The sequence below is a fragment of the Ixodes scapularis genome, unplaced genomic scaffold (assembly GCF_016920785.2).
Source record: "Ixodes scapularis isolate PalLabHiFi unplaced genomic scaffold, ASM1692078v2 PGA_scaffold0__279_contigs__length_252992795, whole genome shotgun sequence".
In the NCBI taxonomy this organism is placed as follows: domain Eukaryota; kingdom Metazoa; phylum Arthropoda; class Arachnida; order Ixodida; family Ixodidae; genus Ixodes; species Ixodes scapularis.
In genome coordinates, this window is record NW_024609835.1 from 103,299,207 (window position 1) to 103,371,295 (window position 72,089).

The 72,089-nt window shown below is 43.8% G+C and overlaps 2 protein-coding genes across 2 annotated transcripts; both read right to left on the bottom strand.

The window, feature by feature from the left end:
* Positions 1 to 31,337: 31,337 nt before the first annotated feature.
* Positions 31,338 to 34,819, bottom strand: LOC8038780 (putative protein heh-1). The gene is made up of 4 exons (XM_029968795.2): positions 34,684 to 34,819; positions 33,887 to 33,994; positions 32,283 to 32,461; positions 31,338 to 31,468 (listed from the first exon to the last, which is right to left on the bottom strand). The coding sequence occupies exons 1-4, from the start codon at positions 34,784 to 34,786 to the stop codon at positions 31,385 to 31,387; spliced, it is 474 nt and encodes a 157-aa protein (XP_029824655.2). The 5' UTR covers positions 34,787 to 34,819; the 3' UTR covers positions 31,338 to 31,384.
* A 12,608-nt stretch (positions 34,820 to 47,427) lies between these two features.
* On the bottom strand, positions 47,428 to 50,976 carry LOC115310411 (putative protein heh-1). The gene is made up of 4 exons (XM_029968777.2): positions 50,781 to 50,976; positions 49,985 to 50,092; positions 48,389 to 48,567; positions 47,428 to 47,558 (listed from the first exon to the last, which is right to left on the bottom strand). The coding sequence occupies exons 1-4, from the start codon at positions 50,959 to 50,961 to the stop codon at positions 47,475 to 47,477; spliced, it is 552 nt and encodes a 183-aa protein (XP_029824637.2). The 5' UTR covers positions 50,962 to 50,976; the 3' UTR covers positions 47,428 to 47,474.
* Between the last annotated feature and the right edge of the window lie 21,113 nt (positions 50,977 to 72,089).

Genomic DNA, 72,089 nt, shown 5'->3' on the forward strand with positions numbered 1-72,089 from the left:
TAGGTGGAGGAGGTTTCCGCGTCGTCCGGTTAAAATATGACTCACTGATATTTAGTTATTCTCTCCGTGCCCGCTGGCTTACCCGAACCCAAAGAGACGTGGAAACCGCAAAAGAGGCAGACGCTTAAGTATGATTGCAGCTCCCCTTTAAGTCCACATTCCTTTACTCCTACTCCGACGCTCCGAGTTTCATACTCCAGGCACAGCAACTAAACGGCGCATGGCGTACAGGAGCGCGACACACCAAATCTATTGACGAGCCGCACAAGCTCCTTCCCACCGCACAGTTATGACGAACCTGGCATCCCGTGGATACGGGTGGGAGAAGCCAAAATTATTTCGGTGTTAAATTAGTTAAAGCCAGTGTAGAGCGGCAGGGTACAAAGTAAAAGAGACGGCGACGTTATGAAGTTTCTACGAACGTTTAAGTATTTCTGAGAGGTTTGGAGACTTGCTTAGAGCACGTGCGGGGAAAGGCACCTTGGCTGATCTATTTATTGACCGTGCAAGCTGTTTTCAGGCGAGATGCACGAACAAACCTTTCCCGCAATGCTAACTGATGCTTCGGCTTTCCAATCTAAGTATCTTTATTCGCTGCAGCTGGACTAAGCAGTTTAAAAAGGGCAGCCGTCCCACTGTTTTCTCGGCAACTTTTCTGTCGCCGAGCTATAAGCACGCTCGTTTGATAGATCACTTTGTTCTCAGGCAAGGCACATGAACAAACCTTTTCCGGAATGCTAATTGCTGTCTTGGCTTTCAAATCAAATTGTTTTTACCTGCTGGATTAACCACTAATGGACTGAAAAGGAGCAGCTGTCCGGCTACGCCTTTTGTTTCAACAATCTCAACAATGGCACAGCCATCTTGTTTGTGGACGTGACATCACGGAGCGCAAAGAAGTCACTTGTGCTCCAAGAAATGCTCGGAGCACGAAGAGCACGCTCGAGTGTCAGACTCCGGCGGCGCTCCCCTCTGTTTAGTGAAAGGAGCGCCAAACGCTCGCAATGTGTAAACAATAAGAATTTCCTTTGAAAACGCATAAAATTTTTTGCAACAGCGCGGCACCGCAAGAAAAAGGCACAACTTGTCGAACGTCGAGTCTCGCCGGACTTGCGGCGTGATCAAAGCTTCCTTGGCCTGCCAAACTGCTGCGTCTCTGTGCCTTTTCGCGCTTGGATACTTATCAAAAATCGATGCCAGGCAGAGCTTTGAAGGTATGTCGCACATAGGCGTCTTCTCTATCACCCAGCTGTTCCAGCGAGTTGCTATCAATGGGAAACGAAATCGGCGGTTGCTATTATGGATTAACCATGGCTATGTTCCAAATCTACTCAAATGGATCACATGACAGCACAAATAGAGCAATGCTGTGGAAGAAGGTAGGTTTTCGAAGGCAAAAGTATGAAGCGGCGATATCTGAAGTTTTTCAAACGTGGCCCGTCCATATAGTTGTGTGCAATCTGTCGCCGTCACCATAGCCTCCTACCCCTCCTTTTTCGCCACTGGATCATGCCCGCTTCTGGACTGCAAGTGCCGCAAGTTACAAATACAGTCGTAAGAGTAAAGTAAAATGCTGCTCCAGAGGCACATGCATCTTCATGCTCTTTGCACTCACGAAACAAATCCACACGGCGTTAATTCTTGATCGGTATTCAAGCGTGCGAAGATAAAGATGCAGCACTTTGGCATGCCAAGGAAGCTTTGATCATGCCGCCAGAACGGTAAGACTTGCGTTAGACGAGTTGCCCCTTTTTCTTGTGGTGCTGAGCTTTCGTAAAAATTTTCACGTGTTCTCAAACACAATTCTCACCGTTCGGGGTTTTAACAAACTTCTTCGGTAAATGACAATGAACGAGCAGAAAACATGTCTTCAGCTTACTGCCGCCCAGCCTCCGCAACGCTCCAAAAGGTTGACTGATAATCTTTGTCCCAAGGTGGCCATCCGGTGGCCGCACCTGAGCTGCAACGACCAAGCGGAGACACGCGATCCAGCAAATTGTCGTGGAGATCAATGGTATTGCTTGCACGGCGTACTATTAGTCTTCAGAGCAAACACAAGTGTCGCTGCGGTCGCCACGTCTTGATTGGGTGAGGTGTAACGTGACGTCTGGTGACGGACTCCGCTTCGCGTTCTGGCATCTAGCTGGCTTCCCTGCGCCCGTTTCCTCACGATCGGAGGTTTGTGATCATGCTGACCTACTGTTCAGCGCTGCAATGCAATTTCCAAAAAGAAGCTGGTATCATATTCTACCACCCGAAAACTTCGAGATTAAAGAGAGCATGGACAGTCAGACTAAGGATGGGAAAGGCACCGTCAACATCGGCCTTTGTGAGCTGTAAGCACGTTGAGAAGCGGGGCTTCGTTTACCCAGTGTACAAGGCGCTGGGTGAGACTTATGCCGACAGAATTTTCATAGCTTTTCCAACCGTGTTTGTCACGTTTACCCTTATAATTGGGTAAACGTTTACCCTTATAATTCCCCGCAGGGGGCACCTGTGAAAGCAGGTGTTTGGAGAGTGGCGTCTCCACGGACCCCGAGCCATGCGGGTTTGCCCGCCCACGTCTGGCTGTGCGTGGCTTTCCCGTGTCCGGGCAAAAGGGCATCCTGGTGGTTGAGCCGAGCCCGGGGTAGGTTTGGACCCTTCGGGGCCCCCCGGGCGAGGCAATACACCACTTCGGCCCCCGCTTCCCGTAGACGGGAGTCCTGGCTTGGCCCGACCAGGATGATTCAGCCTAGTCGCCACTTCTACTATCCCCTCCTTTCTTTCACCCTTGTCTTCTTCTTCTTTTCACTCTTCTCATTTCCCTTCTTTCCTTTTTCAACTCCTTTGGCGGCAAGGGCTAACCTTGGGTGGTGACAGATACTCTTGTCCAGATCCACACTTGGTTATAGTTTCTGGGTAGCGCTAATAGAGTAATGCTTCCAGCAAAGCCATATTTGTTATGGGGTGTTACCTATTCCCTCGTTGGGCTCCGTGGTGGGCGGCGCGCCACAGATTCCGAACACTCCTTGCCCTCTTATGGCGCCCCTCTCTTCCAAACCCCGTTCGGGGCAAGCCGTTAAAAGGCGCTGCCCTGAACACAAGACTATTGAAAAAGAACCAGAGGTAGAAAACTTCACGAAGTTTTTCGTTGTTCATTCTCTCGATGAACAGAAACCTGTTTCAAAGCTTTCACCATTTGTCGTTGCCAAAGTACTTGAACACCTTGTAGGGTTTTCCTACAAGGCTAAAAACCTCCACTCAGGAGACCTCCTTGTTGAGATAAATAATAAAAAGCAAAGTGAAGCGCTTCTCAAGCTGAACACCATACTTGATGTGAAAGTGTCGGTGAGCCCTCACCGCACACTGAACACCATCCGTGGAGTCCTCTCTGAAGATGACTTCCTTCACACTAGTGAGGAAGAACTCCTCGAGGGACTCCAAGGTGCCGGCGTTGTCGCCGTAAAACGGATTATGTTCAAAAAAGATGGTGAAGAAATCCCTTCAAAACACGTCATCCTTACATTTGAACGACACACACTGCCACAAACAATCAAGGCTGGATACCTGAACTGCCACATCCGCCCTTTTGTCCCCAACCCCCAGCGGTGTTTCCGTTGCCAGCGTTTTGGTCACGGAACACGCAGCTGTCGAGGGAAGGCGACTTGTGCAAAGTGTGGCAGTCAGGATCACATCTCTGACAATTGCGAGAATGTGGCCCACTGCGTTAATTGCGATGGACCACACCCTACCTACTATCGTGGCTGTCCCATATGGAAGCAAGAGAAGGAAATCATTGCCATTAAAGCCAAAGAAAATATCAGCTATAGCGAAGCGAAGAAAAGGTATTCCTTCATGTCGAAGGGATCGTACGCCGACGTGGCACGGAGGGGTCTTGTGCCACGCTCGGAGTCTAGGGCTACCCAGGTCTCACCTGAGGTTCTGGAGGCAGCCCTTAGGGCCCCAACCCCCCAGCCGGGGCAGCAGTGCCCCCCTCTTCATGGAGGGAGTGCACATGCTGGTTCGCTGGTTCTAGACAGGCCGGCAAATGCCGCACCTGTCCGCACTTCGCGGTCTTCTCCCGGGGAGAGGGGGCGAAACTCCCGCCCGACCTCCTCAGAGAGGACCTCCTCTTCGAAAGAGCGGCACAACCCTCGTGCCGCTCCCCCAGTACCCAAGGGGCCGGAGGAGGCAGAGTTGAAAGACACTCTGCCCAGCACCTCCGGTGCCTCTTCGGCTGGTCGTGGCCGGGGCAAGCCACCCCGCACGAGCCAGCCAAAACCTTCAGGTAAAGGCTCGCCTCCAGAAATAGAGGCTATGGATGATACCGCTGAGTCACCCACTCCTACATCCGACGAGGGTGACATGGAGTGGCAGACTTTGAAGTCTAAAGGGAAAAAACCAGTGGTCCCTCCCAAATAACCATTAATTTCATACTCTCAATTTCTTCATTTCCTCTCTCTTTTTAATTTTACACTTCACCTTTTTAGATAAATGAAGAATTTGCATTTTATGCAGTGGAACTGTCGTGGTCTTTTACCCAATATTGATGACGTTAACTATTTTATGGATTATCTTCGGCCTATTGCCCTCTCTTTACAAGAAACTCATCTTCAAACACATCATACACAGATTTTACGACGTTATCAAGTGTTCCGCAAAGATCGTCTGAGTTCCAGTTCTGGTGGCGTAGCAGTGGTCGTGCAGAGCGGGGTTGCCTGCTCTGAGGTCCCTCTCTGCACACCGCTCGAAGCTGTAGCGGTACGCCTTCTTTTAGACCGCCTCATTACAATTGTGTCCATTTATTTGCCACCAAACGTTCCATTGCAACTTCACGAACTTCAGGGTCTTGTAGGACAGCTTCCTCAACCCTTCTTAATTTTAGGAGATTTTAATGCCCATCACCCCATGTGGGGCAGTACTCGCCTAGATTCTCGAGGCCGAGTAATTGAGCGGTTTTTATTATCATCTAACTTGTGTATTTTTAACGGGAGAGAGCCTACTTTTTTTAGTTCTGCTCACAACTCATTTACATCTATTGACCTTTCTATTACTTCACCTTCATTACTTCCATGCTTTTCATGGAAGGTTTTTAATAATCCCTTTGGGAGCGATCACTTCCCGATTGTTTTAGAGAGTACTGTCTCTCTTCCGACTCTGTTAACACGAATGCCCCGATGGAAACTAGATAAGGCAGATTGGTCCATTTTTCAATTAGAGGCACTGATTGATTCTTCTATAATCTCAAACATGAATCCAGATGAAGCAACGCTGTATGTCACAGAGGTTATAATACATGCTGCCACACGGAGTATCCCTCAAACGTCTGGTCGTCTTCCTAAGAGATGCAAGCCATGGTGGAATGATGACTGTAAAACAACACGAAAGTCCCAGAACAAAGCTTGGTGCATCTTTCGTAGATATCCAACTTCTAGCAACTTACTTGAGTTTAAGAAAACGAGAGCTAAAGCTCGCTGGACAAGACGCCAGGCGAAGGGAAGCTCCTGGAGAAAGTATTTGACGTCCTTGAGTAGTTTTGTATCTACAAAAGAAGCGTGGGATCGGCTTAGAAAGGTTAGGGGCGACTACTTACCTTTCAGAACTCCTCTCTTCCCTGCATCATCTTCAACATCTCTGAAAGATCAAGCGAATGTTCTTGGGAAACATTTTCAGGATGTTTCTAGTTTACGCAACTGCAGTGAAGCCTTTAAAAAGTTCAGTTCGACAGCAGAGAAACAACCAATAATTTTGTCTGGTGCTCGTGACACTCCGTACAACAGGCCTTTTACACTCTCTGAGCTCAAAGTGGCTCTTAGTGTAAAGAAACAGTCTGCTCCTGGACCAGATAATGTTCATTATGAGATGTTAAGGCACCTGTCACCTGATTCTCTAGGCAGTTTGTTGACCTTTTATAACTCATTGTGGCATCGCTCTGCATTTCCCGAGGTTTGGAAAAGAGCTCATGTAATCGCTCTTCTGAAGCCTGGCAAAGATGCTTCTCAACCAACTAGCTACCGACCCATTGCTCTCACAAGTTGCTTGGGAAAAACCTACGAAAGAATGATTAACCGACGTCTCATTCATTTCTTGGAGAGTGAGAATGTGCTTGACATTAATCAGTGTGGTTTTAGAGCTGGACGTTCCACCCTGGACCACTTAGTCCGCCTTGAAAAATCTATTCGTGAGGCGTTTGTACACCGCCAGGTCTGTCTCTCTGTGTTTTTTGATCTGCAAAAGGCGTACGATACAACGTGGCGCTATGGGATCCTGCGGGATCTCTATGCTTACGGTGTTCGGGGTCGCATGTTGCGATGTATACAAAACTTCTTAATGGGACGTACTTTCCAAGTCCGTCTGGGCTCCACCTTATCAGATGTGTTTTCTCAAGAAAGTGGTGTCCCTCAGGGAGGGGTGCTTAGTGTCACACTTTTTGCAGTTAAAATCAATAGCCTGGCTCAGGTGATACCACCGACAGTATCTTATTCTTTGTATGTGGATGATGTGCAAATTTCAGTTTCTTCTTGCAATCTGCATAGTTGTGAACGTCAACTGCAACTGACAATCAACAGGATGAGCAAGTGGGCAGCCGAAAACGGGTTTCGCTTCTCCCCCGACAAAACCGTATGTGTTCTTTTTTCGCTGCGTCGAGGGTTGTCACCGGATCCTACCTTGCATCTGAATAACGTTACCATTACTGTTAAGGAGGCGCACAAGTTTCTAGGCGTGATATTCGACAAGAAGCTCACATTCGTACCCCATTTGAAAGAACTAAAACGAAAATGCCTACGATCTTCCAATATTCTTAAAGTGCTGTCGCACAAAACTTGGGGGTCTGACAGACGATGTCTGCTGCGAATTTATAACTCTCTAGTGCGGTCCCGGTTGGATTATGGTGCACCGGTATATGCGTCGGCACGACCATCTGCTTTGAAGATGTTAGACCCAATCCATCACCTTGGCCTGCGTCTAGCCACAGGTGCTTTTCGCACGTCGCCCGTGCCGAGTCTGTATGCTGAAACACATCAGATGTCCCTTGAGCGACGCAGACAATATCTTAGTCTCTGCTATGCCTACAAAGTTCATAGTGATCCACACCACCCTGCATTCTCTGCTCTGCAGACCTCTGCATCATTGCGCCTTTTTGAGAATAAGCCCAGTATTGTTCGGCCCTTGAGCCTTCGGGCTGAGAGCATGGCAAGGTCGCTGCACCTTTGTTTTGATGAGCCTCCTTTGTTGAGACAGGCCTATAGGGTTGCTCCTTGGGATTTGGTGCCAATCTCTTGTGATTGGTCACTTTCGAAGTACAGCAAAAAGGTTGCTCCTCGTCTTGTTCTCTTGCGGGAGTTCGCAGAGCTAGAGAAGAAATATAGTGACTATCTCCACTTTTACACTGATGGCTCGAAAACATTGAATTGCGTAGGCTGTGCAGTTTATTCTCTCGCTTTCAGTGAAGTGAGGCAACTCAACCCTCTAGCAACTATCTTTACTGCTGAACTGTATGGTATCCTGATGGCTATTGAATATATTCTAGAAAATAACATTAACAAAGCAGTTCTGTTTGTTGATTCCCAAAGTGTTCTCTTAGCTATTTCATCTTTAGCAGACAGCAAGAACGCTCTTGTGCAACAGGTTCGTTTTCAGATAAACAAAGCTTTCCATCTAGGACAATTTATAAACTTCTGCTGGGTGCCCAGTCATGTGGGCATTCCCGGTAACGAGAATGCAGACCATCTTGCTCTTTCTGCAAAAAATTACACGGAAACGTCTTTTGGCCTGCCGCACCAAGACCTCAAGCCAGCCTTAAACAAGTCAATTATTAAGTTATCACAACAGGATTGGGACACACAGATAGATAACAAACTTCACATTATTAAGCCCAACTTAGAAGTGTGGGAGAGTTCCTCCCATAAGAACCGCCGTTCGGAAGTTCTTTTATGCCGCTTGAGAATTGGTCATTCTTGATTGACTCACCTGCACTTGCTCTGCGGTGAAGATGTAAAGCTCTGTGAAAAGTGTGGGAAAATGTTAACTGTCTTTCACATCCTGTGGAATTGTAGATTTTTGGATCACCAACGTCGAAGATATTTTCCAGAACTTTTCAGAAACCACCTTCCATTTCATCCTTATTTTTTGCTTGGTGATAGACCTTTGGTACCATTTGCTCGCGTTTTAAGTTTCCTACATGCAATTGGCCTTTTGCACTTGATATAGATAAGTAAAGTTAGATGTAAATGCAAGGCTCCTTAAATTAACTTTCTTGGCGCAATATGGCCGTAGTCGCTCTTGCGCCATTAAACCCCAATCATCATTACCCTTATAATTGGGTAAACATTTGTCGACAAAACTGCCCCAGCAGAAACTTTGACTGCCCACTAAGCATCAGAGAAAGGTAAATTTAGTGATTTTACCCGAGGCTTGGGCAACATCATCATGTTTAACATTTACCTACTTCAGCTAACTTTCCCCGTCATATTTTGTTCGAGAAAGCTCTCGTTCTCGACGCCCTCACCAAAGCTAATGTCTGATCCACCTGTAATGACGATCGAAATCGAAAAGTTTTGCTGGGTATACACCTTTCCAAAAAATGCTCCAAGGCCGCCGCCATGTTGCTGATGCTGATGTAGCTGGTGCGACTCTCGCGCCCTCTATCAGCTAGAAGTTTTCTGCCACTCTCAGGGACTGTGAAGACCCGCTCAGCGCAGTTCTCTACCTGCTTTTTTGCGGTTTTGCATTCGACGTTTTCTCGCCCCTCTTGAAAGTTTTCACTAAATGTTTTTTTATGCGCGCTGCGTACCCTTTTTGTGTTATCTTCCACTGTGAGAAATAAGACTGGTAAGTGTCTGCCATTCAAGCTTTTCTGCTCGACACTCACGGGAAACGAAGGAGGTGAGGGACGTCGAACGACCCTCGACGCGATTTTGCGAACATTGTTCTCCCCCCTCCCAGAGATAATCCGTGTAGAATCATCAGTCATCTCCAAAAATAGTTGTCCGGGTTGGGGTGGGAAACGGGTCAGTCGCGTTTGTTTCTTTGCCTTAGTGCGGTTGGGAAAAAAGGAAGCTCTCCCCAAAACGTGCCCCAAAACGAAGACTTCTAGGATTCCGTCCGGTCGTCAAGATGTGACTGTCGTCGACTGTGACTGTGTTATTTGAGATCTTTCTCAAATAAATTCTTTTCGGATAACGCTGCATCGTGGGGTACGTACGATATGTTGTTCGAATGGTAACACTTCCTCAATTGGATGTCCGTGTCCTGTCCATCGGTAAACACGTTATTTGTGAGCGTGAAGAATGCATGCCTTTCGGCCCTCTTCTGTTGCAATTTATTTTTGACAGCAAAGCGCTTTGTCGTTTCACATGCGGCGAATCCCGCGGCGCCGTCAAAGCTTATCGGAAGAAAAAAACAAATAACTAGAACTATACATTCCAGTCGCATTCGTTCCGTCGCGCGCGTACCCAACAAAAATAGCTTACATTTTTTTTTTTTTTTTTTGTAAATGTGGCACAATGCTTTTTTAATGTCCTCGGGAACATACATGTACCATGAAACGCAAAATATAGCGGGAAAAGACGAGAATTTAGCCGCCAGCAGCGTTTGAAACTGCGCCTACGCAGGCTGCGCCTATTGAAATCACAGTCCACTCGGTTAGGGTTGGGAGGGACGCCGGTAAGAGTCTAGCCTCAAACTCAGTGGCTGGGCTCGAAAACGGTTTGTTGTCCCTGGGGTCGAGTGTTTTTTGGAAAGGTGTATTCCAGCAGACTAGTTTTAAGGCGTACCCTTTCAGTGGTCCACGCATAATGCCCTGCTGAAATGGATCAAGCTTCTGCTCGGACAGCATCATCCATTTTCTTCAGTGTAAACGGTTATGAGAATTGAAAGATCGCAACCAGCTGCTTTGTAGACAGCTGGTTGCGGAAATTTACGCCATCTGTAACTATCCCTATGACAGCCGAGTTGCTTGAAGTCATCGCAACTATAAACTACAGGCTGCAGCGACCAACGTTTGTAGATAAACGTTGGTAGCGACTGTACTCTCGCATTCCCACCCATCACTCTGAACAGCAAGGCGCCAGTTTCGGTTTGAGGTCGGTATTCTTTCTACAACATAGATGGCGGCAGCATCAGTCTTCCGCACTTGGTGCATTTGGCGAATTCGTTTGAGTCCTGTTCTCAGTGCAACACTCTGCGAGTGCGATGCATTCTGGGAGAGAACTCGAACGGTACCAGTGCGTGTGAAACGAACTCGCTATAAAATATCGCTACCAGACGCATCGTCTGCTAACATGAGGGAATAATAATGAGTTTGTTTGCTACTAGATAGGTATCATTCTCTGACAGAAACAAAACGACGAACAGACTGGCAAGTCATCTGCGAACAGAGCCAAAAAGGGACAATTGTCTGCTATGAATTGTGTGCTGCGCAGAGTGAGATCAAAAACTAATTGAAATATGGAACATCGGCTATTTTACGGATGCAATTGTCCTGTGCTTCATTTGGCTATGCTGATTTGTTTTCTGGCTGTAACTTGACACCCACTGGTGCTAAAACAAGAGCTTGGGACAAGCACCCACCCTACCACAATATCAATCTCACTATCCGAAAGAATATTGGATATAATTACGGAGTGCCTTTTCCATTGACAAGAAGGCCCCAACATTTTCTAAGAATTCCAGTAGGGTTTTGTTGTTGCATCTTTATACTCGCAACTCATTCACTTTGTCGATTTCGTTTTTCTAGCCTGGCTCAGCTGGCAAGCTGAGTGGCGAGTCTGAAACTGTACCAATATTGTTTCCGGGCAGACTGTCCATTATTATTTATTGTTCTTCCCTGCTATTGTGATATGTCTGCACTCTAGTCATGACAGGGGCTTGAATGGTGGCTCCTACTTTCTACACATGGGTCCTAGGAAACATTTTGTAAGTGATGAGGTGCCCACAATCATGGGCGTCAGCAAAGTGGCGGAAAAGGGGGGGGGGGATTATTCTGAAGGGGTGTAGCTTTCAAACCTATAACTTTGAAAGAAAACAAGGTTTGCCCCCCTCCCCCTCCTTTTCCTGCAAAATGTACTGCAGATGCCCATGCCCGCAATCTAGGCCAACGGTTCTGGAAAGAGGGTTTGTGGAACCTCTCCGTAAAGGCATTTTAGGAGTCTGCAAAACTCTGCCGGCAATAATTTTTTTTTTTAAATATGATTTGGGGCATTGAGTTGAGCCCAGTCCGGCCATGGCACATTCACAGCTCCGGGAGAAAAAGGAATCTACAGAAGAATACCTCCTTTCACTCTTCCCCCTTTTTATTCCTGGTAAACACGTTTGCAGTCCACCCCCCCCCCCCTTCCCCTTTTTTTTACACTGCCTGGCGTCTCCCATCACTTCTGCCAGTCCAAAAAGGGTTTGCTTGCCACGATTGGCGGTTTCCTTCTTTTCTCTATAGCATCCTTTCTGCTAAAGTGGAAAGAGTGTAGACGGAGCTTCTTCCCCTCACCGTACCGTCTTAACCTGCAACATACTATACTCTCGGGAACAAGATAATAGCCTTGTATCTTTTCTGCCGCCACAAATGCTGTGCTTAGCATGTTTTTGGCAGAGCCTTTTGCTGCCACCACATGCCACGCTATGAAGTGGAGTGCCACGGTGTGTGCGTGCCACCTGTCGCATAAAGCAGTGCACTTTCAAGCTGCGTGGATGCAATGACGGCAGAAAAAACACCAGCAGAGCGGACAATACAGAGCATGTTATTAACAGCACTGGTTAATTCCCAATAAATCACAATCTGGATCATTACTCTAAACCATTTATTTTTGCAAATCGGTCACAGAGGACATAATCGCGGCCACTAAATTTTGCGAATTCCAGACGCCTGCATTCAAACTCTTAAAGAGATTATAAAAGCAATTTCGAAATTTTATTTGACGTCTGAAATGGGCGTCGGGCTCATCTCAGACACTGTTGACCAAGTTCCAGCCCGAACAGAAGTTTGTGTGCCACACCAATCAATTAAACAGTTGTGGTAATATTTGCGCGGGGACAATGCCTGAGACCCCCCCCAAGACGGCGGCAGAAAGGTGAACTAAAGTGCGCCGTCAAAGCGTGACGACAACGGGCTCCTCGTCAGGCGATTGCTTCAAACGGTTTAAACGAATGATGCACTCTTGGTTTAGAATTCGGTAGTGAGATGTCATACAAAAAAGTAATTCGAATGTTGGATAATTTTTTTAAAGCTGTAGTTGGAATTAATATGTTTCATACTGTGTATAGGAATAGGTTCCATAGCATGTGTAGCGTGTGGGATGACAAGGAAGAAGACTTGTGGAAATAAATGACAGCTGTATGCTGTGCTGGTTTTGAGACGGTGGTGTGTATCTTCCTTTTTGTTTCCTTGTCTCAAGGAAACAAAATTTTGACAGCAAATTTTGAACCCTGCTAGTGCACACGTTTCTGATCCAAAACTGACTTCGAGACCCAGTAGGTTGCAAAGCCGGTTTCAAATAAGAAAACCAACGCAAAAGTCAACTTCGAAACCTGGGATGTTTTGAAGTGATTTTTGGCATTAGTTCCCGAAAAGGTATGTCATCAGTTTGGTGGCCGGGAGCTAAAAGCATTTCATGCTTAAAATCATACTCATCAGTGCGGCCTTTATTATTCTCTGAATGAATCAATTCTGCTTTTATATGCAGGAGGGAACCATTTGGCTTTTCGAAGGCTTTACTGTGGTCATGGCGGCCTACTGGCTTTTCGGCTTCGCCCATGGCCAGAAGACATACAATACGAGCTGCCTTCTTGAGAGGCTTTGTCTTATTCTAATCTACTCACAGCTACGGCCAGTTGCAATCAAGTTGATTAACACAATCAAGAAAACACCTGTAGCCTGATTCCTGATCACATAGTGCAATCGCCAAAGTCTGTGAAACTCCTGCCAGGATTGTTCCGATTTTCGAAATCATTAAAGGCTTTGTTTGTTTTTCTTGAGATGGCAGCTGCAAGTTGTGTGGCTCACATACCTAAGTATGCTTCAATTCATGACCAGCTTTATTCGTTTATATTCATCACATTTCTCTAGTCCTCCATGTTGTTTCCTAGTCATCAAACTATTAGGCACCTGTATGGAGTAGTTTCATTTTGTTTTTACGTTTTTATCAAAACGGTTTGTGTCACCCTGTCTGGAATTCAGCACCCTTACTACGAAATGTCAACTTAATCTCACGTTGAGATACTTTTTAAAAGTGGAGATGACCGGAATTAAATGTTGTGTTTCTTTATCACTCCTGTTCATACTTTGTATATTACTTCAGTCAAAAGACACCTCCAGTGTTCAATATGCCCCGTCCGAGCACAAGCTTTTCAGCCTGGATAAGGTGAGCGTGAGTGAGCACGTACTAAGCAGTACCGAAGGTAATGAGCGTGCACTGCTGCATTTTCAAAGTTTCATAAATGCTCTTTTTTAGAAAAAAATAAAAGCCAGGCATTGTTGTGGTATATTCATAACATTGTGGCTTTCTTGAAGAATGCGGGCATTCTGAAGGTGTTGCCGAAGGCTTGCCAGGGTAACAGCGCGGTCGAAGGCGACAAGTGCGAGCTAGTACACACTCTATCGCAAGCTCTTGTTCTGCGAAAGCGCTTCTCAAAGTCGCTCTTGCATGCCTGTAGCCTTTGCTGCCCTACAGTGGTAATGGTAGGCAACTCCGGCTGACACAAGAAATCATCCCATCGCTGCCACACTCCGTTTCCCTTTAAAGGGCTGGTGAACCGAAATTTGGATTTCAGAAAACGATGCAGAAGCCGTAGGCGGGACGCTACAATCCCTAAAACACTACTCGTAGTCACAAGGCGATATCTCGAATGGACGGCCGTATTTTTGGAGAAAGAGGTTGAGATTGAACGAGGCCGATGAGGCACGTGACGTCAAGATATCTCGTTTTCTCCTCTTTCTGCTTCGCCCCCTCAAGGCGGCGAGGCGGAGAAGACGCGAGGTCGTTCCCTTTCCTTCTCGGAGAAACAAGACAAACAAATCTGTCAAATGCGCCTCCTATTTTTAAAAATAAGTTCATCCATTCGAAACATCGCTGTATGAGTGATGTTTTGGTGTTTGTAGCATCTCGTTACACGCTTTTGCCGCCGTGTTTTATGGAATTCAGATTTGGGTTCAACATCCCTTTAAGTGCAAGTGAAACTGAAATGCCAAGAATGAGCACGTTGTCCTGAACGACAGTTGCACTGCACAAGCGCGCATGCTTAGCAACATTCAAAGCATGGAGCTTGCTCTTAAAGCCTCTGCATCAGGCTTCCTGTTGCAGCTCGTGGTACCGAAGCAAGCTTTTGGGCAGACACTTTTTTATAAGCAGAAACTTCACCTGGCACCGCAGAGCTCCGACCGGTACTCGGAGTACTTAGTTGCGGTATTTTAGATAAAACAGAAGGGCATTGAGCAGTGCAAACTACGATTATTGTCAGGTAGGAAGTATTCAGTTGCAGTAATTGTTTTGCTTTACATACAAAAAGGCTGGAGTATGTTTAAATGCTGGGCTAGCAACCGATAGCTACCAGGGGCCCTATGCTACACGACGGGACCAAGCGGAATCAAGGGATTGGGAGCCATCCAGCGACCTGGATGCAAAGATGGGTTTAGCTTCCACGGGATTGGCGCCACCTGGATCTTGTCCCAAAGGGCCAGCAGCAGCTGGATAGCCTCGCATTGTGATGCGGGGATGGGGATGCCGAGCGAGCTCGGGGCATGCCGCCCGCTCAGTGTGAGGGCCAGGTGCTCCCACTGACTGGCTAGGTGCATGTTGATGAGTTCCTGGAAGGTGTTGTTTACACTTAGCAGCCGGAGCTTGGCGTTCGACGCGTACAGCGGCACCCCCAGTGCCAGCTAGTACCCCTTGCGAATAGTCACGTCCATCTTGCCCTTACCTCTCGACAGCAGGTCAGGTTGAGATACCGATTTGCGCAGGCGATGTGGCTCACGACGAGTGGTTGGGTCAGCCGGATCAGGTCCGACTCCTCGAGCCCGTGTCTGTGACTCGTTATCCTTCTCACCATGCGCATGACTTGCGTGGTTGTCTTGACGAGTCGGTCGACCGTGTTCTTGGCTCCGCCGTCCCGCTGGAGGTGAAGGCCCCAGGATCCGAACCCACTTCACCACCGGCACGGGAGTACCATCCTTTAACGTGAGGCGGATGTCTGCCTTCTTCTTCTTCGGGAATTGGCTTTCCCGCGCGGAGGAGCAAAGGCTGGGACTTATCGGGGGCGCGCTGGAGGTTGCCGGCCTCGAGGTAGTTCTGCACCGTCTCAATGACTCCTTCGAGGAAGTCTTGCCTCCCGCTGTCCGATCCCGACGTAGCCCAAATCGTCAGGTCGTCCACATAGAGTGGCGTAGAGTGTATGCTTCATCCGGGGAATCCGTTCCAGTAGAGGAGGCGGCTTGCACATCGCCAGGTAACAAGGTGGGTGACAGGACCGAGCCTTGCCGGTTGCCCTTGCTCGGTATCGGGATGGTGCTTGTGCGGATGGACTCGATTCCGATGGTGGCCATCCAGTTGCTCAGGAAGTCCCGCACATAATCATACATCCGGGGCCCGCACCCAGTTGAGGCCAAGTTCTCGAACACCAGCGTGTGACTGACGTTGTCAAAGGCGCCCTTTATATCCAGGCCCAGGACCGCCCGTATTGTCGTACAGGAGATTCTGTCAAGGATATCCTCCTTGATCTGAAGCAGGACATCCTGCGTGGAGGTGTGACCAGAACCCGAAAATGGTGTTCATGGTGGCATTGAGTTCAATACAGGATGGTCCCCTCAAATATCGCTGTAAACAGCTCATCAGGGCATGGGCATTTAAAAAACTGAAATGGAGTGTCCAGGTCTGTGACGCTCGGTGGTATACCTGATAACCTCTATTTCTTTGGATCCTTTTCAAGGGAGTATATTTTCCACTTCGGGGCACTTTTCTTGTTTCTGGCACTTACTACTGCAGGAACTGTTTCACCCTCACTTTCTTCTTTGCTTTCACAGCACTCATTTGATGTTAATGTGGAAGGGAATTGGCCGGATTCCACTTTTCGTTCCTACGTAAAATGTGCTGGCGTCCAATACCTGCCACAAAAAGGGTACTTAAGATTCCAAAAATGACTAAGAGTGTGTAAACATATGATGCCAACATTTCTTTTTTTTATTTCCAATGAGCAATATTATATTATGCCAAAACTCTCCCTAAATGCACACTGCATTTCACAGCGCGCTAAACTCTGCCGGAAAAATCGGCGCCTGCACGCAAAGGGGCGTCGTTTCCTCAGCAGTGTATTTTACCTTGTGAAACTTTAAGGCGCTCCTTTCTTTTGCAGCTAGAACATCCTTAAAAATACTAAAAATGCGTTCGCCACGGACGACCGAGTCTTCCGCTGGCCAACGCTGTCGTTTGCGTACGATACGCCTTGAAATTTTCACCCTTTTCACCCCATGGTCGATCAGGCGCCGATTTTTCCGGTTGCTTTCCCATACCTTGAGCCACCCAGAAACACCGCGCGCCCCCGTAAATAATAAAAAAAAAAAAAAAAAAAAAGAGTGGAACGGCATTGAGTGTTTTGTTTACTTACCGACTTTGTGCGTGGACCGCGCCACGTTGCGCTGCCTGATGCACCCGCGTTTTGGAACTAATTCAGTTGACAGTTCCCTTCGAAGATGAAGCCACTGAAGCCACGGCGGTAATCGGACTGCTAGGCTGTTCCCTTTCGAACGGGCGGAAGAAGACTACGAAGAATTCGGCAGCGAACGGGCGGAAACTCGATTACGTACAGCTTCAGTAGTCGACGCTTTGTTTTCTCGATTGCGTTCGCGGCGTTCACCGTGGACTCGCGCACTCGGCCGTAGCCGAACCAGCCGAACGGCCGAACCAGCTGGACGGCTGCCGGCGCGCGTACCGACAGCGTCGCCATAGCAACCACGCCGCGAGTGTGGTTGCCAGACAGAATTCACACGATTTTTTTTTCTCGTCACTCACGTTGAGTTATAGAAGTTAGGCGCGTATCATTATAATACATTATGCTGTAAGAAGTTATTAAGGGATATGTGTACCTACCTAAGACAAATGCAGAAAAATTATTATTGAAAAATAAAATTGGCGTAATCTTTTCATATCTTGATTAAGACTAGCGTGGTCACTGGGCTAACCGATGCGCGAAATAGGAGGGCATATATAGCGCTCGGGGCACTTGTTGGTTTGTATAAGTAGGGCGTATGTACTATTTGTTGTGTGTTGTGCAATTGATCAGTGCTTGTATGCCCGTGTGTATGTACAGTGTTGTGTGTATGACGATGTCGTGAGTGAATGTAAGCGCGCGGTGGGCAGCAAAAAAACTGCTGCTTTCTTTTTTCAAATGTTTATCACTTTTTTTTTTCGTCGCTAGATGGGGGTTGTCGCCGCCCAATTTGAAAAGTGTGGCGGTTGGTGATCTATAACCATTAGAGGGCTGGATGCCATTAGTCCATCCGTCGTGTTGATCGCTCCGAGTTGTTCCGGTTGTTCGGTTCCGCTGGTAGCTGTGTCGCCGTGTTATGCTGCCTGATTGCAACAAAGGGAGGTTAGGCGGCTTCCCCAGCGCGTGTTCTAGGTGCTGAATGCCGCTGTTCACGCACAAACATTCATGAGTGGATAACGCACGTAACAGAGGTGAGCACAGGCAATAGTTAATCGAGAGCCGCACGGAGCGCGAGTGCGATACCTCCTAGCCGCTGTCGACAGAGGGTGTCGGAGCGATTCGTTGTCAACTTGTCCACGGCAAGTGGGCGTTTTGTTCAATAAAGCCAGCCTGTCAGTGTTTTGTAAAGCTATCCCTTCTTTATAAGCGCTTCTGATGCGATGAAAATGCTACCGGCATTGAGCAGGCCGAGCGAGACTTCGGCGACAGTCTCGGCTGTTCAGTCTCCAGCGGTTTCGGCCTTACTCGTATTATTTGCGGTGTTGGCGCTTGGACATAGAGATGTTTGGAAAGTTTTTTGCGCCTACAGATGACACCAAACGAGCGTGCGAGCCGTATGCTCCTGCTCCGGCGAGAAGCCGCGTACGGCTCGCCAGGCTCGTATCGCCTGTCGCATACTGCCCGCCATATTGTTTTTAGGGTGTTAGCAGTTAACACGATTTTCACCACCTCCGGCGGCTAACACCCTTACACGAATAAAGGCGTTAGCCAGAGGACGAGCCATTTACACGAATAAGGGTGTAAAAATTTTAAGTGTGTGGTAATACTGTACCACTGCGTATACTGGTTCACTCCAAGCAGTTAAACCAGTTAAACTGGTAATATTGACAACACAGGTCGTAAACGGATAAAATTCACTTTTTTTCACAAAAAATACACATACTTCAGACCACAAAAATAAACATAAAAACATATTTACAATTTAAAAAAAATTGTCATGATATTATTCATTATAGTGCCAGCCGGTCGGCGAAATTTTCCACATCTTCTGGAGTGTCGGGGTCCCGGCGGTGGATAACATAGTACCTCAAGGCATCTGAAATAAGAATAAACATAAGAAATTAGAGCCATGGCAGATTTATTCGCACCCGTCTGTTCTAAAACGGTATGTATAACTAATGCCACGAATAAAAAATATGCACCATCATAAACAGTATGAGAGGGAATATGGAAGCATGCGCCAACCGTACATGTCGTGCCAGTCTAGCGGCAATTAAGTATAAACCGCATGTAAGCGATTTGGCGAGCGACAAGAGAAGCGACGACGATCCGCTTCGCTGTCGCTCGGTCACTCGCGCGACGAGACAAACCGCATGAAAGCGACGGCAGCAAGCGACCAAGGCGATGAGCGACGATTTCTAGAAATCCAAAAACCGAGCGACGCGACGACCAACCGTGGGAAATCTCCGTCGCTCGTCGCTGATTCTCGTCACTGTCACCGCCGTTCGCGTAATCGCTTAGATGCGGTTCAGCCTTTACGCAAAGCAACGCCCAGGAGCGAAAAGATCCTGTTGTTACCCCCTTCCTGCCTCCCCAGTCTGTCGTCCGCTACGCAACTCGCAGCCACTACGGTAGAATATCTCTGAAGCTGCATACACACTGGCGGTTGTATTACTAGCGTAGCTGTTCCAAATCGGGTTGCTGAAACGTTCAGTTTCACATGCACCTTATTACGAAAATGAATCCAAATGGTCGAGCCTGCTTACCTGCCTCGCTGGCGCGGAGGCAGAGGCAGCCATTGCCAGCGCCGCAATGAGGACGGAGCGAATTCCAAACACGCCGTTCTGGGACGCAGCCATTTCGCCCGCGAGCGAGTGGAACTCAGGTGGAGGACGTCGTCAGCCACAGGAACCATCGGCAGAGGCAGCACTCAAGGCTCCTGCTAACTATGTTATACAAACACAGCATGAAGACAACTTGTAACCTCCCCAAGCAGAACAGCGGCCCCAAACAACAAAGATCCAACCGGCCCAACGTGCGCCCAACCGTCGCGCCAGATCCGTTTTCTTTTTTTTTTTTTTTCTTTTTTCGGTTGCCGGAGCTGTCGTCGACGCCGACTGGCGCTTCGAGCGGGCGCGAGGGCCGCGCTGATTGGCCCGCGCGCTCCCTGCCCTGGCACGTGAGCACCTCTCCCCTTGCAAGGCACCCAGGGCACCGGCGCATTTTAGGGGCCTGACTCATACTCAGGGTTGCCACTGGGTTTGGAGGCAAAGTAGCCAAATCACGTGCAGAAAGTAGCCAAAAGTAGCCATTGTATTCGAGATTTCGCCAAAAAAGTCGCCACGAAATATGTACAATAAAAAGGTATTTAAGAAAATGAAGTAGCGAACACTATATTAAAGGTTAATAACTAGGAGTCTTGAGTTTACTGCACACACGTGAGGGCCGTACAGAAGTTTACAAGCCTGAGGGTGAAACACTTCAAACTAATATCAAACACTGTAGCAAAGTGCTAGTAGATGCTGCTGGCCCCAGAATGATTTGCAGTCATTTTCTGGAGCATTTTATCTGGGATCATGTATGTAGATGATGTTTTCTGCGGCAGTCGGTGGCCACACTTAATTCTTAGGATGGACTCCAGAACTTAAAGTTCCGTTTTATTCAGCGCTACGTGGACTGGAGAATACTCTCTCTGCTTCGGCATTTGAGACTGGAAGCGTCAGGATCTTTACGGCTCCTGCGGTTACTCCTAGGAAAGGGCATATAGCGGCAGCATCTCTGAAAACCAGTGCTTGGTACGAAAAAAGCTTAACACAGGGTTTGTCTCGTTCGTGGCAAAAGCAGACCACAGTAGTCGGATCTCCGCTTCCAGCTCATTTCTAAAGGTGATAAAAAGGTGAGAAGGCAAACTGAAAACTTTCCAGCAAACATTGGCCCCCATTTCAACCTCCAGGCTGATTGCTTGAAGCCTGCAGAGTGCAGATGTTGTGTTAAGAACGCGCGTTTGCAGTCACCTTATTTAAAACCAAAGCATATCGGTCCTGAATGCAAAGTTGCTTTTGGGCAGGCAGTCCGCTAGCAAGCAGTTCTGAAAATGCTTCTCCGAGATCAGCTTGTGCAGAATCCAAGCAGTGGCGGATCCTAGGGGGGGGGGGGGGGGGGGCAGGGAGGGGGGGGTGGCCAACCTTTCCCCCCCCCCCCTTCCCCAAACAAAGTCGATCCCCCTCCCTCCCCCCTTCTCGGAGGGAAATTTGACATGGGTGGACCCCCCTTGCACAAGAAAGAATGGGAGAATAGTACCCTTAAACATTTTCTGCCCCCCCCCCCCCCCCAAAAAAAAAAAATGGATTTCTGGATTCGCCCCTGACCAAGTAAACGCTTTATGTTTCTTTATTACTTCCGTCAGCCTGCCCGTTTACAGCGTTTAAAATTTGCAGGACGAGCATGCTTTGGCCTGGAAACGTGTCTGTGCGATACTGCTGAGAGCCGCAACGAGCCGCCGAAAGTAGCCGATAATTCGCCAGATCGCCAAGCGTAATTTTTGGTAGCCAAGCGCCCCCAAAAGTAGCCAATTTGGCGAAAATTAGCCACCAGTGGCAACCCTGCTCATACTGCCACATTTTCCCGCGCTTCTCCAACATCACATTAGAGGCTCCCTACCTCGGCCTCGGGCACTTATTTATTTATTTATTTATTTATTCATATTACCCCTAAAGGCCCTCGTGAGAGGGTATTACATAGGGGGGGTACATAAATCGTTCCAATAGGAACTAGTGCACATTGAACAACATATGAGAATACTAGAAAACAATCAATACACTTAATAATAAAAAGAAAATAAAGGATACACTCAAAAACAAATAAAAAAAAACAAAAAAAAACATACACTCACTTATCACACTGCAATAAAGCTGAGTCAAGGTAAAAACAAAATAGTACACATTTGCTCTGCACGTTCCGGAAAAGATGAAACAACAATGTAAAACAGCAAAAGTTAGATGGCATCAGTATTTTGAATTTGTTCTTGAAACTTCGTGGTGTCTTTTTCTGAGGCAATGTGCGATGGTAGATTATTCCAATCGATTGTGGTACGTGGAATGAATGACCGGGAAAAGGCAGATGACTTACAGGTTATGCGTTTAACTTTGTAGGGGTGATCGCGGCGTGGAAAAATAACGGCAGGTGGCTCGAAGAAATCACCGTGAAGTGACGCGTGGTGGTAAAGTTTATGGAAAAGAGATAGGCGTGAAAGTTTGCGACGATGGAGCAGTTCGGGTAGCTCTGCTCGGCGTTTTAGTGCTGTGACGCTGGAATGACGTGAATAATCTGAAAATATGAAGCGAGCGGCACGATTTTGCAGTGATTCAATGTCGTTTATGATGTAAGCATGTTCGGGATCCCAAATGGCTGATGCATATTCTAATTTTGGACGTATTAGTGTGGAAAAGGCAAGTTTGCGTATGTTAGGAGGAGCCTGTTTAAGGTTACGCTTGAGAAATCCGAAAGAGCGGTTAGCAGCCGCCAGGGTGAGCTTTATATGGTAGTGCCATGACAGATCAGGTTGCAAATGAATTCCAAGATATTTATAAGTGGAGACGAGGTCAACAGTATTATTATTTAACACATAGGAGGTAGGAACCCGGGGTACGTGATTATTAAAAGACATAAACTTTGTTTTAGAGCAATTTAGGGTCATTAGCCAGGAAGAGCACCATGCATTAATAGCATTTAGATCAGTTTGCAAAGCTTTCTGGTCATTGACAGAGGAAATTATTCGGTAAATTACACAATCGTCAGCAAAAATTCTAATTCGGGATGAGACACAGGATGGCAAGTCATTAATGTAGACTAGAAATAGTAGTGGACCTAGTACGCTACCCTGTGGGACTCCCGAGGTTACTGGTTTGAAGGAAGAGTTACAATTGTTAGCGGACGTGAACTGTTTTCTAGACGAAAGGAAATCTTTTACCCATGCCAAAATGTTAGGGTGAATCTTAAGCCTGGACAGTTTGGTTAGAAGCCGGTGATGAGGGACACGGTCAAAAGCTTTAGAAAAGTCGAGGAAAACAGCATCAACCTGGGATCCACCGTCAAGAGCTGAATGTATGTCATGAATGAAGCCGGCGAGCTGCGTGTCACATGAGTATCCTCGGCGAAAACCATGCTGATATTTATGTGTGATGTTATGATCTTCCAGGTAGTTAATTACTTGTGTGTGTATTATATGTTCAAGAAGTTTACAAATGGTACTGGTTAACGAGATGGGACGATAGTTTAATGGCGATGAGCGTTCACCAGACTTGAAGATGGGAATTACTTTTGCGATTCGCCAGTCATGTGGGATGCAACCTAACGATAACATTTGTGAAAAAAGGGCTGACAGTATGGGACAGATGCTAGCTGATATATTCTTTAGTATCTTATTATTAAAGCCGACATGATCAGAAGCAGTAGAAATTTTGAGTTTATTTAGTAAGGAGTATATACCCGCTTCAGTTATTATTATTTCTGGCATGCTGATATCAGGAATGAGGTTAACTTTCGGGCATGACGAGATGTCTTCACATGTGAATACTGATATGAATGCGTCGTTAAAAACCTGTGCGCACTGAGACATGGGAATGACGTCATTATTACTGGCGGTAAGGGCGATATCAGGATGCTCAACAGGATTAATGACACGCCAAAATTTCCGAGGGTTATTTAGTAGCATAGATGATAAATCATGTTTGAAGAAATGACGTCTAGTTGTTGTAAGCAGTGACTGATATTCCTTATCACATGTTTTATAGCGTAACCAGGAAACTGAAAGGGGGTCTGTTTTATTGGCGTGGCGGTAAAGTCTCTTCTTTCTGTTATTGAGGCGTCGAAGCTGTTGGTTATACCACGGAGCGGTGTTTACAGTTTTGATGGTGATAAGAGGAATGAACCTGTCGATTAAATTGGTAAGTACATTTCTAAACATGAGCCAATTATCTTCCACGGACCGGGTTAAATACCCTTCCAAAATTTATTTGAGAATGACAGGAATTCATTATTAATGCTATCGTAATCACCCCTATTATAGCACCTTATTTGCTTGTTGGTAGTTTTGCGCTTGTTAGGGAAAATCCGGACGCTTCCAGTAAGGACGTCGTGGTCAGAAAGCCCGTCAAGATGAGTAATTTCAGAAAATATATCAGGGTTGTTGGTAAATACTAGGTCTAGAATATTAGCTGATGTAGCCGACCGCCGTGTGGGATGAGTAATTAGCTGAACCAGGGAAAAGTCGAGAGAAGAGTGGACGAAATTATGTGATTCACTATGGCAATCCCTGACGGACAGAGTTGACCAGCAAATGCTCGGAAAATTAAAATCGCCAAAAATTATTAAGCCGGTTCCAGGCTCCAGCGCACTTGCGCTGGAGCCTGGAACCGGCTTCTCGGTGCAGGCCAGGGTGGATAAAGGCCGTGGTAAAAAGCGGGAAAATTATAAAGTCCAAGTGGGAACGATTGAAGTCATGGCGTTTTTTTCATTTTTCGGACCTCGAGAAAAGGGTGCACGTTACAATCAAGGGCGCGTTATATTCGAGTAAACTTGTCCCATCACCCACTTAAAGCATAGTGCAGCAGTTATTAACGTTTTTATCTCAAGTTTTGTAGAATTTAAACTGGTTTAACCTATTTTTGGGAAGAAAATATTAAAAAAAAAACCTTTAAGAATAGCTAAGTATGTTGGCTCTTACTTTTTTTGGATTGATGAAGTGTTCTCTAGCTAAATAAATAGAGCTGACCCTTCGTGTGGGCATTAATATGCCATGAATTCAGTTGCAAATGAATTAATTGTTTGTAGTACCATGTCGCCCTGTGACAATCGCGAGATGGTAGAACATATATGACAAATAAATAGCTTCAACACTGTTAACAGAACCTTTTGTTGCCTTTATTTTGCACAGTGAAGGTTACGAATGCCTCTGCGCTATCCAATTCGTACACCCCTACAAATAAAGTGAAAAAGAGGGGTCAATCTGGTAACCAGTTAGGCCAATCTGGTGACCAGTTTGGTCAATCTGGTTACCAGTTGGACCAGTTTGGCCAGTCTGGTGACCAGTTTGGTCAGTCTGGTTACCAGTTGGACCAGTTCGGCCAGTCTGGGGACCAGTTTGGCCAATCTGGTGACCAGTTTGGTCAATCTGGTTGCCAGTTCAGCCAGTGTGGTGACCAGTTAGGTCAATATGGTGACCAGTCAGGCCAATCTGGTGACCAGTTCGAAGGTAGTCTGGTGACCAGTTAGATCAATATGGTTACCAGTTAGACCAGTCTGACTACCAGTTCCACCAGTTTGATTTCCAGTTAGACCAGTCTGACTAGTCCAAATACCAGCTTGACCAGTTTAAATACCAGTATGACCAGTTAGATTTTCAAACTGGTCTTTCCAATAGGTTGGTGTTTTCTTTTTTGCATCATATTGTCCTACAAATATGCCCCACAGACGAAAACATAGAGCAAGCCCCCCCCCCCCCCCCCCCGCCGCCAATATTAAGACATTTTGAATATCGACTGGACATCTTGACTATAACTGTCCGTTAAACTGAACATTTATAAGAAAAATCGACTCAAATTATTTAGAGTCATCTGTTTAGGAGCAATGCGTGCAGGGGATTTAACCTAGTTTAGCCTCTTTTCGTTTTCAACTATTTTGCCCATCTTTCTGAGACAATCTCATGGCACATTATTGTTCGAATCGGGTAACAGGTAGTTCCATTAATCAGCGGGAGAAGATCACAGAAATTGCAATCTACTGCCTCGGTGAAGTGGGGCAAAATACCTGGCAGTAAATCCGGGAGCTCTTTCTTCAGGTTGTGCACTGGTGTTTTAATTCGTATCCCCTGCTGTTTAGGCAGGCTTGTGCAGGAGGCGGTGTTCAGCAGTACTAATAATATTAAGAAAACCGTCGGCACAATTCTTGCACCAGTCCGCGACCCCAGCCCAGCAAGGAGCAAGTACCATGAGTCGCAACTGTACGCAGGGGGACTTATCCGTCCCAGAAATTATCAGCCTATGGCGGCACAATCCCCGACACGTTAATATATAATAATAATTCCACTCGTAGCCTCTGGCGCAAGGATGTCACAACCTCTGCCGGTGGTTCAACCACCGGCAGAGGTAGTCCAGCACTTCAGGTCATTCTTCTAGCGACATATTACAAATAACTACATTATACTGTTTTAGCTACTCTTAGTTTAACAAGTTACAATTGAAAGCATATAATTGTAACCTAATTAAATTTCAACTCATTTAACTGTAAGTGACTCAATTTTTTTATGAGAAATCTTACAACTCTGGATGGGACCCTCTGCCCCCATCATCTTTTATCGATCGAGGCACTGAGTCTGAGAGCTGGCGTGGAGAGCGAGCGTTGAGTGGATGACACCTAGCGAAAGCTGGCACCCTTCTCCTGCTTCATGCAGAGTGACTCAATGTCCGCTCAGGGGTGGCGGCTGCGCTTCTTTTGCGAAAGGACGGCACGCACGCCATGCGCTTATCCAGGCTCCGATAGTTCCCTCCTTTTATGAATAAAATAGATGAGACATGCAGTTATCAATGCGCGCGACTTCCAAGAGCACTTAAAACCAGGGTTCTCATGTTTGTAAGCAGGAATGCGTACAGAAGTTTTAAGGGCACCGGGTACACAACTGCGCGTGCCTACCAAGATTAACTTCCATTAATCAACTTCAATTGCTCTCGCAAAACGAAAATATAAAAAAAACGCTCAGCTACAATTTTTCCTTTACTGCCTTGTACCATTGGTAATTCTGGCTTAAAATGTGTTAACACATTGCCGTCCTATTTGTTTTACTATTCACACTTAATAATGTGTTGTGGAGTAAACCTACCAATTATGGTTATCCCCAAACCAAAAATTATTTAACACAAAAAAATATCATTAAACATTTCACCTCCAAAGCAGGAGGCATCTCTTAAGTAGAGCAGTAATATGAGGGTCTATCTCGACACAGTTGGTTTTATCGGAAAGTTCAAAAACAGATTCCTGGAGTGTCAGCAGGACTTCAACCGTCGCAACAAAAATTGAGTTCCTCTCCCCGAAGCATACGCGGAACGTTCCTATTAAAAAACGTGCGTCGAAATAGACCCGTACATTGCTGCTGTAATTGCTGAAAATGCCTCCCCGGCCAAACGCTTAATAAAATTGTTTTAATGCATTAGGGGTCCTGCCTTTTTATATGCACTGACCTAGGAGTGGTTGGAGAACGCGTATTTAAAGTTCTAAACCTCGCCACGGGATTGTGCCACCGCCCCACAGCCTATGGACCTGGCTAGGAAACAACTGCAAACGCCGACAGATGGTGGGGGGGGGGGGGGGGGGGGAAGGGGGAGGGGTGCATAATTTGAGAGGCTAGAACGCATAGCAATGGGGGCGCACTGGATTGGCTGGTTATTGGAAGCGACGCCGTGACGTAACGCCTAGGAACCGCAGACCACCGGCGAAGTCCCCCTTCGCCACTTTCGGAGCCGCGCAGTGGGGCGCAGCGGGTGTATCACTGGGGCTCGTGTCCACCTCACCCGTATCCCGCATTCACGCCTCTTTGCGGCAACAATCGCTCTAGCGGACATCTATTTCTCAAATTGCACAACACCACGAAATACGTGATATGTCAATTTACCTCTAATTTACCATCTGTCTCAATGCAAATCTCAAGACAAATGTACCCGGTCAGCGCCTGCTAACTCAGTACACTCAAAGATGCTGTCTCTTTTCCGCGGTTGATGAGGCTTTAATGTCTCTCGTTACACGAGTGCAAAGCGGGATAGGGCTGTATGCATCAGAGGGACTGATCAAATTCTAAAATACTTATAATGTATTTCGAAGCGAGTGATAACCAGCCGATCGAAAAGTTATTTATTCCCGATTTTTTTTTTATTGTTGAACACGCACGAAATTTATACTATTGATCTGATTTTGACCTACGTTCAATAACATTCAAGGCCGCAGACATATTTGCTTGTGCTTTTATATGCCCAGAATAAGACTCTGGTTTTTCGCAGGCAGCCAGAAATAAAGTGAATAAGCAAATCTACGCAGGGTCTTTTAACGCAAAAACACAATATAAATATTGTTATCCACCTCTTTTACAACACCCCAAACAATTGTATGATTGTTTTTAGAAACTTTTCAGTGAAATTCTATCCACACATATTCCCAATAATACCACTGCCCCTGCATTGAAAGGTTCGTTCTAGGGAATATTCCTTCAATGACATTATGTAAGCAACAATTGGACAACCGCTATTCGAAGACCAAGTCGTCTGCTCCTTCCACTGTGTTTGCGGTGACGTCAGAAGAACGCCAGTTTCTGACTGGCTTTGAGTTCAAAGGTAGTGGGTAGACCTCGATGCTAGATGCCTCGGGGTTTTGACGTCATCGCAACCACTGTGCAAGGAGCAGACGAACTTGCGCTCCGTTTGCGTAGCGGATTCCGACAATCATAGGTGTACAACCGCGTTACAAACATTCACTCTACTGCGGACTGTGATAACCTACACCATGATGTGTCTTCCATTTTTTGTGGTGTAAACATAATATTTTAGTGATTTTTCCTGCAAAATCGAACGTGCTATTTCTGTGCCGACGTCATGTGCCTTACGATTTTCCCCATGATCTTCATACCATGCCAATTCAGCGTGTATTTTATGTGAGAGACCTTCGAGTGTTTGTTGGTGGTGCCTTGTCGTTTAGAAAAAGTATCTTTTCTGGTAGGTACTTCTATGAGGATGTTGGGAATGTTACTACGCTAGACGCGGCATTTCAGGAAGCCTCATTTCTTATTACACCCTTTCAAAACCTTGATTGGGTCCCGAGTTGAATTCTCTTTAGCAAAATAAACCGAATACCTAACACACAAGACGTGACGATAGAACATGTTCAGAAAAGCATGGTTCATATTCCTTATGACAGATATCTGGGAAGGCGCTTGTATGGGGATTACGAAGTCATGCTAAGTTCATTTTCGCTGACACTTTAGCCTGGAAGGAGAACTAGTCATGATTTCGTTTTTTTACATAGGGTTTTCATTGACTCCTAGTCATTTCCATTGCTTAGCAAAGTAAATTTTTATAATAACTTCCGTCATACCAGATATATTGTATGATTTGACGTTCCTTCACCGTGTTGTACTTTCCCGCTTACACGGATTCAGACATTATATAAAAGAATCGCTCCTCCTGACCTCGATTTCTGCACATCTAGTTCAGTGTACCGCCATCAATTGAATAACGGTGTAATTTACTCATAACTTCTGTTTGAATTTTGTGATTAGGTTATGGTAAGAAGTCCTTCCATTTTTTTATGATTATGGGGTGCACCAAGAAAAGACCGCTGTGGTTGTCTTTAGTCACTGAAAAGAAAGACTTATTATTATATAACGCGACAGATATCTTAGAGGGAGCATTTTTTTTATATAAATGTCAGGAGCACTGGTTAATATTTTGTATGCAACACACGTTCGTAGAAATTATACGTGACATCAATCGAATGTACAAATAAACGTGTTTTAAAACAACAGAAAAATAATCAAAACGTTCTTTGTTTACTTTTTTTTTCAAAACTCCATTAACAATTTACACGCCGGCGCCCCACACATATACCTACGTTTGCATGCAAATATATTTAGGAACGTTTTTAGAGAAGGCTATATGCGTGTCAACTTCACAGTGGCACGCAAACGGTGTTCCATCGACTTTGAAAGTCGGATAGTCCAGCGTTTCTCAGCAAACAGACCCCTCTATACTTCCTTCGTCCACCTTAAAGCTTACAATGCGGAAGAAAACTACGTGATCGTTGGACCAGTCGTGTCTGTCTTCCGTCGTGTGATCATACTCACGCCCAAAACCGCGACGAGAGAGCTAGGTGAGGGGAGAAACGGCATGCAATTGATTAGTCGGGCCGGGCCTAGCTCCCGCCACACTGTCAGCTTAAGATTTAAAGGAGTATAATAGAGGAAATAGTGTCGACGGAATTTTACCGTGCGAAATAGACGTCCGAATAGGCAGCGATATATGAAGCTTCTTTTAGGTTGCTTCACATTGAAGTACATAAATTGTGGTGTGTAATACAATGTAAGGAGTCATTCGAAATAAACCAAGATAAAATTACTGTAAAATGTACCAAATATTATATTTCATTAAAGCAATATTCACATGAAAGTTGTTTGCCGAAATTAGGACAGAATGTTGCCGCGTGTTGGCGCTAACTGCTGGGTGAGAGTTGGTTCCACAGGGTAGCGACCCCTCACAGCCCCCCATATGACCCAGTCGGTTTCAATAGTGAATGTTGGTAAATATATCGTGAATACTTTATTCACTAACTATTGTCACATGTAAAGAACGGCAGCATGAAACGTGTTGCAAAAAAAAACACCGCATTAAGCACGCCAGCTATTCTTATGAAATCTGTAGAAATGCCAACATATTTACCGTTGTAACTTGTAACGGACCATAAATTCTGCATTTTGTGAATGACGAAAAAACTCTCGGGGGATTTATGTGTAACACGTAATTCAACACTGCTTGGTCACGGGTTGTGTCTATAGAATGAGCCTTTTTGAAGTTAACGAGAAATCATCTCGAAAGTACTTTAATCTGTGAGCAGCACGCGAATGGCAAAATTACTTGGACCACGCGATCTCACTCCTTCAAGATCAATTAATAATATAAAATTGCTAAAATGTTCAAGATTCCTAATTATTGTGACTGACCATACTGAAGATTGACAGTCTGAAGACATGTAAATTGGAGGCAATAATGTTTAAATCAAAAAATAAGAGTGAGACATCGATAACCAATAATAACGTCTGTGCGCGGAAAGTTTGTGAGTGCCCCGTGGATCGATTTTACAAACGAAAATGAGAGACCTGCAGATATTCTTTAAGAAAACTTGCTCTTATGATTGATTTATTGGCTTCTTCAACATATTTTTTCGAGTGCAGCTCTTAGACGCCCGTTTCCTGGTTTCGTTACATCGGTGTCGGCGTCGGCGCCCGCGTCGGCCTCGGTGTCGGCGAAACCACGCTAAATTTAGCGGGAAAATGCACGTCACGCTACTTCAACACCAATTCAATTTCCCTACTAAATTTAGCGGGGAAATTCAGTTTCTACGCTAGATTAAGCCGACAAACTCAGTTTCTACGCCACATTTAACGGGAAAATTTTCGTCACGTGACCTCAGCACCGACGCATTCAACTAAATTTAGCAGGAATTTGAGTTGTTGTCGAGGAGGAGGGGAGGAGGAGAGGGTACGGAGGAGGAGGGCTGTATCCTCCATGCCGTACCCTTCCTTCCTTCTCCTCGCTAGCCGCTCTCTAATTTAGCTTTAAATATATTTGTAGACGTCTTTTATTTTTTTGTTATGTAATAATCACATTCTATGCGCCTTTTAAATAGCCATACTTTTGAAGAAAATATACCATTTGATTAATGATCTGTCCAGTAAGCATAGAAACCGTGTAAATTATATAAGCTGCTTATCAGTTATTTTATGATATTGAAGGTCCTCAAATCGGACACATTTATATAATAATTTTCGCCATGAAAGTTTTGCTTTTAATTCGGTCTCTTCGTAGCCCTTCAACTTTATAGTGCCACGATGACCAGCGTATTCAAGGGAAAGTCATCTACGTTTATGATAATAGGTGGCAACTTAAAATTGTCATACTATTGTGGAGGTGCCTTGCATATTTTTCAGCCTACATTTCCTTCGCTACGAGTGTTTTCGAAGTTAATGCTTTCATAAACCTTCCCATTTTTAAAGATGCAGTGGTGAACAGGCACAACCAATTTAGACGCTTCTTATGGTAATGTGTTTAGTGAAGTTTCTTCTTCAGTGAATTTTGGAGGCTTGGTTCCATCCGGATTTCGCTAACCAAAACTATAATCACGACACCAGCTTCAACATTAGTCAAATTTATTTATTTCTCGAGTCAGATGCATGAGTCTACTGCTTCAGCTCTACAGGTACGGTAAAGCAGAAGAGCTCTCCTGCAGCATCCACACCTTTGAAAATGGCCTTTGCTTGAGTCTGAAAATCAAAGTGAAGAAAACGTTATTACTTTTCAGTGTTTCCACATCCCCTTTTGTTTTTCCAGATGTAAACGTTAATAAATGACGACGTGTAGAACAGATTTCAGCGGATCTAATGTACTACCTTAATTTATACAGCGATTAGTAATTTAGTTATTATGTTATTTATTGTGGTTCAGCGTTTGTTTGCCTTGGCTGTCAAATTCACCAATCCACTCTAAGAATGGTAGGAGCAACGGTGACATCATCTGGGTCTGAAAACATTCACACTGTTTACTCCAACAGAGGGTGCTAGCATATTGTTCTATCGTCTGATGCCCAGCTCTACGTGAATAAAAATAAAGTGCCTATAAGCTCGCTTATTGGTTTACATTGTAGAATTCAACTTATTGGCTTTGATATCAATAATATTCATTCATATAATTTTTTTGTTGCCCTTTCTATTGTTTAATATTCTTCCCAATCTTCATTGCAGGAGTTTACAGATTTCGTAAAAAATGAGTGCTTGTTTCACTCCCCTTGTATTTTCAAAACGTAGATATTCAAGGTAAAATATCGACCCTAGAGTGTCCGCCTCCTTTAAAAAAATAAAACTGTGCCTCGCCTACATGGGCATTGTGTGGTCCGCATTCCGAAGATTCATACTTCGCATCGTCTTTTAGTTTTCTGAACGGAAACCACTGTGTCTGGAAAGCTGCGAACTTTAGGGCTGTAGAGTATCCCTGTTGAGTCCGAAAACTGCGGACTTAAAAAGCAAACTCTAACATATATTACAGAAAGCGTCGAAGTAAAAGACCTGTGAATAAACCTACCGGCGGGAATGTAGGTGACATCGTGAGCTGTGACTTGGCTGTGTACTGCTTGCCGGCCACAAGTGGGCACTCAACACCCATCTGGCTGCACGCGTCGCTCTTGAAGCCAGGGAAATTCTCCGGCTTCAGTTGTCCAATCTGGCCTTGAACCTTCAGACGCATCACATCGGAGTCCCTCTCTACAGGGGGAGAGAAAAAATTAATACCAAAAAATTACCAACCTGTGTCCAGCTACTGAAAACGCGAAAACTTTCATATTAGAGTTACTACATCTAAGTTCCTCTGTCAAGAACCGCTATTTGGGTCTTGACGAAAAGGCCATGTTTACGCCGATGCCATAAGGACAAAAGATAGGGCAGGGCGCAACAGGTGAGGCTAAAGCCACAATGGCGCAAAAATATTTCAAAACGCCAGACATCTTATGCGTTCGTCTAACCTGTTTTAAGTTTGACAGATGTCCCAGCGCAACATTTTTAATGTGTAAAGCGTATATTTGCTTAAAATACAGCGATTTTTCAAGTAATTCGTTTTCGAGTATTTGGTTGGCTGCGTCACCATACTACACCTCACTGTGATTTCGTTGCTACTGACGCAGCAATGCATTTTTCACACAAAATTTTCTGTTTTATTTGTATCTGCGTTCATATCATTTTTATTGTCTTCAATTGAAATACTCTATAAGTACCCTGAAAGGTGTCATTCAATGCGCCTTGGTTTCATCTTGGTCCAAATCTTTTTAATGTATTGGTGCCTGAAATAGGGAGACATTAAAAATCCGCTATTGAGAAATACGCCTCCACATTTAATGAGGCATAACAATAATTGCTGATCCTGGGGTTCTCATACTTTCCATACACTTTATATACCGGATCACACCTTTATCTCGTTATTTTTCCCGTAGATATCACTCAATTACCCCGTGAATGTTTACCAAGAACTGCGGAATACAACCTGGATCTTTACTGTATACATTGTGAAGGCATCACGATAGAATGATTTTTCGGGCTGCAAATTCAGATCAATGCTGAAATACAATAAAACATTTATATTACTCTAGAATTTTTATTTCTTAAGCCCTTAAAGAGCGATGTATCCGTGTTTGAATGCTTTATTTTATCAAACACTTCATCTGCTAAAAGGATTCATAATGTGGACGGTATAGATTTCTTTTGGTGCTATTATAATATTCTCGCTAGCAGTGCATGGGCGCATAACAGGCCGCGTGTGTCCGAAAAAAAACGACTGGAGTGTTTTACCCTTTAAATTGTCGGTTCCTAATGCGACTGCTACAGTTGAAGATACGCAACCTAGGTTGTGTTCTTCCTAAACTGCCCCCGATCGACACTTCCTCCTACCCTGAAGCGATAACCATCCTATCTTTGTGCCACATCAATACCTCCCTCCCATCAATCCCACCACCCATACTCTCCGTCATTAGCAGTTAGGAATCGACTAAAAGAAACCACAATGGATTAAAAATAAAATGTAACATACTTATTATTATAAAATTGAGAAGAATACAGCATTCTACAAAACCAATACTCTGCACGCTACGTGAGGCTGTATATGCTAGAGCACCAGTTATGTAGCTACTTTGTCCTCACCTGCGATGAAGTCCACTTCAAAGCGAGGCTTGTCGGCCAATTTGACATTGCAGGGAAGGGATTCGCAGTGCGTCAATCGAACTTCCTTCACATTCTTCGTCGACCCATCTGTAATTCAGGCAAAAGGTAAGCATTCTTGAAGCGCATATGTTTTTAAACAAAGCAAGATTAAATATATCACAGAGTATGGAGTTCCTTTTATTTGCGAGATTACATCTTCGCGAAGGGAAATATTTAAATGCAATATGCGATGGTTCATAGAACGTTGTGGAGACGATTGGTGTGCGTGCTAAAAATAACGAGATTTTCTCTTTTTTACCTTTAGTGATGGGAAATACGACAATTCCTAAATATTTATGTCTGGGTGACTGAAATATACTGCCAATCTTCTTTCGGCCATTGATCGTATACCTCTGTGGTTATGTCTGAACCGTATAAATATCGACTAAAAAAGAAAAACTCTAAATGCATTTCTAGTTTTTTTTTACATGGGAAATTAATTTACGACAGTTTTCAAACAATCGCATTAAACTTATTGGAAATTGCACTGGCTGGTTGACACATTTAACACCTTTCATAGAAATACACTTCTAAAACTTATATAAAAGCGCTTAGTGATTTAAACTGTACTCAGAGAACGCGAATGCTAAGGTTGCGATCTCAAATGCTCTTTATTTTGCTTTAATTTCAAGTTACTAATTCTTCTGAAGCCCGTGTTTCATTACAATATCCTTATGTTTTCGTTGTCGAACTCTCTTTCATCCTGCAAACATCGAGGCAAGAGCAACAGCACTCACCCGTGCATTGGTCCACCTTGACGACTGAGAGCCCGTCAGATGCACTTGCGGCCGACACAAAGGCAAAGGCACAGAGTGCCAAGAAAACCATAGAACCGGCCATGACGAACGTTAAGATGTCCCTCGATGAAGTGATGTTGGGTGCTAAAAAAAGGCTGCTTAAATAGTGGTTTTTCGCACATGTCAGATGTTGAACACGGGACTGATTTATCAGTACCGTAACCGTCTGCATTCTTTTGTCAGGATAGAATAATATCGTCTAGTATTGTTATCAATTTTTTCTGCAGTTATTTTTCTATCATTCACGTACTGCTATTATCTTTAGGATAAGAGCAATATTTAAGAAAAAATATTCATACAAAGCACCGAGAGACAACCACATTAATCAAAAAGGCTCAGTAAGCAACTTTGTTCTGAAACCTTATTTCGGCTGCAATCGCCTAAAATATTTCTATCGGCATTTTAAAGAAATTACACTTTTTATCGTGCTCCTCGTAAACATATTCGTAAGGACATAGAGGACTGGATTAACAATTCAATTAAGGATGAGAGCAGTAATTTAAAAGAACATTTTTGAGAGCACAGCACAGTACCCTCACATCTCACATCTCTTTGTGACAAATCACTCTTGTCTCTTTTTTTTACCCTCATTAAGCGCACGTATAAACGGCTACCAGCCTACAGCCCTCCAGTATTGTTCAAATTGGTAAACAACAATTATACCGCAATTTATCTGATTGTCACGTGCAAGCTTCAAATTTATTGGTAGAGGCGACAGTGTGTTTGAACCAATGGTTATTAAACTATTAGCTGCACCAACTTTATCATCGTAGATGCTCCACAAGAAAAAAATAAGAAATATTTTACAGCAACGAGTCTAAAATATAAATAACTGCTATAATTTCGTTTATACACGCCAATTTTAGTAATTATTCTCCAAGCAACTGTTCAGAGAAATGTTTCCGTCGCAACTGTGCGCCCCGTTCCATGTCAACTGCGGTGCTCCGAGTTTTAGATACCTGAGAATAATTAAAACGTCGAGAAATTACTTCATGGAGGTCTTCTCGAATTATCATGATTATGCAAGTGAATCAAATGGCATTTTATGTTTCCTTAGTCCTCGACCGCTTAAAAAACGTCGGGCGTGGCGAACGTGCCTCTAACATCTTCTTAATGCTCTGCAGCTAGTGCACTGAAATGGCTCCATGAGCAGACGGAATCGCCGAACGCAACACGGGAGGAACCATAATCGCAACATAACGATAATCTTTACCTTTGTTTCGGCAAAGCCGCGTCGTCGCAAAAAGGCAATGATAATGTGATGACATGGTATTCCCTGTTAAACATAATGAACCGCGCCCCGTCTTTCTAAAGGCCCGTTCGCACTCTTGCAACTGACTACGACCGAGAGCGACCAGACCGGTTTTTCAGCCTCTTGCGACCTCTTAGGACCGGATGCGCCGCAGCGAAGCTGGTCCTAAAAGGTCGCAAGAGTCTTAAAAACCAGTCTTGTCTCCTTCGGTCGTACTCGGTTGCAAGAGTGTGAACGGACTTTAAAGCTCCCAGGGACTACAATGAACGAGCCGTTCATTAACCGACCAGTTTGACAGCAACCCATGAAAACACCGATTGTTGATGTTAACCAAAGTATATAGACTTCGGCAACGTTTTGTTGCGTGAGTGTGGAGACAAGTAGATCGCCTTGGCGTCAGAAGTTATAAGTTGTCTCAGGTCCAGCCTTGATCTCAGCTTGGAGTATAAGGAGCCTTCCCCGATCGGGCTGTTTTGATTAAGCGTCAGGACTCCGCTGGAATAGCGCTGCCATTAAGTAAGGCACGATTCGCTCGACTATTTTGTATAACCTCGGTGAGCGCTGTACCCATAGCTTCTTCAGTAAACGTTATGAGACTGTCGCGAAACAAATTCCCATGTGACATTTATTTCGACGTCGTTTAACTGGACTGCCTTCAGCGGCAAAAAGAAAAATAAAACATCCACAATCGTCTCATAAATTTGCTTGGAGCCTGTTTCAGTTAATCCAAACGTTTTGAGTTAAATATGTGGCAAAGCATTTTGCGTTTTATTTATATCTTCTTATTTTGTAATTTAATGCAGTTATTTTGCGTGTGACTTATTCGTGTCCTCCCTTTTACTGATAACTTTATATTTCAAGATTAACCAATATTTCTATATAGGAGACACGTTGAATGCATATTTGAGATAATTGCTGCTTATTAAGCATGCCCCTCTTAGGCGCGATTCAGTTTGCATCAGTCCGCTGAAAAGCAAAATCGTCAGACATTTCGCTGATAACATGCGGCAGAGAAACTAGCTGTATTTCTTGTCGAGAAAATTGGAATTTACGTGCAGCAGTTGTGTAGACTTATGGAACTTGATAAGGACTTGCAATTTCACGAGCTGGCCCACACCAGCGGAGACACATCTGTGTGCAGATAACCTGCTTGCAAGCGCGCATACACTATAAAATATGCCTGCACCTCTACTTAACCCGCAAAATACTCAAAGAGCCAATCTCTCCGATCAACGAAATCAGCTCAGCGAACGATAAGGCTGAATGACCGCTTAGAACTAAAAAAGATGTCAGCGCTGTGACAGTGCGCAATGAAAAGCGTCGTGCTTGCATATCGTACTGCCAAGCCACACACTTAATTTTGAGGTCTAAACAGATGCTTGGTGTCAACATTCGCTTGGCTGATTTCGTACATCACAGAGATTGGCACTTCGTGTGTTTTGCGGGTAAGTAGACATGAAGGCATTCTTAAGAAAGTAGCAAGTCCAGATGCGCAGGCCCAGAATAAAAACAAATAAATCTCTCGTGTAATATGAATATGTTACATTTTTTAATGAACTTAATTGAGTGAAAATGAAGTGTACTCAGGCCTTCTTGGGCCTGACTCCCCCGTGGCTCCTTGAGGACAAATGTTTCTGCGGATTGCAAGGTGATGGGTTTGAACCCCGGCAGAAGCAACCACAGTTAGATGAATGCTAGAGTTTATGACAGGCACAAACGCGAAATCATGGTTCATACCTGGTATGGCTATTAGGAATCCAGGTTTTTCTTATGATATAATCCAGGTATATTCGTTTGGTCGTCCGCATTTAAGTACTAGCCTAAAAAAAATCGTATCCGTCTGCCACGGAGCTTTGACCTCTCAGTTCAACAAATACGTGACAGTAGGTAACCAATATAAAATGTTTGTTGTCTGAGAAAGATGACGTCATAAATCGGACCTAATGGCAAGAGCCAGAGCGTCAGATATCGCTCCAACAGTTGCGCCATAATGACGTAACACGCGCAAGTTAAAGGATGACACCTGGACCCTCATCTTCACGGCGGGACACAGGGACCTGGACATCACCGCATGCTGCGAACGGTCAGCGGCGCACCGCCTACCTATCAAAGCAGGCGACTATGTCCCTGTCTATATTTCCAGCCCTGTAGATTAGGGAACCTGATGTATAAAATAATATTCAGATAAATGTTAAGATCGCCGCCCTCAGTAAGCTCTATAGCGTCGCCTCTTACTCGGCTTTTAGCGTTGGAGCTATAAGCAGCACGCCGACACCTTACCAAGTTTGTGCTACGGTATGTCGTGCTACAGAAGAGAGCTTGAGAGAATCGTCCGCAATTCCGGTGGGTCGACCCTTGTCCCTGTACGATTGTTAAATGACGAGCTGCAAATACGGTCTCGCTTCGACGAGCAGACTGGTGATCCGCTCGCAGAAATAGGAGGAGAATGATGGAAATCTATGTGAAATGAATCGCATTGAGGAACGGTATGCCAAGTTACTGCTGAGGAAGATCATGCTTAGTGAAAATTATAAGACTTGGGAGCTGAGTTGAACAACTTATTAAAATAGCTTACGTAACTGTGGCTGAGTGCGAAACAAGTTATCGGGATTTTCTTGGCCCTACTCAAAATTTGTGTTTGTGTGTGAGTGTGTGTGTGTGTGTGTGTGTGTTTTATGTTTGTAGTCTTTGATACGTGCTTCAGTTGTTTAATATGTAAGATCGCACTGTCATCAAGTCTCTGGTAGATGTTGTTTGGGGTTGTCAGTCTGATGCCACTGGGTTGTACGTCGACCTCAAGTTTTGGGGTGTCGTATGTACGACGAGGCGTGTAATGGCTACACCTTTTCTTGTAGAGTGTAAGCTGAGAGTGGCGGTCTCCTCACTTTGAAAATCCTGTTAGTACCTATGATTGGCCTAAATGTAAAAAGTCGAAAACAAAATCGAAATGTTGTTTAAGAGTTATCAAAAATAATCGTAATTATTCAAATGGCCTCGTTTTCAGCGTTTCTCACAGATTTATTTACTGCCCAGAAAGCCTATTTTTGCACCGTTATTAAAAAGATACAGGACAACACGCTGGCAAAGTTTGAAAGTTCTGGTATTTATCGATGCGGAGAAAAAATATAAAATATAGGTATCTTTACGGGATGTGCCAAGTATGCTTTTCTTTTTATAGAAATTAACTACGTCGACATTTAACATTGAATAGCTTGAGTGAATTCGCCGTATACGTAGATTATAAGTAAATATGTCTGGACCGGTAGTCAGAACATATTTTTTTGGAGAGGTGACTCAAATGCCTACTTCGCGCAATTTGCAGAAATTAATTCGCTCTGAGAGCGTGGTTCTAACTTGTTTTACTCAAGAACACATTTTTTTTTCACAAAACTAATATCGTTTTTGTTTGATGGGAATTAGGTATACAAAATTCATTTTTTAAATTAAAAACGGTCCCCGGACACGGCCGGCCGCAATTATCTCAAAACACTCTGTACTTTCAGTGGCGGGACTACTCCACTGCCCCCAAAAAAACAATACAATTTAAGAAGAAATCCATTTCTGAAAATTCTAAATGGAACACAATTTTTGTAAACGCTGCCATGAAAAAAATAATTTTCTAGCAATTTCGACGCTCTTAAGCTCAAATTATTTGGATGAAGCTCTGGTCTAGTCCACGCCCGGTGCTTAGCTAGCTATGTGGCAACATTTCCTGACTTTGATTGGTTGGAGAAATGATTGACGTGCAAAATGCATGTTCTACAATTGAATCTCCGTGGCGTAATTGCATTTTTATTGACAATATTTTTATTAATGGGAAACGATTAACCGAGATATAGATATTATTGTTTTCAAAGCAATCTCGAGGTTGCATTTCGGCCACGTTTTCAAACAATAACAAACGTGGCTGCCGGCGTCTGCGGCGTGCTCAACGAGCGTGGCGTCTCGAGCTCGTATATTTTTATGAAATCGAGTCGTTTTGCGTTCTCTAAAAGACTTAAAGGAAAATATCTTCAACCGCCCTCGCTTGCAGCAAACAACTGTCAAAAGTACGCGGCTTCGGAAGGGAAATGCGAGCGCCTCTTTTCGTAGCGAGCCTGGCCAAATCCTAGGATTCCACATCAGCTATGTTGCTTGATCTGACTTGATTCATTCATCGCGTGCCGATGCTAAAAAAAAGAAAAAAAAAAGATGTCGGTTCCCGTGAAAGCGGCCCCGCTGCTTTGTGACTGGGGCAACGGTCGTGATTGCAACCGAAATTTCATTACCGAGAAGATATCAACGCAAGTAAGAATTTGCGAACCATTTGGCTGGAGGCCATCGAGCATTCTGCTAGCACCCAGTTTGTCCAGCTATGATCCCGTTATTTCTCTTCGAAAGGCAAGTAGCTTTGAAATTCTGCGGGGCACTTGGCTTGTCAAAGCGAATATTTTTACGTCGCGCTTTGATTCACTCTATCAAATCCCTGCGTGTCTACTTACCTGCAAAACACTCAAAGAGCCAATCTCTGCGATCTACAAAATGAACTCAGCGAATGACGAGGCGGAATATCTATTTACATCCAAAAATGAAGTCTGCGCTGTGTTGCATTACGCAATGCAAAGCGTCATGCTTGCATTACGGAATAACACAGGGCAGACTTCATTTTCAGCTTTATAAACATATGTTCCGCCTCTTCAGACGCTGAGCTTATTTCATATCGCAGAGATTGGCTCTGCAAGTGTTTTGGGTAATAGTGAACGCGCAGCCATTTCTTAGAGTGTGAGACCAAAGCGCTGAAGTTTCGCCAGTGACGACAGCGCCATTCCAGTTCCTGGCGGGACGCCCCGAGCTGAATGGTTCGCGTTGTTTTTTCGCCCGCTTCGCCGCCTTTTGCTGACGGCTACGCTGGTCAATAAGGTTAACTGTAATAGAAAAGATATAAAAGACCGGCTCGCACTAATCTTGAGTTCTTGATTCCAGTAACAACCTCCGAAATTGTTGCTGTCAGTCCTCAAGATTGTACCGCTTCTTCGAAAAGCCGTACGACACTCGAAAGGCGCCTCGCCTAAACCACGGCGGTGCTCCGACAAAAGTAATTTTCTCGTTTGATAGAGGATTACTTCTGCTAAATATTCAGAACAAAAAACGAATTGAAATAGGTATCAGCCCAAAAATAGAATGCACATTGAACGGAGGAAAGTCATTTGGCAGTACCTGCGTGACGGGGTATATGATGTTTGGGCTCGCGTCTGTCCATTTCTTTGTGGTGTTTGACGGGGCCTCCGCAGTGACGTTGGAGTCCTTAGGCATGAATATTTCCACTATAATCACTAGCAAGATGAGAACGGCAATAAGGAGCTCCAGTTAACCCGCCTCCAGCACTGGCTTCCAACCTTCGTTAAGGCTTCCATCTCGAGAGCCACGAGAATGCACCCGCAGTCAAATCGCAGCGAAGGGCGGAGGGCATGCTGGAGGCCGGATGTTCGGAAGGGACGCCTTGTCGTTCTTACTTTGTCAGCGGTGCCGTAGCGAGGGACGGGCTTCTGAGGCTATACAGGTAATATATATGTGACATTTCCTCGTCTATTTTTCATTACGTATATTTGCTTTGTTCTTAACCATCCCAAGGCATCGTTAGTTATTTTGTAACCTCTGTAGTTTCTTCTGTCTTCGAGTTATATATTTTTTTTTAGACTACCCAAATTTTCATTATAACCTGGCTAATTATACATAAAAGTCAAGGTGATGTCTGCTTTCTAACGAACTGTGAGACATCTTTCGTAAAATTTAGAATGTCCTTCATCGTTGATCTGCCGTGTAAATCCCTGAAAAAGAGTCAGGGTTCTTCGCACTATGAGTTTTTTGACACGCCTTGCTCCTCGAGAGGTGTATATAGCCGCGAGCGCAGCTGACTAAGTAGGCAGCGCACTCGTGGCCTAACTGTTATCGCGCGTGCCTTCCACGCAGAAAGACAGGGTTCGATTCCAGCCACCTTACTGTCCTTTTATTTACTCTTTCAACTTGCCCTTCTCGTAAGTTTGAGAACATTTCCTAAGTTCGAGAACAGAACTCTTCGGTTCTGCGTGCACTACCGCCGAGTGACGCCGTAACAAAAAAGGACGTCTAACAGCTGCCACGTATCTACGACACCCTGTACCGGCTTCTCCACGCCCGAGACGTTTCGTCGATGGTCCTGAAGAGTGGGTACTTGCAGATCGGGGTCGACGAACGAGATCGTGAAAAGACATTTTTCGTCACGCCGGACGGGCTATGCGATTTTAAAGTGATGCCGTTCGGACTATGCACAACGCCGGCGAAGTTCCAGCGCGTAATGGACACCGTTCTTTCCCGCTTGAAATGGCAAAGTTGCCTCATCTATCTCGACAAAGTCGTGCTAGTCTCCAGCGACTTCCGCGAACACCTGAGACATTTGGGAGCCGTGCTACATGTTATCCAGAATGCCGGACTGACACTGAAGCCGTCAAAATGTCGGTTCGCTTATGGCGAGCTCTAATTCCTGGGCCATGTCGTGAGTGCTCAAGGTGTAAGTCCTGACTCTGCAAAGACATCCGCTGTCGTTGAATTTCCAAAGCCATCAAACAAGAAAGCCGTACGAAGATTTTTTTGGGCTGTGCGCATACTACAGACGATTCGTTCGCGATTTTGCCAAGATTCCTGCACCGCTTACGCATTTGACGAAGGACGACGTGAACTTCCAGTGGGGGGAAGAGCAAGAACAAGCGTTCAACGAACTGAAGGAAAGACTTCAGTCGTTCCCTATCCTTGGACACTTCGATCCATCAGCGAAAACAGAAGTTTACACAGACGCCAGCAACGCCGGGCTAGGTCCGATGCTCGTCCAAAGACAAGACGCCACAGAGAGTGTGATCGCTTACGCATGCCGGGCGCTGTCCAAGGCAGAAAAAATTACTCAACAACCGACAAGGAATGTCTCGCTGTTGTCTGGGCGTTAACCAAGTTCCGCCCGTACCTGTACGGGATTCCGTTCCGCGTTGTCACGGACCACCACGCTCTCTGTTGGCTCGCCAACCTCAAGGACCCGTCAGGACGCCTCGCTCGCTGGAGCCTTTTACTGCAAGAATTCGACATGACCATTGCGCACAAGTCTGGACGCAAGCATAATGACGCCGATTGTTTGCATAGGGCCCCAGTCGAATCTCCTCCCGACAGCACCGACGACGACGATGACGCCCGTTTTCTCGGAGCAATTACAGATACCGACATGGGAGCACGTCAACAAGACCACACCGAACTTCGGGCCGTGATTGACCACCTCGAAGGTCAAGAATGTTTACTTCCGCGAGTCTTGGCATGAGACTTTCCAAGATTAGTTCTGGAGCGAGGCGTGCCCTTTAAGAAGAACTTTGGAACGAGCAACCCTGCCTGGCTGCTGGTTGTTCCGGCCAGCCTTCGAGAAGAAATCTTTCAAGCATGCCATGACGACCTGACAGCTGGACACCTTGGCTATAGCAGTACGCTCGCCCAGATTCGTGACAATTACTACTGGCCGTGGACTGTTTTCGGGAGTCTCGAATATACGCAGGGTCTTTTAACGCGAAAACACAATATATATATTGTTATCCACCTCTTTTACAACACCCTAACAATTGTTTGATTGTTTTTACAAACTTTTCAGTGAAATTCCATCCACACATATTCCCAATAATACCACTGCCCCTACATTGAAAGGTTCGTTCTAGGGAATATTCTTTCAATGACATTATGTAAGCAAGAATTGGACAACCGCTATTCGAAGACCAAGTCCTCTGCTTCTTCTACTGTGTTTGCGGTGACGTCAGAAGAACGCCAGTTTCTGACTGGCTTTGAGTTTAAAGGTAGTGGGTAGACCTCGATATTAGATGCTTCGAGGTCAACAAACTATATTTCTCAATCAGCCAATCAGAGCTCGAAGGTTTGACATCACCGCAACCGCTGTGCAAGAAGCAGACGAACTTGCGCTCCGTCTGTGTAGCGGATTCCGACAATCATAGGTGTACAACTGGGTTACAAACATTCACTCTACTGCGGAATGTGATAACCTACACCATGATGTGTCTTCCATTTTTTTGTGGTGTAAACATAACATTTTAGTGATTTTTCCTGCAAAAGCAAAAGTGCTATTTCTGTGCCGACGGCATGTACCTTACGATTTTTCCCATGATCTTCATACCATGCCAATTCAGCGTGTATTTTATGTGAGAGACCTTCGAGTGTTTGTTGGTGGTGCCTTGTCGTTTAGAAAAAGTATCTTTTCTGGTAGGTACTTCTATGAGAATGTTGGGAATGTTACTACGCTTGACGCGGCATTTCAAGAAGCCTCATTGCTTATTACACCCTTTCAAAACCTTGATTGGGTCCCGAGTTGAATTCTCTTTAGCAAAATAAAACTGAATAACTAACACACAAGACGTGACGATAGAACATGTTCAGAAAAGCATGATTCATATTCTTTACGATAGATATCTGGGAAGGCGATTGTATAGGGATTATGAAGTCATGCTAAGTTCATTTTTGCTGACGCTTTAGCCTGGAAGGAGAACTAGTCATGATTTCGTGTTTTTACATAGGGTTTTCATTGGCTCCTAGTCATTTTCATTGCTTAACAATGTAAGTTTTTATAATAACGTCTGTCATACCAGATATATTGTATGATTTGACGTTCCTTCACCGTGTTGTACTTTCCCGCTTACACGGATTCAGACATTATATAAAAGAATCGCTCCTCCTGACCTCGATTTCTGCACATCTATGTCAGTGTACCGCCATCAATTGAATAACCGTGTAATTTACTCATAACTTCTGTTTGATTTTTGTGATTATGTTATGGTAGGAAGTGCTTCCATTTTTTTATGATTATGGGGTGCAGCCAAGAAAAGACTGCTGTGGTTGTTTTTAGTCACTGAAAAGAGACATTATTATATAACGAGACAGATATCTTAGAGGGAGCCCTTTTTTATATAAATGTCGGGAGCACTGATTAATATATTGTATGCAACACACGTTCGTAGAAATTATAGGCGACATCAATCGAATGTACAAATAAACATGTTTTAAAACAACAGAAAAATAATCAAAACGTTCTTTGTTTACTTTTTTTTCTAAACTCCATTAAGAATTCACACGCCGGCACCCCACACATATACCTACGTTTGAATGTAAATATATTTAGGAAACGTTTTTAGAGAAGGCTATATGCGTGTCAACTTCACAGTGGCACGCAAACGGTGTTCCATCGACTTTGAAAGTCGGATAGTCCAGCGTTTCTCAGCAAACAGACTCCTCTATACTTCGTCCACCTTAAAGCTTACAATGCGGAAGAAAACTAGGTGATCGATGGACCAGTCGTATCTGTCTTTCGTCGTGTGATCACACTCACGTCCAAAACCGCGAGCAGAGAGCTAGGTGAGGGGAGAAAAGGCATGCAATTGATTAGTCGGGCCGGAGCTTAGCTCCCGCCACACTGTCAGCTTAAGATTTAAAGGAGTATAATAGAGGAAATAGTGTCGACGGAATTTTACCGCGCGAAATAGGCGTCCGAATGGGCAGCGATATATGAAGCTCCTTTGAGATTGCTTCACATTGAAGTACATAAATTGTGGTGTGTAATACAATGTAAGGAGTCATTCGAAATAAACCAAGATAAAATTACTGTAAAATGTACCAAATGTTATATTTCATTAAAGCAATATTGACATGAAAGTTGTTTGCCGAAATTAGGACAGAATGTTGCCGCGTGTTGGCGCTAACTGCTGGGTGAGAGTTGGTTCCACAGGGTAGCGACCCCTCACAGCCCCCTATATGACCCAGTCGGTTTCAATAGTAAATGTCGGTAAATATATCGTGAATACTTTATTCACTAACTATTGTTACATGTAAAGAACGGTAGCATGAAACGTGTTGCAAAAAAAACACCGCATTAAGCACGCCAGCTATTCTTATGAAATCTGTAGAAATGCCAACATGTTTACTCTTGTAACGGACCATAAATTCTACATATTGTGAATGACAAAAAACTCTCGGAGGATTTCTGTGTAACACGCAATTCAACACTGCTTGGTCACGGGTTGTGTCTATGGAATGAGCTTTTTTGAAGTTAACAGGAAATCCTCTTACAAGTCCTTTATTCTGTGAGCAGCACGCGAATGTCAAAATTAGTTGGACCACGCGCTCTCACTTCTCAATATCAATTAATAATATAAAATTAATAAAGTTTTCAAGGTTCATAATTATTCTGACTGACCATACTAAACATTGACAGCCTGAAGACATGTAAATTCGAGGCAATAATATCTAAATTAAAAAATAACAGTGAAATAGCGATAACCAATAATAACGGCTACGCGCGGAAAGCTTGTGAGTGCCCCGTGGATCGATTTTACAAACGCAAATGAGAGACTGCAGATATTCTTTAACAAAACTAGCTCTTATGACTGATTTATTGGGTTCTTCAGCACATTTTTTCGAGTGCAGTTCTTAGACGCCCGTTTCCTGGTTTCGCAGCGTCGGTGTCGGCGTCTGCGTCGGCCTCGGCCTCAGCGTCGGCGAAACCGCGCTAAATTTAGTGAGGAAATACACGTCGCGTTACCTCAACACCAATTCAATTTCCCTGCTAAATTTATCGGGGAAATTCAGATTATTCGCTAGATTAAGCGGACAAACTCAGTTCCTACTCTAGATCTAGCGGGAAAATTGATGTCACGTGACCTCAGCACCAATGCAATCAACTAAATTTAGCAGGAATTTGATTTGTTGTCGAGGAGGAGGGGAGGAGGAGAGGGTACGGAGGAGGAGGGCTGTATCCTCCATGCCGTACCCTTCCTTCCTTCTCCTAGCTAGCCGCTCTCTCATTTCGCTTTAAATATATTTGTAAACGTCTTTTATCTTTTTGTTATGTAATAATCACATTCTATGCGCCTTTTAAATAGCCACACTATTGAAGAAAATATACTATTTTATTAATGATCTGTCCAGTAAGCATAGAAACCGTGTAAATTATATAACCTGCTTATAAGTTATTTTATGTTATTGAAGGTCCTCAAATCGGACAGATTTATATAACAATTTTCGCCAGGAAAGTTTGAGCTTTAATTCGGTCTCTTTGTAGCCCTTCAACTTTAAAGTGCCACGATGACCAGCTTAATCAAGGGAAAGTCATATACGCATTATAATATTCGATGGCAACTTAAAATTATCATACTATTGTAGAGTCGCCTTGCATATTTTTTAGCCTACATTTCCTTCGCCACGAGTGTTTTCGAAGTTAATGCTTTCATAAACCTTCCCATTTTTAAAGATGCAGGGATGAACAGGCACAACCAATTTAGACGCTTCTTATGGTAATGTGTTTAGTGAAGTTTCTTCTTCAGTGAATTTTGGAGGCTTGGTTCCATCCGGATTTCGCTAAACAAAACTATAATCACGACACCAGCTTCAACATTAGTCAAATTTATTTATTTCTCGAGTCAGATGCATGAGTCTACTGCTTCAGCTCTACAGGTACGGTAAAGCAGAAGAGCTCTCCTGCAGCATCCACACCTGTGAAAATGGCCTTTGCTTGAGTCTGAAAATCGAAGCGAAGAAAACGTTATTAATTTTCAGTGTTTCCACATCCCCTTTTCTCTTTCCAGATGTAAACGTTAATAAATGACGACGTGTAGAACAGATTTCAGCGGATCTAATGTACTACCTTAATTTATACAGCGATTAGTAATTTAGTTATTATGTTATTTATTGTGGTTCAGCGTTTGTTGGCTTGGCTGTCAAATTCACCAATTCACTCTAAGAATGGTAGGAGCAACGGTGACATCATCTGGGTCCCGTGCATGACTCCACTTTGAAAACATTCACACTGTTTACTCCAACAGAGGGTGCTAACATAATGTTCTATCGTCTGATGCCCAGCTCTACGTGAATAAAAATAAAGTGCCTATAAGCTCGCTTATTGGTTTACATTCTAGAATTCAACTTATTGGCTTTGATATCAATAATTTTCATTCATATAATTTTTTTATTGCCCTTTCTTTTGTTTAATATTCTTCCCAATCTTCATTGCAGGAGTTTACGGATTTTGTAAAAAATGAGTGCTTGTTTCACTCCCCTTGTCTTTTCAAAACGTAGATATTCAAGGTAAAATATCTACACTAAACAGTCCGCCTCCTTTTAAAAAATAAAACTGTACCTCGCATAAATGGGCATTGTGTGGTCCGCATTCCGCAGATTCATACTTCTCATCGTCTTTTAGTTTTTTGAACGGAAACTACTGTGTCTGGAAAGCTGCGAACTTTAGGGCTGTAGAGTATCCCTGTTGAGTCTGAAGACTGCGGACTTAAAAAGGAAACTCTACATATATCAAAGAAAGCGTCAAAGTAAAAGACCTGTGGATAAACCTACCGGCGGGAATGTAGGTGACATCGTGAGCTGTGACTTGGCTGTGTACTGCTTGCCGGCCACAAGTGGGCAATCAACACCCATCTGGCTACACGCGTCGCTCTTGAAGCCAGGGAAATTCTCCGGCTTCAGTTGTCCAATCTGGCCTTGAACCTTGAGACGCATCACATCGGAGTCCCTCTCTACAGGAGGAGAGGAAAGGTTAACATTACCAACCTGTGTCCACCTGCTGAAAACGTGAAAACTTTCATATTAGAGTTACTACATCTAAGTTCCTCTGTCAAGAACCGCTATTTGGGTCTTGACGAAAAGGCCATGTTTACGCCGATGCCATAAGGACAAAAGATAGGGCAGGGCGAAACAGGTGAGGCTAAAGCCACAATGGCGCAAAAATATTTCAAAACGCCAGACATCTTATGCGTTCGTCTAACCTGTTTTAAGTTTGACAGATGTCCCAGCGCAACATTTTTCAAGTGTAAAGCATATATTTGCTTATAATACAACGATTTTTCAAGTAATTCGTTTTCGAGTATTTGGTTGGCTGCATCACCATACTACACCTCACTGTGATTTCGTTGCTACTGACGCAGCAATGCATTTTTCACACAAAATTTTCTGTTTTATTACTATATGCGTTCATATCATTTTTATTGTCTTCAATTGAAATAGTCTATAAATGCCCTGAAAGGTGTCATTCTATGCGGCTTGGTTTCATTTTGGTCCCAATCTTTTTAATGTATTGGTGCATGGAATAGGGAGACATTAAAAATCCGCTATTGAGGAATACGCCTCCACATTTAATGAGGCATAACAAAAATTGCTGATCCTAGGGTTCTCATACTTTCCATACAATTTATATACCGGATCACACCTTTATTTCTTTATTTTTCCCGTAGATATCACTCAATTACCCCGTGAATGTTTACCAAGAACTGCGGAATACAACCAGGACCTTTACTGTATACAATGTGAAGGCATCACGATAGAATGATTTTTCGGGCTGCAAATTCGCATCAATGCTGAAATACAATAAAGCTTATATATTACTCTTGAATTTTTCATTTCTTGAGCCCTTAGAGAGCCATGTATCCGTGTTTGAATGCCTTATTTTATCAAACACCTCATCTGCTAAAAGGAATCATAATGTGGACGATATAGATTTCTTTTGGTGCTATTATAATATTCTCGCTAGCAGTGCATGGGCACATAACAGGCCGTGTGTGTCCGAAAAAAACGACCGGAGTGTTTTACCCTGTGAATTGTCGGTTCATAATGCGACTGCTGCAGTTGAAAATACGCAACCTAGGTTGTGTTCTTCCTAAACTGCCCCCGATCGACACTTCCTCCTACCCTGAAGCGATAACCATCCTATCTTTGTGCCACATCAATACCTCCCTCCCATCAATCCCACCACCCATACTCTCCGTCATTAGCAGTTAGGAATGGACTAAAAGAAACCACGATGGATTAAAAATAAAATGTAACATACTTATTATTATAAAATTGAGAAGAATACAGCATTCTACAAAACCAATACTCTGCACGCTACGTGAGGCTGTATATGCTAGAGTACCAGATATGTAGCTACTTTGTCCTCACCTGCGATGAAGTCGACTTCAAAGCGAGGCTTGTCGGCCAATTTGACATTGCAGGGAAGGGATTCGCAGTGAGTCAATCGAACTTCCTTCACATTCTTCGTCGACCCATCTGTAATTCAGGTAAAAGATAAGCATTCTTGAAGCGCATATCTTTTTAAACAAAGCAAGATTAAATATATCACAGAGTATGGAGTTCCTCTTATTTGCGAGATTACATTTTCGCAAAGGGAAATATTTAAATGCAATATGCGATGGTTCATAGAACGTTGTGGAGACGATTGGTGTGCGTGCTAAAAATAACGAGATTTTCTCTTTTTACCTTTAGTGATGGGAAATACGACAATTCCTAAATATTTATGTCTGGGTGACTGAAATATACTGCCAAACTTCGTTCGGCCATTGATCGTATACCTCTGTGGTTATGTCTGAACCGTATAAAAATCGACTAAAAAAGAAAAACTCTAAATGCATTTCTAGATTTTTTTACATGGAAAATTAATTTACGACAGTGTTGAAACAATCGCATTAAACTTATTGGAAATTGCATTGTCTGGTTGACACATTTAACACCTTTCATAGAAAAATACTTCTAAAACTTATATAAAAGCGCTTAGTGATTTAAACTGTACTCAGAGAACGCGAATGCTAAGGTTGCTGTCACAAAAGCCCCTTTATTTTGCTTTAATTTCAAGTTACTAATTTTTTTGAAGCCTGTGTTTCATGACAATATCCTTATGTTTGCGTAGTCGAACTGTCTTTCTCCCTGCAAACATCGAGGCAAGAGCAGCACCACTCACCCGTGCATTGGTCCACCTTGACGACTGAGAGCTCGTCAGATGCACTTGCGGATGACACGAAGGCAAAGGCACAGATTGCCAAGAAAACCATAGAACCGGCCATGACGAACGTCAAGATGTTCCTCGATGAGTGATGTTGGGAATTAACAAAGGGCTGCTTAAATAGCGGTTTTTCGCACATGTCACATCTTGAACACGGGACTGATTTATCAGTACCGGAACCGTCCTCTGCATTCTTTTGTCAGGATATAATAATATCGTCTGGTAGTCTTATCAATTTTTTCTGCAGTTATTTTTTTAGAATTCACGCACTGCTATTACCTTTAGGATGAGAGCAATATTAAAAAAAACATATTCATAAAAAGCATATTCTTTAGTTTTCCGAGAGACAGCCACATTAATCAAAAAGGCTCAGTAACCAACTTTGTTCTGAAATCTTATTTCGGCTGCAATCGCCTAAAATATTTCTATCGGCATTTTAAGGAAACGACACTTTTTATTGTGCTCCTCGTAAACATATTCGTAAGGACATAGATGACTGGATTAACAATTCAATTAAGTATGAGAGCAGTAATTTAACAGAGCATTTTTGAGAGCACGGCACAGAACCCTCACATCTCACATCACTTTGTGACAAATCACTCTTGGCTCTTTTTTTTTACCCTCATTAAGCGCACGTATAAACGGCTACCAGCCTACAGCCCTCCAGTATCGTTCAAATTGGTAAAGAACAATTTTGCCGCAATTTATCCGATTGTCACGTGCAAGCTTCAAATTTATTGGTAGAGGCGACAGTGTGTTTGAACCAATGGTTATTAAACTACTAGCTGCACCAACTTTATCATAGTAGATGCTGCTCAAGAAAAAAATAAGAAATATTTTACAGCTACGAGCGTAAAATATAAGTAACTGCTATAATTTCGTTTAGACACGCCAATTTCAGTAATCATTCTCCAAGCCGCCGTTCAGAGAAATGTTTCCGTCACAACTGTGCGCCCCGTTCCATGTCAACTGCGGTGCTCCGAGTTTTAGATACCTGAGAATAATTAAAATGTCGAGAAATCACTTCATAGAGCTCTTCTCGAATAATCATAATTATGAAGGTGAATCAAAGGAAATTTTATGTTTCCTTAGTCCTCGACCGCTTAAAAAACGTCGGCCGTGGCGAACGTGTCTCTAACATCTTCTTAACGCTCTGCAGCGAGTGCAGTGAAAGGGCTCCATGAGCCGACAGAATCGTCGAACGCAACACGGGAGGAACCATAATCGCAACAATACGATAATCTTTATCTTTGTTTTGGCAAAGACACGCCGTCGCAAATTGGCAATGATAATGTGATGGCATGGTGTTCCCTTTTAAGCATAATGAACAGCGCCCCGTGTTTCTAATGCTCCCATAACCGACCATTTTGACAGCTACCCATGAAAACACCAATTGTTGATGTTACACGAAGTATATAGACTTCGGCACCGTTTTGTTGCGTGAGTGTGGAGGCACAAGTAGATCGCCTTGGCGTCAGAAGTTATAAGTTGTCCTAGGTCCAGCCTCGATCTCAGTCTGGAGTATAACTAGCCTTCCCCATTGGGCTGTTTTGATTGGTTGCTACGTATTAAGCCCGTCGTCAGGACTCCGCTAGAATAGCCCTGCCATTAAATAAGGCACGATTCGCTCGACTATTTTGTGTAGCCTTGGTGAGCGCTGTACCCATAGCTTCTTCAGTAAACGTTATGGGACTGTCGCGAGACAAATTCCCATGTGACATTTATTTCGACGTCGTTTAACTGTACTGCCTTCAGCGACAAAAATAAAAATAAAACATCCACACTCGTCTTACAAATTTTCTTGGAGCCTGTTTAAGTTAATCCTATTTTTTTTTCGTAATTTAATGGCGCTTATTTTGCGCGTGACTTATTCGTGTCCTCCATTTTACTGCTACCTTTGTCATTTCAAGATAAACCAGTATTTCCATAAAGGAGACTCGTTGAATGCATATTTGAGATAATTGCTGCCTATGAAGCATGTCTCTCTTAGGCGCGAATCAGTTTGCGTCAGTCCGCTGAAAAGCAAAATCGTCAGACATTTCGCTGATAACATACTGCACAGAAATTATCTGTATTTCTTCTCTAGACAATTGGAATCCACTTGCAGCGGTTGTGTAAACTTATGGAACTTGATAATACTTGCAATTTCGCGAGCAGGCCCACAGCAGCAGAGACACATATGTGTACGGATAACCTGCTTGCAAGCGCGCATACACTATAAAAAATGCCTGCACCTCTACTTAACTGCAAAAAACTCAAAGAGCCAATCTCTGCGATCAACGAAATCAGCTTAGCGAACGATACCCGTTTAGAACTAAAAATGATGTCTGCGCTGTGACGTTGCGCAATGAAAAGCCTAGTGCTTGCATTGCGTAATGCCAAACTTCACGCTTAATTTTGAGGTCTAAACAGATGCTTGGTGTCAACATTCGCTCAGCTCATTTCGTAGATCACAGAGATTTGCACTCTGTGTGTTTTGAGGGTAAGTAGTCATGAAGGCATTTTTAAGAAAGTAGCCAGTCCAGATGCGCAAGGACAAAATAAAAACAAATTAATCTGCCGTGTCATATAGATATGTTGCATTTTTTAATTAACTTAAAGGCGGGCGCTCAAAGTTTTCTTCAGCATGACAGAAAATTACCCCTCCTTCCTTTTTTTCCTCCTCCCTTTTCCTCCTCCATTTTCCCCCTCGCTTTTTACGGCCTTCTCGCACGAATGCTAATGGGCTTACCGGCCCCCCGACAAAATCTCTGTAACCCTTCAAGGTTCTCTGCGTCAATCCCGAACATCAGGGATTAGTTAGGCAGGCTGGATATGAGCTCGGAAGTGTTCGGGCTGGCTCGCTTTTCTCCTTTTTTATACTTTTTTTCTGCAGCTGCGGATAGTCAACACCAACTAGCCCAACAACAAGTTATTTTACATTCAGATACTTCCGCATGCGGTCACATACGCCACAACACCGCATATTTATCTCGATTGAACGGAAGTTGAACATCACAGCAGAAGCAAAAAGGGTGGGTATTTGTATCTGAACTTTGAGCTCTAGCCAGAGAGTTGAAAATTGGTCGTTCTAAGAACGGCACACTGAGGAGTGATTGTATCACTATTCTTTTTAAGGTAATATTTATGAGTAAATACAAGTCAAAGATATTGCAGTCAAAGGGATTCAATCTGGCCATTTCTGGGGCATAATATATAGGTTCGTACTACAGGTGTTTTCTAGAGTGACGGCCGCCTCGTTGAAGCTACTAAGAAGAGTAAAAACAAACTTCCATAAAAAGTGAAACGGTTTATGGTACATTTCATCTATCTTCAGCCTTTGAAAAAAATTTCTTCGTGGCCAAACGTGCATTTAGTTTCTGTCTACAAATGTAACTGAAAACTCGACAACCGCCAAATATCTTGCGAATCAGCAAAGAGAATCGGAAACACGGAGATTGAACCGCAAAATCACAACTTTCTTCGCGTAAAATAGTGCAACTAGCAATACTGGCATATTATGCCATTTATGAAAAGACAGCAAGTATTACGAAGTTTTCATTCTCTTCTGTTCCCATTTGTTCGCTGATTAAGGAATGGAATGCCCAGATGGCCTCTGCACCCCTTGCATCATAATTGTTCGGGGCTCTGTCAGGGTGGGCGAAGGCCAGCGACCATCCCCAAAAAAACCCAGGAGTTGGGAAGGTGTACTACCGCAAGTTTTGGGGCTGCTTCGCTAATTTAGGGGTCTGGCGTTCCCCGCCTCCTTAGAAAGGAAGCGGAAGAGCGGCCAGCTCAACGTCGTCACCAAGCGGGAAATCATGCCGAAATGTGTCCTTGAACACGCGCGAGATCTTTACCCGAACCAAGCCGGGATTCACCACGATTCATAATTAATTTATGAAAAAAACTATAAAAAGGGGTAGGCTTAAACGATATGTCAATTTTTTTAATATAGCCATGCGGACTAACTGTCCACAAGTACAGAAAGAAATGCAGTAGAAATGCAGAGCTCTATTGTGTTCTTTATGTCAATACTTGTCTTTCGCTCTGTACGCCGATTAAAATAAATTCTGCAATATCTGTAGATTATGTCTGGCTATGTTGTCTCTAAAGGAAAAGTCATCAAGCAAGTTCGGTGTTCGGTATCGTGCCACCAATTTGTGAAAATGCAATTTTATGTGGAATTCAACGTCAAAACAGTACTTCCGCGGGAAATAATGCATCCGTCGTTCTTCGCCTTCCTGAAGCCATGAACTACCGATCTCGGCTACAGGACTTTTGGGTCCACAAAATATCACGCTCAGTAGAAAATTCGCCTTTTCTACCAAAAGTACCGGAAATTATTCATTTTTCAAACAGGTCGGGTGGTGATGCGTGTTTGAGTGTAGGACCGTTGAGTGGACACTGGTTTGCGCCAAGAGTGCAGTGCTTCCTTTCATGCTGCCTGCGACGAGTGTTGAAATTTGAATATAGAAGAAATAAAATCAACTCACACTCTTAGAATTATTTTAAACTTGCGCTTTCTTCAGGTATTAAGATTTTGATCGTACCTTTTATTCATTGTCGTCTTCGATGAGGGAACAATTCGCCGAGGAGGCCGCGCTGTCCGCTTCCGCGGCTTGACAGGTAAGGCCGCGAATGCTTTTCACGAATATTTAAAGACCAAGCAGAAAAATAAATGACGCTTACAAATCTCTGTAACTCAAAATTAGAGCGCAGCCACTTTACGCCAACGAAACCAACTTTATATTTTGCGCAGACGTCTTGCGAGAGTTGCAGTATTTTTAATTATGCTTAATAAATTAAATATTTAGGAGTAAGCACCTGACTTTTTTAAATGTATTAATAACCGAAATGTCAATTGGAACGTTCTAGAGCTCCTTGAGAAACACTCGAATTAGCTGTTTGCAACGTGATATGGCTTGCGTGGCTTCCTTCTGACTAGTAATAAACCTTATGAAACATGACAAAATACCCCGTGTTAAAGCGCCCGCCCCATCATAAATTCAATTTTGAATGTCCCGGAATTTCTTTTTATAGGCCGGAAAAAAAAGAGATGCATGCAAGACGCGTGCCCTATGTTTTATTTATATCAGAAAAGAACTGCCCTCTGTTTTATATATAACGTTTTTTTTGTGTGTGTGTTTTTTTTCACCTTCTAGATATTAGAAAAAAACCTGCAAATTAACGTTTTGCGGATGTGAGCTATACGTCCAGGCGAAGATTGGGTTCAAGAAAGAACGCAACAAAAACCAACTGATTACATAACATTTGTTAATATACTTTTTAATTACAAAAGAAAACGGGATAGTTGATTTATAAAGGTGTTGGGCATAATCGAAAGCCACCAAATTGTCCAGTGAAAATTAGCGCCATTGCGGTTTGTGTAGGTGAGCTATACGGCCAGGCGAGGATTAGGTTCAAGAAAGAACGCAACTAAAACCAACCGATTGCCTAAAATTCGCTAATTAACATTTTAATTAGAAAAGAAAACGGCATCGTGTATTTAGAAAGTTGTTGGCCATAATCGAAAGCCACCAAACCGTCCATTCTTAAAAAGATGTAACGCGCGTACACTATTATATGGCGTCCTGATACGGCGTCCTTTTAATTTGGTCACGAAAATATAGTTCTGATTTCATGTGGCCTTCATCTCCGCGTGGCACAGCCTTACGCCATGAAGCCAGAGCGACAAATTATGCGCATCGCTGTGACAACGCCACTGTAGAAGGGGCTTGGAGCGCGGCGGCCGAAACGATTGCGGTACCACAATTCGCGTCCAAATTAAGCCTTTTAGGACGCCGTGAACTACTTCACGTGGGTTGCATCTCTTTAAAAATGAATGATTTTGTGTTTTTGATGACTACAGATAGGGCACAAACCGCAATCGCGTAACTCTGACGTCTTTCTGAGAAAAATGCCTAGTCGTTAAAAAAAATCGCCCTGTATAAGCACGATTTTAAGGCAGTTCTTTACGTCCGGCGACATCATTTCGGCATGGAAGGAGACGTTGATCACAGATCATACGCTGTGTATGATCTGTGGTCACTGTTTTTTTTTTTCGTACGAGAATGAGCAAACATTTGATACCAAATAAAATGGATTTAGCATTCACCAAATTCGGCTTGTTTACTTGTTTCAAATCAATATTTGATTTGATTATACTTATTTTGTACCCGCGCACGCCTACTTTATTCCCTAATGAGTTACAAGTAATAATTACATTGTTTTGTTTTTTGTCGTGCGAGGTCATCACAATTTATTATTAACAATCGGAGCTATGCGATTACGCGGAGGAGGCGCATTTGAAGATATTCAAAATTGTTCTGAACACACAAACAACTTCAAACGTCTTGGTGTTTGGGTCCTTTCCTACACGCAGGACCAATAATAAAGCCAAAACCTTATAGAGGAGACTACCTCTATCAACTCAACGCGCAAACACGATGTGAAGCATGTCTGCGTACGTTGGAAAAGAGATGCCGGCGAGCAAGCCATAGCGTCAAATGTCCATGCATCAAAATGTCCGTGCACCGAAATATCCGGGCACCGAAAAGTCCCACACCGAAAAGTCTTTGCAGCAAAAAGTCCGTACACTGAAACGTCTGTGGACCAAAAAGTCCGCACCGAAATGCTCTACAGCAAAACGCTCTACACCGAAAAGTGCTAGACCTAGGTGACGGATGGGATCCTCCGTCAACTCTGCCGGTTTACGAACCATAATGATTCAGAACCACTCGTCTATGAAGCGCCATCCGTGATATACGGAAAACGCCGCTCGTACTTCCCGTTGTCGCCATGAATCCGGCTAAAGAACGAAAGATGCCAAATCAGATATTTATATTAAAATTGATACATCAATGACTACTTCTTTGAGCAGAAAAAGGTATTAGTGCTCTCACAACAAAGCAAAAATCGTCCTCCAAACCAATGCTAAAAAAGAGCCAATGCAACTCGTTGGGAAGAGCAAGTGCTAGGGAGCCTTCATGTGCGCTTTGCTAGGGTGGTGCCACCCTTTGTAATACCACTCGCCGACAAACCAGCAGCCATTTTGGTCTCGGCGATAATCCGTGTGGCTTATAACCCTCCCCGAAACAAGCACCTTATCTCACAAGTTCGGTGCGGCGTTGTGGAACCCACGGAGGGAGGATTACCAATTCCCCCCTCGGATGGGGCGACCGATTGACACAAAGGCCACTTTCCGGCGCACGGGAAACGCACGGGGAAACAATGAGGAACAAAATGGCGGTGGAGGAAAGGGAAACAGGCAGTTGGCATCACTCTATGCGAAGCGCACATGAAGGCACCCTAGCAAGTGCCAAGCTCGCTCAAAACAGCTACTCGGTTGGTTTAGCTCCTTGTCGCAGGTGTGCCGGCTGGCTTCTGGATAACCTTTTCAAATCCTTGAACCTTTCATTTCCTCCACCCAAAACTTGTCAAAAAAAAAACAAAAAAAACAAGCAGCCTTCCAAAAAAAAAAAAAAAAAAAATCGGAAAATGGCGAGGAGGAAACGAGAGGCGATTTCCTCCATGCACAGTTTCGAGAAGGAAAGTGAGGGTCGGCTTCCTCCTCTCTGCTTGCGGGCCGGCCTTTAACTGAGTGAAAATAAACGGTTAGTCAGGTTTTCTTGGGCCTGACCTGACTCCCCCTTCGCTCCCACCTAAAAAAAACAACCTTTTCCGTGTTTTAGGACAAAAGTTTCTATGGATTGCAAGGTGATGAGTTTGAGCCCCGGCAGAAGCAGCCACAGTTCGACGAATGCTGGAGCCTATAACAGGCAAAAACGTTTGAAATGTCTTTCCGAAGTCATGGTTTATATCCGGTATGACTATTAGGATTCCAGATTTTTTATGATATAATCAAGGCATATTCGTTTGGTCGTCCGCTTTTAAGTACTAGCGTAAAAAAAATCATATCCGTTTTCCAGGGAGCTCTGACTTCTCAGTTCAACAAATACATGACAATAGGTAACTAATATAAAATGTTCGTTTTCTTAGAAAGATGGCGTCATAGATTGCACCTGATGACCAGAGCCAGAGCGTCAGGTATCGCTCCAACAGTTGCGCCATAATGACGTAATACGAGCAAGTTAAAAATGACACATGGACCCTAATCTTCACGGAGGGACACAGGGACCAGGACATCACCGCATGCTGCGAACGGTCAGCGGCGTACCGCCTACCAATCAAAGCAGGCGACTATGTCCCAGTCTCTTTTTCCAGCCGCGCAGATTAAGGACCCTGATGTCTGAAATGATATTCAGATAATTGTAAGATCGCCGTCCTCACTGAGCTTTATAGCGTCGCCTCTAGCTCGGCTTTTAGCGTTGGAGCCGTAAGCAGCACGCCGACACCGTATCTTGTTTGCGCTAGGGCATGTTGTGCAACAGGAGAGAGCTTGAGGGAATCGTTCGCAATTTTGGGTGGGTCGATCCACGTCCCACTACGATCGTCAAATGACGAGCCGCAAGTACGTTCGCCCTTCGACGAGCAGATTGATGATCCACTCGCAGAAAAAGGAGAAGGATAATGGAAATCTAAGTGAAATGAATCGCATTTGCGTACATGAGGAGCAGTATGCCAAGTTACTGCTGAGGAAGATCATGCTTAGTGAAAATTATAGGAAAACTCACTACCACCTCTCAGGACTACATCCCCGAGAATGAACGGCCCATGAGGGTTACGCTTTTACTCGGGAAGTAGCGCGCGCGCCCTCAGTTGATACTTCGTTGACCCGGACACGCTAAATAGAAGGGTATATTCTTACACCCCTTGTCACATATACGACACCCAAACACTTTAGTTGGGCCTGCAGCGGACTGACGTTGAAAAAACGCTGCCAAATTTCACGAGCGGCTTGGGAGCTGAGTTGTACAACTCATTAAAATAAATAGCTTACGTAAGTGTGGCTGAGTGCAAAAAAAGTTATCGGGATTTCCTTGGCCCTACTCAAAACCTTTGTGTGTGTTTGTGTTATTTTTTTGTTTGTAGTGTTTGATACGTACTTTAGCTGTTTAATATGTTAGATCGCACCGTCATCAAGCCTCTGGTAAACGTTGGGGTTGTCAGTATGACGCCACTGGGTGTTACTTTGACCTCAAGTTTTAGGGTGTCGTATGCATGACGAGGGGTGTAATGGCAACACCCTTTCTTGGAGAGTGTAAGCTGAGAGTGCGGTGGGAGTTACGTGCCCGCCACACCAATAAGTTTCTTTTCTTTGCAGATCCTGTTAGTACCTATCATTGGCCTAAATGTTCAAAAGTAAAAAACATCGAAATGTTTGTTTTAAGAGTCTCAAAAATAATCGTTATCATTCAAATGGCCTCATTTGAGCGTTTCTCACAATTTTATTTACTGCCCAGTAAGCCCATTTTTGCACCGTTATTAACGAGATACAGGATAAAAGCCCTGGCAAAGTTAGAAAGTTCTGGTATGTATAGATGCAGAGAAAAATATAAAATATAGGTATATTTTCGGGATGTGCCAAGTTTGCTATTTTTTCTAGAAATTAACTACGTTGACATTTAACAATAAATGGTTTGAGTGAAATCTTCTATACGTAGATTATCAGTAAATATTTATGGACCGGTCGTCACAACATATTTTTTTTGGGAGAGGTGGGACCCAAATGCCAACTTCGCGCAATTCTCAGAAATTAATTCGCTCTAAAAGCGTGCTTTTAACTTTTTTACGCAAGGACACTTTTTTTTTCGCAAAACAAATTGCGTTTCTGTTTTGATGGCCGAAATTATCTGAAATCACTCTGTACTCTCAGTCGCGGGGACTACTCCACTGCCTGAAAAAAAAAAACAGAAAAAAACAGTAAAATTTAAGAACAAATCCATTTTTGAAAATTCTAAATGGAACACAATTTTTGTAAAAACTGCCATGAAAAAAAAATATTTTTTTAGCAATTTCGACGCTCTTAAGCTAAATTTATTTAAGGGAAGCTCTGGTCTAGGCCACGCCCGGTGCTTAGCTAGCTAAGTAACAACATTTCCTGGCTTTAATTGGTTGGAGCGATGATTGACGTGCAAAATGCTTGTTCCACAATTGTTTTTCCTTGGCGTAAAAATATTTTTATCGACAAATTTTTATCAATGAGAAACAATTAACCGGGCAGACTTGTACGTAACTTAAATACTCTACTCAAGTTACTGTATCTTAAATACTTTTGTGAGTAACTTGGTATCTTGCAGATACTTTCGAACGTAAGTATTTAGTACTCTAAATTAAATACTTTTTTCAAGTAACTTGTACTCAATTTAAAGTTACTTTTAAGCTACTTTCTATTTTTCTATTTTCTTTAGAGACGGAAAGCTTGGAAAATATTGAACTCCAGTTATTTTGGCTAGGCACCTTGCCATTGCAGATACATTTCGTGCCAGGTAATACAGTGCACATCCGTGCTTCTGCTGAAAAAGGTGACACGGAGAAGCAGGTTCGCAGCCTCAAACCGATCGGACGCGTGTCGTGTCTTCTCACTAGGCGAAGCGTCAAAGCACATATTTGTTACAATTTGTATGTGGCCAAGCCCAAGAGCAACAGAGATTCCGAAGCTGAAGGGCACGCGGTGAAATCATAATATGTGTACAAGGCTACAAGCCAGAGGGAGGGCACTTGTCTTGTATCGGAGAGAGGGTGGGTTCTACAAGTGTCTGGAAAGAGTCAACAGTCAACCGGAGTTTATCTTTTTTTATGTTATGGAGTGAAAGCATATAAAAGGAAGCCTTCCAGCTTCAGAAATGCCTTTGCATCACGACGCAGTCGCACACACCGCTCGTTCGTGTCACTAGGTTCTTTTCGCACACAAGGCTCGTAAGATGCGATTACAAGGCTCCAATCCGGCGGGCCGTCGCTCGCGGCGTACGCAGCATTAGCGAGTTTTAGTAGGACGTGTTTCCCCTTCCGCTAACCTTCCGCTACGAAGAAACCGCCACTGCGCCTGCGTGCGGATGGCCTTGGCTGTAGAGTTCCGGGTGGCGGAGGGGTTTAGCGGAGGGGGAAACGCGGTCTACGAAAACTTGCTGTAGCCTTCGGTAGCATGAATGACCGCCGGTGCCCACCACAGTGGTGCCCGCTCTCCCCTGGCCTGGACTCTCCGACCCCCGACTACACGGTACCGCCAGTGCACTGACGGGGGAAGCGGAAATGAACACCCGACACAAGGGGAGAGTCGGAGGCAAGCTTCTGTGTAGAAACTCCCTCCGAAGGCGAACGGGCCGCGCGCTGCCCTCGACTATGTCCTCGCCATAGCAAGGGTATAAAAGAAAAACATTTTTATCTTTATTCCATTCGTAGTTACTTGGAACCTCCTAGAAGCCTGAGTGGCAGCCAAAGTTTAGCTAAGAGATTTTCACGAGATTCCATAGTAGCTGGGAGGATCGAAGAACTTTTTCTGACTTCGGTTGTGCTTGACAATGAATTACAGAGAAAATTGTAACTTGAGAGTATCTCGAAAGTAACGAGTTACTTTTTAGGAGTATTTTGTACTTTACTCAATTACATTACAAATTTGAGTATCTAGTACTCTACCCAGTTACTATTTTTTTGTGATAATCAGTAACTTAACTTAAATACCTTTAGTGAGTATAATGAACAAGCGTGTAATCGGCATATAGATATTATTGTTTTCGAAGCAATCTCGAGATTGCCTTTCTGCCGCGGTTTCAAACAATAACAAACGTGGCTGCCGGCGTCTGCGGCGTGCTCAACGAGTGTGGCGTCTCGAGCTCGTATATTTTGTATGAAATCGAGTCGTTTTGCGTTCTCTAAAAGGCTTAAAGCAAAATATCTTCAACCGACCTAGCTTGCAGCAAACAACTGTAAAAAGTGCGCGCCTTCGGAAGGGAAATGCGAGCGCCTCTTTTCGTGGCGAGCCTGGCCTAATCCTAGGATCCCACGTCAACTATGTTGCTTGATCTGATTCATCGCGTGCTAATGCTAAAAAAAAATGTCGGTTTTTGTGAAAGCGGCTTCGCTGCTCTGTGAATTAGGCAACCGTCATGATTGCAACCGAAATTGCAATACCGAGAAAATACCACCGCAAGTAAGAATTTGCGAACCAATTGGCTGGAGGCCATCGGGCATTCTGCTAGCACCCAGTTTGTCTAGCTATGATCCCATTATTTTGCTTCGAAAGGCAAGTAGCCTTGAAGTTCTGTGGGGCACTTGGTTTGTCAAAGCGAATACGCCACGCTTTGATCCTCTCTAACAAATCCCTGCGTTTCAACTTACCCGCAAAAAATTGAAAGAGCCAATTTCTGCGATCTACGAAACGAGCTCAGCGAATGATGAGGCGAAACATACGTTTACATCCAAAAAGGAATTCTGCGCTGTGGCATTACGCAATGCAAAGCGTCATGCTTGCATTGCGTAATGCCACAGTGCTGACTTCATTTTCAGGTTTACGAATATATGTTTCGCCTCATCATACGCTGAGCTGATTTCGTAGATCGCAAAGATTGGCTTTTCGAGTGATTTGCGGATAAGTGGACGCGCAGCCATTTCTTAGAGTGTGAGACCGCAGCGCTGAAGTTTCGCCAGTGACGACGGCGCCATTCCAGACCCTGGCGGGACGCCCCGAGCTGAGTGGTTCGCGTTGTTTTTCCCCCCGCTTCGCCGCCTTTGGCTGACGGCGACGCTTGTCAATAAGGTTAACTGCGATAGCAAAAATATAAAAGCACGGCTCACAATAATCTTGCGTTCTTGATTCCAGTCAGTCCTTAAGATTCTACCGCTTCCTTGAAAAGCCGTATGACACTCAAACGGCGCCACGCCTGAACCACGGCAGTGCTCCGACAAAATTCATTTTCTCGTTCGTTAGAGGATTAATTCTGATAAATATCCAGAAAAAAAAAACGAATTGAAATAGTAGTCAGCGCAAAAATAGCATGAACACCGAAGGGGTAAAGTCATATGGCAGTACCTGCGTGACGGGATATTCGATGTTTGGGCTCGCGTCCGTCCATTCCCTTGTGATGTCTGACGGGGCCTCTGTGGCGACGTTGGAGTCCTTAGGCATGAATATTTCAACTATAATCACTAGCAAGATGAGAACGGCAATGAGGAGCTCCAGTTAACCCGCCTACAGCACTGGCTTCCAACCTTCGATAAGGCTTCCATCTCGCGAGCCACGAGAATGCACCCGCAGTCAAATCGCAGCGAAGGGCGGAGGGAATGCTGGAGGTCGGCTGTTCGGAAGAGACGCCTTGTCGTTCTTACTTTGTCAGCAGTGGCGTAGCGAGGGACGGGCTTCTGGGGCTATACAGGTGATATACAGGTGACATTTTCTCTTCTATTTTTTATTCCGTATATTTGCTTTGTTCTTAGCCAGTTCGAAGCAACGGTAGTTATTTTGTAACCTCTGTAGTTTCTTCTGTCATCGAGCTATATATTTTGGTTTAGACTGTAGCACAAATTTCAGTATAACTTGGCTAAATATACAGATAAGTCAAGGTGATTTCTGCTAAATATACAGATAAGTCAAGGTGATGTCTGCGAGACATCGTTCGTAAAATTTAGAATGTCCTCAATCGTTGATCTGCCGTGGAAGATCCCTGAAGAAGAGTGAGAGTTCTTCGCACTACAAGTTCTTTGACACGCCTTGCTCCTGGAAATTTGTATATCATCCGCAGGTGTCCTGCTGGGCATGTTTCGGGAGTGCTCTAACGTCACCGAGTTAAGAGCATGGGAGGGATTCTTATTTCCTCAGAAGGTTATGTATGTTTACCTGGTTATGGTTGTGATAAAATTGCGAATGAAAATCTATTTTACTCGCAACAAAACATTCCCGAAAACGTTGCATTATGCTGTTGTGTATTCCTTCCTGTAAACGCTCGGAAACATGCTAGCGACAATTGTTTTCCTAATATATGTGTGTCTAAAAATATTGTGAAACAAACTATATTCAGTAAAGCCGCAATCAAACGCTAAGAGCATGAAATATTTTTACAGAAAATTACAATGGTTTTAGTAATGGCAACATAGCATGTGTCACTGGTGTTTTTTTGTTCTTTTTGTTTTTTTACATGACATTTTCCTACTAATATGTTCGCACAAAAAGGTATGAATCATGCAAGCCCCCACCCAAAATTAAGAAATTCTGAAAATAGATTGGACGTCTTGAACCTAAAATGAAATGATTTTTATAACTCTCCGTCCAACTGAACATTTCCATGAAAATTCGACTCAAATTATGTACAGTCATTTGTATAGGAGACATGTGTGCAGGAGATTTAACTTAGGCTGGCCTCTTTTTGTTCTCAACTATTTCGCCCATCTTTCTAAGACAATCTCACGGCCACGGTGTAGGAAGGCTCTTTAGGTATAGAGACTCCGCTCTCCACCGCGACCAGATAATGACACCCCGCGCGCATCGCTTCACGGAGCCACCCCCAGATGGCGCCGTAAGTCTCAGGCCATCCGGCGGCGCATTGGGCCGCCTGTGCTAGCTGCGTGCTCGGTGTGCAGCTTGCTTTCCGGTGGCTACCGGTTCGCGTACGATATGGTATGTAGGTGGGGCCATTCAACTATCATCTCTCTCAGCACACTGAGGTTTTCATAACCCGAAAAATGGCAGACGCACAACCAAGAGTAACTCCCTAATACCTGCCGACGCGTAGGTCTACGAGTGAAAAAAAAAATCCCTCTCCTGTAGGTAATTTCTAGCCAAGCTTACATTCCGTCGTTTGTTTCCTCAGTAGCGCAGTACTAACGTCGGTAAGCGTTTGTAAAATGAATAAACTCTGATTGCACCACAGGTAAACGATAACTTGAGTGCAACCGAAAAAAAAAGAATGCACGAAAGTAAAGAATGATTAACACAAACCTTGTTAACGGATAATACGGAACTGAATTGTTTTAAGCACCATTCACATTAATTTTCTAAACAAATATATTGGGCTCGCAAACCCCTTTGATTCGACTGCACTATTAAAAAAAAAATTTCAACATGTGGGGCAGCTAACGTGATTATTCTTCTTCATTTTAAGGCAGCCTTTGAGTTCTGCTAAATTGAACTGCTGGACGGATTGGCACGAAGTTACACATTTTGCACGCAGAGGTTAATATAAACAGCATTCTTTGAAAGGTTCACTTTGTTAGTAGACTTACATTTGCATGTAGCAGATTGCAGCAAAGGTGTATAGTAACCACACTCGTCAAGGAAAGCAAACCGGTTTCATTAATGGTACTTCTGATATAAGTATAATAATAACATCATCACAAACTTAAACAAAAAAATAAGAAGAAATCGCTGTAAAAAAACGTTGTAAAAAAACGCTGTTAAAATATTGTTTAATGTATAGGTGGTATTCACTGAGCCTGCAGGTTCGATTTTGCCAGGGAGCGCCACCGTCGATTTGCCATCTTTGAGGTTGCGGTTTGACTGGCTTGGGTACTCGGTCGTACGTTGGTAGTGTGTGCTAATTTCATATAGTTGAAGAAGCTTCGTTGAACAAAAGAGAGAAAAAGGTTTATCTCGGGGGCGGGCCTTTTTTGTTTCCTTGTTGCCGCCGAGTACCGTGTGCTGAACCGCATGTAAGCAGTTTAGCGAGCAACGGGACGAGACGAGCGACGGCGAGAGCGACGAGACAAGCGACGACGACCCACTTCGCTGTCGCTTGGTCACTAGCGCGACGAGGCAAATCGAATGAAAACGACGGGAGCAAGCGACCAAGGCGATTAGCGACGTTTTCTAGATAACCAAAAACCGAGCGACGCGACGACCGACCGTGAGAAATCTCCGTCGCTCGTCGCCGATTCCCGTCGCTGTCGTCGTCGCTCGCTAAATCGCTTACACGCGGTTCACCCTTCACTGTCGCTCGTCGCTTAGCTCGGTTTTGGTATTTCTAGAAAACGTAGCGCTCATCGCCTTGGTCGTGTGCTCCCGTCGCTTTCATGCGGCTTGCCTCGTCGCGCGAGTGACCGAGCGGCAGCAAAGCGGCAGCGAAGCGGGTCGCCGTCGCTTGTTTCGCTGCTCGCCAAATCGCTTACATGCGGTTTCTAAATCGCTTGGACTAATGAAAAATGCGCCGCATTTTTCATAAGCTCCGCACTCTGTGAGCCGCATATATGTGTCTGCACAGGAACGAACACCGAAGGCACGACGTATGTACCACACAGAGGCGATGGAGCAACACGGTTACATGGCCGTAGTGCAGGAAATCCGCTAAAGAAAAACAGTAAAGAAAACTAGCGCAACAAAACAAAGAGTAATCACACCATGCTAGGAAAGCACCAAAGTAGAAATATCAGTTCTTGCAAGAGCTACCGCCGTGGGCTCGGCGCGCGACACGGAGCGCTTCATAGAGCCAAGCAAGCAACGCGGCCGCGGTGAACGAGTCTGATAGTGACAAAACCGAACTAAAACACACAAACAAATACTTCTGCGGCGCTTAAAAAGCATCATAGTATAAGAAAAACCCCTAGTTTCGGTCAAAAGACCCTTTAAAGTTGTAAAATGCTGCTAAACCACGCTCAAAAGGTCCGACCAGACGACACCCGCGATAGAAAGAGACCTCGAAGATGGCGACTGTGGTGGGCGATGCCAGCGAACCTAGCGAGTGGCGTCAAGTGAATGTCAGATTACGAGTCACACAGTCGGGTTTCTTTCTTCTTTTCTCGAGACTGCTTCTTTGCATCTCGTGTTTTTTCCTTTGCAGTCCTGTCGCATTCTCTTGCGATCCGAACCCTTTGGCACTTTCAACCGAAACCGGAGAAGCATCTGCCTTCCACGAGAACGCCAGACAGAATTCGACCCTGAACAGATGGGCAGTCTGTTGTGTCTGCGTCTACAGCATGCAAGACAATCCCCTACGAGGCTCCTTGAACGACCGAGCATCGCGGCCGAGGCATTAAAAGATCAAAAGCATCCAAGAGACCGGAAAATCGCAAATGTTTTGCCAATATACAAATCAGGATCCAAGAACTGCGTCAAAAATTACCGACCTATTTTTCTAACGCGCATATGCCGCAAACTTATGGAACACGTGATTTATAGTAATCTTATTGCTCAATTGAACAAAGATATTTTCCTTATTCGAGATCAGCATAGCTCTCGATCTGGAGCATCCTCTGTCACTGTGATCGTTGACGTTTTTCACTTTTTGGCGGGCGCCATGGATACTGAAAATTAGGTAGTCGGTTTCTTATTAGACTTAAAAAACACCCTTTGATATCATAAATCATGAAGTTTTAATATACGAACCTACCTTATTTGCTACTGATAATAATGGTTTAGGATGGCTCCAGAGCTAACTGAGAGAACTAAAATTGTGCGTTGTGTTAAATGGTGAGAAGTCTGATTACGTTGGTGCTACACCTGGTGTCCTCCAGGGTTTTGTTCTGGGAACTTTGGTCTTCCTGGTATATATAAATGATAATATTAATGAAATACAATCCAATATAGGAAATGATTCGAATGATAAATATTTCTTACATGCCGCTCTTGACAATATTTCAATGAGGTGCAACAATTGGATAACGTATCTGAGCGTTCAAACATGCGTTCCCGTGAGATTTACTTGAAAGAAAGCTGCATTGGGTCTACCTACTTAATGAATAATAAAATATTTCAGGCTAACTCAAGCGTAAAATACTTTGATGTCAAACTGTCTATCGATTTAACGTGGAAATATCATGTGGAAATGATAACTTTAAATGCCGTACGCATGCTTAATTTTATACGACGAAATTTGTGATAGGGTTTATGCAAAATTAAAGACACTCTGGACTTTTTGTTTATTCGCCCCTGTATTGAATATGCAGCAGTTGTGTGGGACCCTCACCACAACAAGCTAAAAGGAAAAATGAAAAAAAAAAATCAGTGTGCTGGTTTGTTCTAAATGAATACTAACACGGGACGAGTGTCAACACCATGAAAAATAATTTAAACTGGGAATCGATAGTTGAACACCGAAAAAAGTTTAGGTTAAAATTCCACATACAATATATTAACAATCCCCTTTTAATCAGTCGAGAAATGTTTTTACAGGAAGCTTTTTATTTCGGGAAGAGCAGATCATCAGAACAAACTCCAACCCTACTTTTGCCGTACTGATGTTTTTTGCGTTTTCTTTTTTTCGAAACTATAGAATAATGGAATAGGTTGGCTATTGCAGAATGTGTTTCACGTTTATGCAATGTTGTGTGTGTTCCGATGTTCTTGATAGAATTTAACGTATTTTATGTAATCACCCCTGCAATAATGCTGAAAGGCAATGCAGGCCTCTATATAAATAAAATAAAAAAAGCAACGCTACCAAATATATGCAAAACGCCCCCTCCCCCCCCCCCCCAAAAAAAAACAGTTTTTTTTTAATTACGAAAATTTATTACGTCTAGTCGAATACTCAGTTTCGCCCAAATCTAGCACTAGCGCTCCGAAGCATATGACAAAGTTTCAGAACAAACTGCTATCTTATTTAAAAATTACGAGAGATTTTCAGACATTTAAAATGTGAAAATGGTGGCCGACAAACCCCACGAATACATCGGGCTGAATGGCGCAAACTGCCGTGCAGGGGCCCCATTTTTTTAATGAAACATTCGGAAAATCACTTATAAACTTTTGAATGACGGCACAGTTCGTTCTCAAAAAACTGAGGCATCAGGTTAGGGTAACTAGCCCTAGGTTTCAGAGGGGGATTTACCGTACGGCAATGCGTCCTTCATTTTTCCAGTAAAAACAAAAAGCACTGCAAATATAACGGTACAGGGAGGGGGGGGGCGGTCTAAGGTATAAAATGCCAAGAACAGAATTTATTTTTGCTAAATTTGTTCCGGTAGAAGTGTAAAAGTGGTAACATTGTTTTAATATATGAGTGATGTTCAAATTTTGGAGTGCATTCTAGGATACGAGTATCGCTGAGGTGATGGCTATAATTGAACCTTTCATAGAATCGAAGTTAGCCATCTGCTCTGAATTTATAGCAAAATTCGATTCCTGGTCTTCCTTTCCCCTGTCAGGCGACGAGTCTCTGTTTAATGCTATCAACAATCCTGAAGTATAGCCCGAGGGTAGTATTTTTCTTTTTTTTTTGCGACTGGACACCTCCTGTGTTCACCCTGTTAGTAAGGCAGCTACTGAAGTAATTTACGAGGTTTGTGTTTTCTGTCAAAACATTAGAGGCCTACGTACAAAGGCCACTGGATTAATCTCAATTTTGTTAAATTTCTCATTATAATAGTGTTTGGTCTTTCCGAAATGTGGCCTTGCAATGGTGTACATGGCGCTAATTACTTTACCTCGAAATGCCAAGTTTATCGCCGAGACCGAGACTACTCTTGAACAAATCAGAAACTAGGCGGCGATGTTTTAATTGCCTTTTAAGTTTCCCTTGCCTCGCATGGAGGGATAAATTTGGAATCTTACTCTGAATGAGCTTACGTTAAAATTAAAGCCGGTGGCCGTGTTAATTATATTATCGGTACGTATTATTCTCCACCTTTCAGATAACATAGTTTATTTTGAGCATTTTGAGACAATTGGAAACCTAATTCATTTTAATAAATACTGTGTTCCTATTGTAGATCTGTCACTTCAAGCTGCGCAAAGCAAACGTTCAACGTCTAACGAAGCATCTGCATTAACATCTTTCTTGAACGTCTGTGGTCCTTGACAGCAAAATAAGATTAAAAATAGCGTAGGAACTTTTCATATTCTCGCGTTTTCAAATATACCTAAATTAGACTTAAGTCCTTTCGTTTCCCTCGTAAAGATTGATGTTTTTCACCATCATGTTTTTGTCGAGTTTTAACTTCCATTCTAGGCGCGAGTATCAAGTATGAAATCAAATAATTGGTCTCTAAAAGTTGATTATCTAAGTGTATATAAATTTATCGAAAAGTGTGACTGGGACAATGTTATGGCTATGTCGGATGTTGATCGCATTAGCCATACGTCTACCTTAACTCTCAAAGATGCTATCGAGAACTTTGCGCCTAAATTCCCAAACAAACCATCCATATAACCTGAGTGTTTTTCAAACAAGCCCACAATTTACCTAAGAAAAAAGAACATTTTCACGGAATTTTTAAAAATACCGGTTCTGCTCTTTGGTTCCCCAAATTTAGATTATATCATGCCCTAGAAACAAACAAAAAGTGTTCATGCGTGATAAACTATGTCATTTTGATAGTCTAGAAAACGTTTTTAATCATAGAACCAAAAAATGCTGGATGTTTGTAAAACACCACTAACGCGAAGCCGGAGTATTTTGTTGCGTGATAATGTAGCGAACATTCCTATTATCATTCGTTGCTGATCAGGTCTCAATCATTTTCGCTGCCGTTTTCAGCAAATGTTACTTTAGCTGCCACAGGTCGATCCAATTCGGCGACGATAAGGAAAACTGTCATGACTGCTTGCATGCCATGCGAGTAGATAATGTAGAAAATGCAGAAGCGATTAGAACATTTAAACCGAAGTGTTCGAGCAATGTCGATGGCTTGCCGAGTTTTATTATGAAAGGCTGCGGTGAATGGTTTATTCCAATTTTAAAACACATTTTTAATATTTCGCTTAGTACTGGCGTTTCCCCACCACTTTTGAAAAACTGGTTATAGTTCAGAATTTAAAGGGTGGCGATGCCTCGGTTGTTACGATATATCGACCTCTTTCTCTGCTTTATGGGTTTTCTAAGGTCTTTGAGATTGCTGTACGTACCCGGTTGAAACTTTATTTCCGACAAAATTCAACACCTTTGCATTACGGTTTCCTGATTGATAAGTCTCTCAGGACTAATTTATGTACATTTTTTAGATTTCTGCCCTCCAGCTTACAAATAGGAGGCAAGTTGATTCAATCCACTTTGACATGACCAAAGTTTTCAACAAGGTCAGTCATGAATTACTATTGCATAAATTTGTGTGTTTAATGATTACCGTTAGAGTTATTGCATGATTCTAGAGTTACCTGTCATCGTGATCGAACTTTGTTGGAGTTTCTGACAGTTACTCCAATAGTTATTTATGAACGTCTGGAGTTCCCAAGGGATAAATCCTGGGCCCTCTTTGGTTTTTAATTTTTATAAATATTATAGTGTCTTGTGTCCAAAGTTTTCAGGCTCTACCTTTTGCCGATGAAGTAAAGTTGTTTAAAGTTATACATTTGACAGCGTACTGTGATAACCTACAACATGATGCGTTTTACATTCTTCAGTGGTGAGAACATAATATTTCATTGCGGATTTCTGCAAAAACGAAACTGCTATCTCTCTGCCGACATCATGTGCTATTCGACTTTGCCCTCTCATCTTCATATCATGCCAATTCAACGTATAT

Coding starts and splice junctions, on each gene's coding strand:
- LOC8038780 (XM_029968795.2), bottom strand. CDS start 34,786: ATGGCCGGTTCTATGGTTTTCTTGGCACTCTGTGCCTTTGCCTTTGTG. Junction 33,995..34,683: donor CAAGGTGGACCAATGCACGG/GTGAGTGCTGTT, acceptor CCTGAATTACAG/ATGGGTCGACGAAGAATGTG. Junction 31,469..32,282: donor TGTCACCTACATTCCCGCCG/GTAGGTTTATTC, acceptor TTTGATTTTCAG/ACTCAAGCAAAGGCCATTTT.
- LOC115310411 (XM_029968777.2), bottom strand. CDS start 50,961: ATGTGCGAAAAACCGCTATTTAAGCAGCCCTTTGTTAATTCCCAACAT. Junction 50,093..50,780: donor CAAGGTGGACCAATGCACGG/GTGAGTGGTGCT, acceptor CCTGAATTACAG/ATGGGTCGACGAAGAATGTG. Junction 47,559..48,388: donor TGTCACCTACATTCCCGCCG/GTAGGTTTATCC, acceptor TTCGATTTTCAG/ACTCAAGCAAAGGCCATTTT.